The sequence below is a fragment of the Lissotriton vulgaris genome, chromosome 6, assembly GCF_964263255.1.
Source record: "Lissotriton vulgaris chromosome 6, aLisVul1.2, whole genome shotgun sequence".
In the NCBI taxonomy this organism is placed as follows: Eukaryota; Metazoa; Chordata; class Amphibia; order Caudata; family Salamandridae; genus Lissotriton; species Lissotriton vulgaris.
Window position 1 is genome coordinate 520,095,555 of NC_141694.1, and position 72,089 is coordinate 520,167,643.

The following is a 72,089-nucleotide window of genomic DNA, read 5'->3' on the forward strand; positions in this document are numbered from 1 at the left end:
GCATTTCATTAATACAAACATGAAATATTGTTTTGAATATGTAAATATTCTATTCAGGCATAATGTGAAATAGGGTGAGAATAAGAAGTTTAATCATTAAAAACAATATGTTGCTAAGTGAAATAATATATTTGAGTAAAACAGGAACATTCTGCAGTTATGATGAACATTTCTGAGCACGTCACATTAAGGTCAGACTTCTAAATCATATAGTGCACAGTTCAGCAATATTATGTTCACTTTCGGTTACAGGAAGCTTGCTGTTTAGTATTTCCATGGCCTATGCAGACGGTCATTTCTTAAAGCTTTGGGAGGAATCGCCATCACTCTCTCTTTGTCCTGAATTTTTTTTAAATACTAAATAAGGGGCCAGGTTAGGGGTAGCCTGACACACTTGCCCATGTGAGGGCCACTCCATTCCCTTGGGGAGTCCTGACAGAGTCCCAAGGAATTTTCTTTCGAATGACTTACATAAGTAAAGAAGTAATGTGGGTGTCAATGGGGTGTTGGAAGTCCACCGAGGGGATGGACGTAGGGCCTGTTTTGTATAGTTGAGTCAGAGAGTAAAGTGGCATGGAGTGTTGAATAATCATGTGGATTTATGTGTTGTAGAGTGGAGTTGCATATTGTAGAGTGAAGTGGCATGTCAAACAGTGGAGTGGCATGTCATAGAGTGCTGTGGAGGGGCATGCAGTGGAGTGTCATAGAGTAGAATTATCCATCTGAATGTGTCCATCTGTAAGGCAACTGGTGCTCATGTAAAGCACTCTGATACCTTTGGGTGGAGTTTTCATTATATAAAACTCCCCCCCCCCAGAAATAAATAGAGTTTAATGGCATATCATAGATTGGAGTGGAATGCTGTAGAGTGGAATGGTGTAGATTGGCATGGAGTGGAGTGTCATAGAATGGAGAGGAGTGGCATGTCATAGAGTGGAGTGTATTAACATGCAATACAGTGTTGTAGAGTGGAGTACAGTGGTGAAGAGTGTAGGGGCATAGAGTGGAAAAGAGTGGCATGGAATAGCATGTCATAGAGTAGAGTGGAGTGGAATGGCATGCTGTACAGTGTCTAAAAATGTAGGGGCTCATAGTGGTGCTCATAGTGGTGTTTCATAGAGTGGAGGGGCATGTCATAGATTGGATTGACATTTTATAGAGTGGAGTGGAGTAATGTGTTGTACAGTGCTGTAAAGTGGCATAGAGTGTAGGATGAAGTGATGTTATTAAGAGTGGAGTGGTATGTCATACAGTGGGACATTGTACAGTGTTGTACAGTGAAGTCAATTGGCATAGACTGGAGTAGCGTAGAGTGGAGTGGTGTGTTCTGGAGTAGAGTGAAGTGGTATGCTATACAGTGGCTTTTTGGACAGTGGGTTGGAGTGTAGTGGCATAGAGTGGAGTGGCATAGAATGGAGTGGTGGAGTAGAGTGAAGTTAAGTGGAATAGTTTGTGATACAGTAGAGTGGAGTAAAGTGTCATGGAGTGGCATCATGGGAGTTGCGTAGGTTGGAGTAGAGTGTTCTTGAATAGAGGGGTGTAGTGGGTAGTAGTGTGGAGTTGCATAGAGTGGAGTGTCATGGATTGTTGTGGTGTAGAGTGTCCCGACTTTGAGTGTAGAGGTGTACAGTGTTGTGGTATACAATGTCATAGTGGAGAGTGATGAATGCACACTGCAAGCAACAGTCATCGGGCTCCTTCATATGATGATGACTTTCTGCTTCTACTTCCAGAATAGTAGGGGTTGCTGGCAGTGGTTCCTGTTGCTGACTTTCCTGTGAAGATTTACTTTGTTCTGGGAAGATTTGATTTGTGATTTGATGCTCTCCATGTCTGGAGTCACTGTGGGACAGGAGAGATAGTCTTTGGCTTTGGTGGTGGTGCCATGGTCCATGGGTGACCCATCACCAGCCTCTTTCTCTCCAGAAAAGGATGTTGTGGGTATGCAGTGTTTTAATAAAAATAGGGAGAGCTTGATGACAGTGGTGGCACTGGCAACATGCTTCACCTCACTGGGTAATTCGTAACGGGAACTACATTCTTGGGTGTGATCGTCTTTACATTTTACACTTCAGAAACAGAGGACTCTGGTGATAGTATCAGCTAATTCGCATACATCTTTCAATCTCAGAATTGTCTGTGATGTGAAGTCTTCTACACATGCAAGCCATACAAATGAAGCAGGAAATCAATCTAGCTAATGCAATACAATTCATCTTCTTCATCATGACAAATGCTTTATAATAACATACCCATGCATAAACAATTTTTTGTTAGACATTCCACAGGAAAAGCTAACTTGGTTTCCCTCCAGGGCTGATGGATATTGTATGTGTGGTGGAGGGAGGCAAACATTGAATACATTAATAAATATTGGCTGATGTCCCTCAATGGCCCATGGGACTCTATAGGAGGTAGGTTTAATAAATTAATCTAATGACGGTGCCCCTCAAGGGTCCATGGGGATTCTATGGGAAGTGGGGGGGCAGCGCACAGCAAATAAAAGTGTTAAATAATTGCTGGTGTCCCTCTAGAGCCCATGGGTACCCCATGAGAAGCCTGGGGCTATGGAAACATGTTGTACATGAATTAAATAAGTGCTATGGAAGACAGGGGCAGGCAGAAATGGAAACTGAACTCTGACAAGACGGAAGTCCTCATCCTGGGATCCTCACCCTCCACCTGGGACGACTCATGGTGGCCCCCCGCCCTAGGCAGCGCACCCAAACCAACAGACCACGCAGGCAACCTAGGCTTCATTCTGGACTCCTCCCTCTCCATGACCAGACAAGTCAACTCCGTCTCCTCGTCGTGCTTCAACATCCTGCGCATGCTACGCAAGATCTTCCGGTGGATCCCCACCGAGACCAGGAAGATGGTCACCCAGGCCCTCGTCACCAGCCGTCTGGACTACGGCAACTCCCTCTACGCAGGAACCACCGCCAAACTCCAGAAGAGACTTCAGCGGATCCAGAACGCCTCAGCATGACTCATCCTGGACATCCCCCGCCGCAGCCACATCTCCGAACACCTGAGAGACCTGCACTGGCTCCCGGTCAACAAGAGAATCCCCTTCCGTCTCCTCACCCACGCTCACAAAGCCCTACACAACCAAGGACCAGGATACCTCAACAGCCGCCTCAACTTCTACGCTCCCAAATGCCAGCTTCGATCGACCGCCCACGCCCTCGCCGCCATCCCCCGAATCCGAAGAGCCACCACAGGAGGACGGTCCTTCTCCTACCTCGCCGCTAAGACTTGGAACTCCCTCCCGACCCTACTCCGCCTGACCCAGGACCACCTCGCCTTCAGGAAGCAGCTCAAGACCTGGCTGTTCGAGCAGTAGCGGACCCCCCTCCCCAGCGCCTTGAGACCCTCTGGGTGTGTAGTGCGTTATATAAATGCTTGATTGATTGATTGATTGATAAGTAAATGTAATAATTACTGCTGTCGGTCTGAGGCCCATGGAGATCCTATGGGAGGAAGGCAGGAAATGGAAAACATTGATTTGCTATTAGATTTTGTCCCTCTAGGACAAATAGGACAACTATGGGGAGGCAGCAAAAAGCAAATAAGTGTGTTAAATAATGGATAGTGTCCCTACAGTGCCCATGAGTACCCTTAGAGAGGCAGGAGGCTCAGGAGAAAAAATACATGAACCAAAAAGGTGCTGCTGGTGTCCCTTGAGGATCCATTGATAAACAATGGAAGACAGGGGCAGGCAAAAATGGAAAAAGTCAATGAAATAATTGCTGGTTGGGCGTGGTCTGGCCACAAGAAAAGATAGCCACTTGATCCCGGGTCTCCGTCCTGTGAGGAGCCCTGGACGGTGGCTTGACGGCGAGTACGGAGCACATAGATTTGTCGCGCCCTTGAAACTTTACTCCACTCCACTCCTCTTTTGCTGCACTCTGAAAGAAGCAGTGTCCTGCTTTGGCTTCTTACTCTGCTGCGAAGTGACTAACTAACTTATTTGTCGGGGCTACTGAGGTAAAACAAGATGGAGGCCAAAGACATATGCTCAGACGATTCAATAGGTAACTGAACATTTGCTGACTTCGTTATGCATTACATGCTTTATAATGCTTTATAATGTTCATATTTTTTCCTGTTTTTCTGTTCAATATGTGCCTAAGATAACATCTTATTGTCCTCTCAGCGTTTTCCAAAACAAGTGTGCTTTTACTTTTAGTATTGTATATTTAATATGAAATGATATCAGATGACTGGTTATATATTTTAATTTCTGCTTACTTGTTATACACTTCATGCTCTATAATGTTCATCCTCTTTTGATCCCTTCATACACCTTTCCCTTCCCCTTTGTTCTCTATTTATCAACTATTTATAATATTATTTAACTATGATAATATTTAACTGCACTAATATTTAACTATGGGAATATTTAACTGTGTCAAAATGTAACCATTACATTATTTAATTGTTATAATACTTAACTATGATTATTTGTAATATTTAATTGTTGTTACTATGTTATGCAAAGTCACTTTTGTTGTACTCTACGTATGATAATTTCATATAACGTAGACGTTCTTCTTTTTATCCCTCCTTCTACTTCTTCTCTGATCTCTTCCCCCTCCTCTTTTTTCTTAAAACTTCCTTAATACTACACTTGTATGATACTTCTTCCTTTCCCCTACCACCCTTCCATTTTTTTAAATCCAATCTTTTATACCATGGTTTGCATATTCGCACACCTGATATAATTGAATTTCTGCTTACTTGTTAGACATAACATGCTCTATTATGTTCTTCCTCTTTTGATCCCTTCTTTCACTTTTCCCTCCCCTTTTTCTCTGTTTAGCAAGTATTTATGATATTACTTAACTATGATACTATTCCACTGCGCTAAAATTGTAATAGTTGGCTATGGTAATATTTAACTGTGTCAATACGTAACTATCACATTATTTAAATGTCATAATACTTAAGTTTGATTATATTTAATTGCCATTACAATGTTATGCAAAGCTTGTTTGATTGTACTCTACATCTTACACTTTCAAATTTCTTATAACATAGACTTTCCTCTTTTTCATTTCCTTCTGCTTCGAACTCGTTCTCTTCTTTCAGACTATTCTTTTATGATACTTCTTTCTTAACCCTATCACCCACTTCTACTTTTAAATCTGATCTGTATGCCATGGTTCGTATACTTGAACAGTTGAACACTCATGCACTTTTGTAATTTCAACCTTATTATTGTTAACATTGGTATAAATTCATGTCCTTTTCTATTTACTTTGTCATCTGATGTGGCTCCTCCGGCACATGTAGCCCAAAAGTTTAGACCCGCAGATAGCAGTTCTATAACCCTAGTACTGTGCTATGCTTCCGTAGTACATCTACCCTTTCACTCTTTTTATTTCTTTTTCTCTTTTATTTCAGTTCAGTTTCTCTAGTGCCTCGCATCTTCTTCTTTTCACTTGTTCCCCTGTACACTAATAAGTGACTCATTCTTGCTCTCTCCCCTTGTTCGGAACTTGCTCTCTCCCTTTCCATCCACTCTTTTTCCTCTCATAACGTTTGGCCCTATTTCTTATTCCTATCCACTTTGTTTCCCTTATAACCCTCTCTTCTCTGCACAGCTTTTGCCTCTATACTCTATTTTCTTCTTTACTCTCCCCTCTCCCACAAAATCTATCACCTACATTCCCTCCATTGGTTTCTCCTTAAAGGCTAACCTCTTCCGTTTTTAATGCACACTGGCAATGAACGTTTCTTCTACTTCTCATCCATGAATTAAATAAGTGCTTCTGGTGTTGCTCCAGGACCCATGGGTAATCTATGGGAGACAGGGGCAGGCAAAAATGTAATAAGAAAATTAAATAATTGCTGGTGTCACACTTAGGCCAATGTAGATCCAATAGGAGTAAGGCATAACATGGATTACATTAAGTTACTATTAGATGTTGTCCCTCTAGGACACATGGGCCAACTATGGGGAAGCATGTAAAAGCAAATACATGTGTTAAATAATGAATGCTTTCTCTCCAGTGCCCATGGGTACCCTTAGAGATGCAGGAGGTTTAGGATTAAAAGTACATGAACCAAAAAGGTGCTTCTGGTGTCCCTTCATGGTCCATTGGTAACCTATGATAGACACGGGCAGGCAGAAATGAAATAAGTAAATGAAATATTTGCTGGTGGGGTGTGGTCTTGCAATAAGAAAAGATTCCGGGTCTCCCTGCTGTGAGCCGCCCCGGATGGCTGCCTGATGGCTTCCATATGGTTTATCTTGGCTTGAGCCTAAACATATTTGTTATGTTATGTTATCACACTTTCTATAGCGCACTCCTACCCTTAGGTGTCTAGGTGCTTGTGGACCGCATACTGCACAGAGAACATAGTTTTTAAATAGCCATGTTTTAAGATTTTTCCTGAACTTGCAAAGATACAAGGAACCTGTCGAACCTGCTAGTGACAGAATCCTCCACGTGCTGTTCCCTCAGGAGAGGCTGTGACAGATCCAGTAGGCTCAAGATTTGCTGCTGCCCTGAAACTAAGATCCGCTCCTCTTTTGCCACATTTTTAAAGAAGCAGTGTCCCGATTTGCCTTCTTTCACTGCTGCAGAGTGACTTCCTAACTTATTTGTCGGGGCTCCTGAGGTAAAACAAGATGGTGGCCAAAGACATACGCAGTAGGGGTGGGCGAAATTTGCGTAGTTTTGCTATGCAAAGCTCCGCAAAACGGTAAAAAATCTCTGCGAGCACGCAAACGTTCAGCGAACACAAGAAATTGCGTGTTCCCCCATTCACGATGCTTTTTTCTTGTTTGCAAACGCACATTTTGAAACTCCGAACAAGCAAAACATTCTGTGAAATTACCCAAATTCCGCAAATTCCACAAGCGGAACGGAATTGACTTCCCAGGCCTAATATCCACAGAGCAGCTGTGAAATTTGAAGAAATATTTATGTTGAGGTCCCAAATTTTTTTTTGCAACCATTATGCTCCTCCTACTACATCGTGAAGTGAGGTGTTTTGGACTGACTATTCTTGTGCCTCGATATCTTGCGTTTTTGCCAGGCTGTAGGGGACTTCCTATTTACCTCAACCCCTCACAGTTATTTTTAACAACTTCCTCTATTTGCCTACACTCACCTGTCCCTTGTCAAGCCCATGTGTGCAATGTATGACCTCCACTGAATCAAAATACATTAAAAATACGCATTTTCACTATTAACATGGCCTGTATACCAAAGATCTATGCTTTATCTCTGGCGAGATGGTCTATGCTTATACTACCACAAACATCACAAGCACGTACAACGTCACTGGCTCTGGTTGGTTTATTCAATCTGGGATTGCGTCCTAGGTTTTTGGCTCAACGACTACCTTTAACTATACAGAGTACATTGTTAACTATTGGCCGCATTAAAAGTGGGGTCTGGCGCTACAGCTTTTATCTCTCTTTCCCGCAGACATGATGTCTATTTGCCAATAGTAAATTAGTTAATAATGGTGTTGATTACCTACCCCTCTACAAGGGGGTATAACTGAAGTCCTCTTGTTGGGACTTGCCCTAGGCAGAAGAACACAGGAAGAGATGACTATCACAAGACAACCTCACATTTTTAGAGGTTAGTATATATCATTGCTGGTCCATACATTAACTACTCCTGAATGTTGCCTCCACAGATGGTATGAACCTCATTGGCAAATATATTTGGCAACAAAGATATCCATAAGGAAATGATAAAGAGTAAGATCATTGTCTGACGCATCTACTTATTGCAGCTGAGAAATACTCTGTCTCTTGTCTAATTAAGCGTATCAATGATCATTTATCTCCAAATACACCAGTTGCGCGATAGCACTTGCGCATCAGAAGATTTACACCGAAGATCCGGTGATGCCTTCTGGCAAGGCGTCCAGTAAACCTGCTACACAACTTCTCTTTTCAGAAGCTTTAAACCAGGGCTGTCCTACTACAGACACAAGAGAACCATCTCCTCGATTCAGAAAAAATATATTTCTACGATGGAAACCTCGCCGGACTCCAACATTGAACAGATACTCCAGGAAATCTCTGCTGTGGGTCAATGATTGGAGTGCATGGAAACCTCTATATCCACTCTCACATCGGGGACTAAATCTATTTGTATACACATTGCTGGATTCCAGAGTCGGATGGATGGTCTAACAACTCGGATAGCAGCAATTGAGAACCATCTTGATGTTATACCAGATCAAGACCAAGAGCTTCTCTTTCTAATGAGCAATATCGTGGAAGCTGTTGAGACAATGTCTGTTTTTTTGGCTTTCTGAAGGAAATAAGAAGGTTTGGATGCCACATCCTTTCTTATAGAAACTCTTTCAAAGCTCACAGGTCTTACTTTTGATCCGCCATTGGAGATGCAGAGCGCTCATAGTATTGTATCACTCAACACAGAAAAAAATGTATGGCCGCGCCCACTCATCGTCTGCTTCCTTCTCCATGAACAGGCCTATTAATTAATAATTTCAGCTCGAACACATGACCTGTATACATTTGAAGGTCATGGGATTAGAATGCACCAGATTTTTTAAAAGAAATTATTGATCGTCACAAAGCTTTTTTTCCTCAAAGACCCTGAATGCTCAGCTTGATATCAAATATGGCCTCTTTGAACCTGCACATCTGCGGATTACTAAAGATGGGATATCCAAGGATTTCTTTAATCCAGAGGACTTTTGTCATTTTTTGGTTAGTCTTTCTCCTCAAAATGTGGAATGTACTGCATTTTTACCAGAGTTTGGATCCAAAATCCAATCATTAAACACTACGACACCCTCAGGTGTGTCACGATGTAATGCGGTCCAAGAGTTGGGGCCGAAACCCAGAGATGGCTGACCTTACACAGGAAAAAGACAGAGAGAAGTCAGCCTCTCCTCTAGAACCATCTTTATCAGAGGAGGGTGTGTCCTGAACCGGACCGATTGATTGACCTCCCTACATTAATGGGAAGTTTGTTGTCTTCATATCCACTAAGGATGACAATTTTTTTTTTTAAAAAGGCACTTTAGGCAGTGGCCATCTCCATATAGGAAAGTCATTGAGACAAATCAAGCTCTCCTCCAAATACCCCTCCTCTATATCCGGGGAGGGTTTATCCAGTTCTCTGGATGAGCTTCTTACCTTCCCACATTGATGAGTTGATGGAAGTTTACTGCTTTTTTGCCTGCCTAAGACGATGATTCGATGAGTACTTGAACATTTTCTCACTTTGTTATGCATTACTTGCTTTATACCATTCCTAATTTATCCAGTTTTTCTTTTCAATGTGTACCTATGATAACATCTTATTGTCCTCACAGAATTTTCCAAAACAAGTCTGCTTGCACTTTTAGTATTGTATAGTTTATATGAAATAATTTAAAATTAAGCCCAGGAGTAAAACTCCGCTCTACTCACAGAGTTTGCAGATTTATGGCAACTTCCCATTCCGTGTAGTACACGGAGTTACTAAAAATTCAGCGCTCAGCACCAGAGCAGAGTTTGTTTGTGTTTGCGTGCTCAAAATGCATTTTTGCGCATGTGGGAGTGGCTTACCGGGGTACCTGCGATCGCTGATGACATTTCCTATCCGTTCGCGAGTGTCACAAGATTTAGTAGCCGGATGCACGGTCCCGCGAGAGTGTGCAATTGCGAACACGTAATTCAGGTGCACCATCAGACTTCGAGGGGAAGTTTGTGAATATCACGATCCCAAACACGCAGAATTTGCAATCTGGAGAAGAATCTCTCTCAAGCAGCATCAAAACCTTCTCGAAATGATGATTTGGATTTTAAAAAACTCCCCAGATTGACATTTGGCTGTCCTTTTTTATGCATTGAGTCCTTTTTCTTCTTTTACTAATTGTTTTTTTAAGAGGACAGATGTACCCCAGTGTCTCCAACTTCCTGTTCCTGTCCATCAGTCTCCTCCAAGTGCTTTGTCCATCTCCTGTTCACTTTCCATTTGGATTTGGAGCTAGAAGGATCCTTTTTTTTGTCTGCTGATCATATATCATTGGATTTGAGGACTTTGGGATTTGAGATTTCACAAGTAAGTTGGAAAATTGGTGTTGTTTGTTTGATTGGGGCATTGCATCTACATTTTTTACTTTTCATCATTTTCTTAAAAATGTATTGTGTTGGGTGGCCTGTAGTTTCAGTAGGGGCCTAGTTGTTTCGTTTTAAGTCATTTTTCTTCTGGTTTTCTTTTATAAAGGGAACATGTTGCAAAGTTCACTACATTGTTTCCAACTTTTGAAATCAATTTGCAATATTTATTTAATTGACTAGCCTAGTAGTCTGCCAATAGGCCTTTCAGCCAGTAGGCCCAGAGCTACTCATGGGTGCATGAAACAACTGTTTCTGTGGTGTCTGTTGAACTTAAACATCATTTAGGACATGGATGGCATTGGATTGAAATGCAAAATTTGTTTTTACTAAAGGTTATGCTTGTCCACTTCATAGGTCGAGTCAACTTCAGTTTGTAACTTGTACTAGGCTATCCCTGCCACCAATAAGTTTTATTTTACTTTAGCATTGCTTATCATTCATCATCATGGTTTCTTGTTTTGCAGTCTTCATCTTATGTACTGTACTTCTACTACTCATCCCTAGTCTCCCTCAGGTGACTGACTGGCCCATTTTCTTTGTTTACAAATGCAACTGTCTACTACTACTACCACCACCCACCATAGCACCTTGGGAAACCAAACCATCACCATGCAGTCATCACACACCTAAACATCAATCACAGGTAAGAGAAGAAGTGTGGGGGAGGCAATAATGTATGTTCTATGGATATTAAATAATTCACACATCTGCATCCTTCTGAATACATATACGAAGGGGTTTTAATTGCAGAATGCATAGACTAGGAGGAGAGACTGACAGAAGTGGGACAAGTGAAGGTGTTGCACTATTGGCAGATTTCGAAAACTGTCTTCAGCCCTGCTGCAAAAGGAGGAAACCAACAAGGCAAAGTGAAAGAGTAACCCCCCAGAAAAGATTTACATCATATGTATTGTAAAACTATAAATAATGTATTACCCTAACAAATATAAACTAGAAGAAGAAACCCACAACACCTGACCCACCCCTCTCCCTATCCCCAACCAGTGTCAAGTAAATTAAATACATGTCCATGATTGTCCACGTCAAGAAGTTTAAGAAAACCCCAAGTTTCCCCAACTCCCAACATCCCATAAAAAAAGATTAAAAAAGGGGCAAGGGTCAAAGTCTGAGATCTAGTGGTGAGGGTGACAGCCAGTGTGCTCCAGGAGCTCCTCCAGCCTATAGACCTGCCATCTGGAGGAGCATGCAGCGCCAAACGTTCAAGCAGGAACAACGGGGTTGGGCAGCTGTGGATGATTAATTAGATGATGATGGATGGCGGGCAGCTGCCAGAACATGGCGCCGTACTACCAGAGCCTCTTTGGGGGCATGGTTGAGGCCTGAACCACCAGAGGCACTTGGGGGGCATGGTTGGGGCCCAGAGCATTGGAGGAAGCTGCAGCTGCCGCCTTCTCCGCCAGGACATCAAACCGGCCGGTGATATTGATGCCGGATGGCCTCCAGCTTCCGTTGCTGGGACATGGCTGCTAACTCCTGCCTGTTGGGTTGGGGAGGAGTAGCTATATCAAGAAAGAAAAAAGACAATTTTAATAAATACTCTTATCCAAACGGTAACACATAATTAGTTAAAAATTATAGTGGCACAATAGCACTAGCAGTTGTGGTATCCTCCTCACTTCCTCTGCCCCTAAGATTTTAATGTGATGATTAGACTTTCAGGCACTAGGCGCTGTGGAGTAGACAGGTATTCTTCTTCTCTCTCTTGTTTAGTACAATTAAACTTGTAGGCATGCTGGCTCAGTCAGCTTCTGCCCTAGACAGACATACTTGTGTTACAGACTCACCTTACTTTACTACTGTCTGCAGGTGGGACAGCTGTACTACACAATTATCTATTTTTCCATTACACCCATACTCTGTTAAATCAATGGCAAATGCTCAATTTCACTTCCACCCTGACTACGGCACTAAGGTACACAACATGCTTATGAATCATGATGATATAAGGCACGGCATCACGTCACTCACGTGATGATAATGATGATGACATACTGATTTGTAAGTAGTTACTATGCAGCCGATAGGCCACCCTTTGCTGACACGGTCAAAATGAAATGGGTAGGGACTGACCAGAAGTGGGCTTCGGAGTCGGAGGGAGGTGATTGATGATGGGTGAGTAGGGTACATAATAGTCATGCACAATATATATGTTGGCTTGCAAACTACTGTGACCCAAGGGAGTATTCCATTCTGAAATACAACCTCAAATCTTTGAATCAGATTAAAAATCATTGGACAATAAAAGTCCTTGTTATTCAGCTGCTCTTTTCATTTCTCATTGCATTGCTCTTCTTGCATTATTTTATTCTTCACCCTTGGCGTTGGTACTCTGGCATTGTTTAATTTTCTTTTATATTCTCTTCTTCCAGTCTAACTCTTCTCACCTACTATGATACATTCCAGGCATCCATCCATCAAACTGTGGTAAATTTAAATTACCTATGCGGAATTTATGCGGTAAATTTCAATAAGAATAACTCAGTCAAAAATAAGAGACAGAATCCGTGGTATTTGAGGTTTTAAAAGGGGTTTTATTCCTTAAAAAGGAATTGGTTATTGGTTCGAACCAGGTATCATGTTCAAGGGAATGGATATGGACATGTACAATGATTTATTAACGGAACATCATATATATAGTCAATGCATTTACAATCGAGATTGATGCAGAAAGCGTAACAGCTGAGAGAAACGAGATAAGAACAAGTGTACGTAACAGAAGGCGTGCACAAGTGCGTACACGGAGGTGTGTGCTAGACAACGTCACTTGAAACATAACACAGGTGGGTGGATCCATAGAAGAATCCTGCAGTGTCAGCAGAAATACATGGCAGAGATGCGCGCGCAGCAGCATGACGTGTAATTGACGTGGAACTGGAGGGTGAAGGGGACTTGACATTTAGCCCTACATGAGGAGGCAGAAGTCTGGGGTGTCAGAACAACCTAAACCCAAATCATATCTATATCTTGTGTTTAAGGAACTGTATTATCTAGAAGGAAAGGTCTCTCGGGCAGAGGCTATTCTATACTGACTGCGAGTGCGTGCATATGTGACTACGTGTCTACGTGTAAAGCAAGGGGGCCATGGGCCTACCATGGTAACAGGAACTATGAATTACTTGCATGGAGACAGTGAGGCCGGGCCCTTTGCTCTGCAGCTGGGAAGGATGTTTACCTAAACTACTAGACAGGAATGTATTTTCGAGGAGCGGAACAGATAACTTGAAGGCTGAATACAGTCTTGGCAGGCAGTCAGGCCGAGCCAGGCACCGCTCGCCGCACAGGGAGTAAGGCAGAGGTCAGGAAGCAACTGACTGTAGCTTTCAGAAACAGAAGGCAGAAAGGGCTCGATGGCAGGAATCAGGGCCTAACTCACCAGAGCTAGAAAACATGAAAGTGCACCATATAAAGACGTTGGCAAGGCACACTTAGGAACGGAATATCTGACCCATTCATGGTGGATCTGAAAGAGGACATGTTAACGGTGGACGCAAATGTATTTGCGTCTTCATAGCTGGAAGTGGAGGGAACATACATGTACTTGGAGCACGTACATGGAGCCGTTGGGGTCTACGATAGGGGACACAATTGATCATAAAATTCATATTACCTCATTCCCTCCTTGTCCCCTACGGACCCTTCATGATATATCAATCCTCATTAATCTATCAATCTGTTCATGTAACATCATTTGCTCTTCTTTCTTCTTACGGTGTTTTGAATGAGGACTTGAATGAGGAATACATGATGTGGCGCACAAGCCGCAAATCGCTGGCCCACATTGCAAACATAGGCAACAACGGAATACTATGAGAAGGGCAATACCTAGGAAGGATAGGATCTTCCATCCCCAGGCTGATAACACGCTCCAGAACCAACCGGACCAAGTCCAGGTGCCTGGATCCTAGTGTATCTGACTTGCAATCTTATGAAGACGAGTTATGGCTCTATATACTGATGGCGCATTTTCTGGAATGAAAACACAGCAGCTCGATCCGATGACTCTACAGGCTCCGCCCCTATCGGCCAGGATGACGTCAAGGACGAGACGGTTTTGAAGAACAACAATCCGCATAGCAGACTGCTCCTCTGTTAAGTTACCTAGGGCGGAAGTAGTTTCATTCACTACTGCTTCAAGGGTTCTAGTTAATTTTCGTATCAGTTTACTATTAAAGACAGCACCTAAGTAGGGGAAGAAACCTTTATTGAAATCTGTATACTGCTCCCATGCCGTTTCAGTATAGTCGACAATCGGGAGATCTCTCTGTGGTCTATTGTGTACTAGATGGATGTCCCTATGATAATCAGGAGGGGCTAGGAAAACGGGTGGCAGAAGAAATGCAATGTAACAGGTGCCATCCCAATCTAGAGGTAAGCGTATATATGCGGTATGACCACAAACGAAGTAAGAATGACGTGAAGCTTTAAATGTAGACTTGCCCTTATCACTGAATTCGATCACAGTAGTACATTTACTATGACCCAGGTGTACTGAACCATTCTTTCTGACACATAATTCACCTTTGACTGGTAGCACTGACATAGCGGGCAAGGCTGGTTCGGCTTCGGATTCAACATTCAGAATCATGAGGTTAAGTGTAAAATTACCTAATCCATATACTTCGTTTTCTAGATCAGTTCCTGTTCTTTTGGGAAGACCCTCCTTGTCAGGGAAACATACTTTATGCAGAACTGTGTTCAGATTTCCCCATACCCAGTTGCCCTGGTAAACTGCGGATTCAGAATCTAAGGAATTAATTAAACTAAACCATGCACCACATGAACCATTATGTGTGAACGGGTACGGGAAGAGGGGCAGAACTCCCTTGTATTTCTGATAGGGAGGAAGTCGGCCACATATCCAACAATTGGTAGCATTGCTGGTCTGATGGGAATGGCGTAACATACTAATGAATGTGTTGTTGCGCAGCGCAAGTCGATAAGATAATTCATGCGGGGGTAGTTCACTGAAAGAGTGCTCGACAGTGTCATTTGAAGAAGAATGTGCACGTTTGAAAATAGGGTAATACACGTGTAACAATACACTTGCAGCAATAATCATAAGACTCAGAAAAAACATAATCAAAAGTGTCACAATGCAGTGGCTGCGAAGAGATTTACAATATTCACGTTTCTTGAGCTGTTTCTGTCTATCTCTCTCTCTGTTGGGGTCTAGGGGATACATGTCAGAAACTCGTCTAACCGATTCACCTAGGGGAGGACTTAAACAATTAAACTGTCTGACTTGCTAGACCTCAGTTTTAATTTATATTGCTGTGAAGAAGTTTTCTCGACCAAGGGGAGTTTTGAGTCAGTCTGTGGAGGAGGGCCGGGCTGGGAGGCTAGATCTGGCAACAGTCCATGGAACTTCTTTATATGACTCGAGTGGAGCCAACCCTTGCGGCCCTCGACCTTGATTGCTGTCCTTGTTGTAAGAAGTACGAGTTTCGGTGCTTGCCAGCGGGGCTCCAGCGGACTTCTCCTGTCGAAGTTCCTAATGTAGACGAGGTCTCCCGGAACCACTTCATGGGGCTTCACCTCGGTGTTGTCGGGAAAGGCTGCAGCAACCTGTGAACGACATGATTGGAGTGCAGACATCAAGGAGGCAAGGTAATCTGTCAGCATATTACAGTCAACATCGGTAATTTTGCGAGGCAGAGGCGTCCCCCACATATTCGGTGGCCTACCAAAGACCACCTCGTACGGGGATAGCCCTGTTCTGTCTGGATCCCTCCTAGTTCAATCCATTTCTTGATTTCGTCTGGTGCAGCATGTGTCTGTATATCAATTACATCTAGGGCGGGATCCTTAACTGTCATGCAATGTGTCGGTGTCTGGACTATTGTCTTTGTCAGATCAGTTGCGTGAGTCTGAGTCTGAGCTGTATGCTTTGCTGTTCGGTCTGCCAGGTCGTTACCCTGGGAAATTGAATCTGTCACTTTCGTATGTGCCTTGCACTTCATGATGGATATCGCTGTAGGCAGATGTATTGCATCTAACAGAGTTTGAATGAGGGGACCGTGCTGGATTTTGGCTCCGTGAGAGGTCAAAAAACCTCTCTCTCGCCAGAGTACACCGAAGTCGTGTACGACTCCGAATGCATAACGTGAATCTGTGTATATGTTAACTCTCTTGTTCTTTGCTTGAATACAGGCTTGGGTCAGAGCGATGAGCTCTGCTGCTTGGGCTGACAAGATGTCTATACAATTTGTTTCTATAACTTCAGTTTCTGTCGTGACTGCGTAGGCTGCCACTAATTCTCCTGTGCTTGTTCCCATGCATGAACCATCCACATAAAGTGTCAGGTCTGGATCTGGTAATGCGGTGTCTGTCAAGTCTTGTCTGGGTTTCGTCGTAATGGTAATGACTTCAATACAATCATGTGCCAATGGGTCTGTCTCACTTAATGGCAGAAGTGTAGCAGGGTTCAATGTGTTGCAGCGTCTGATTTCTATGTGTGGCTGAAATAATGTCAATTCATAACCTGTTAGTTTTGCTATAGTCAAGTGCTGGGTCTGTGTTCGGTTTAAAAGAACTTCCACGGAGTGTGGAACTTGTACTGTCAATTGATGTCCTAACACTATGGAATCACTTTGTCTGATTGCTAGAGCTGTTGCTGCTACTGATTTCAAGCACGCAGGCAGAGCCTGGGCTACTGAATCCAATGTACTAGAAAAATAAGCACACGGTTTGTATGAACCTGCTTGATCCTGAGTGAGTACTGACAATGCAGTACCTTCACGTTCTGTGACAAAAAGTGTAAAAGGCTTACTGTAACATGGTGTCGCTAAAACTGGTGCTTGATATAAGGCTTTCTTTAAGTCCTCAAAAGCTTGTGTATGTTCCTGAGTCCAAGGGAGGACAGTCGATGTCGCTGCCTCCTGGGTTGTCAACTGTATGAGTGGTTTCGCTAGAAATGCATACTGAGGGATCCATTGTCTACAGTAAGAAGTGAGGCCTATAAAGGCTCGTACCTCCTTTTGTGTCTTGGGTTGTGACATGTTTACAATTAACTGGATGCGGTCAGGTGTTAGCTGTCTCCCCCCTTTGGACAGCAAGTGCCCAAGGTAAACAACTTGCTGAACACAGAATTGCAGCTTGGAAGGGGACACCTTGTGTCCCTTGTCAGCCAGGAAATGCAAAACCGTCAGTGACGCTTGCTCACATTCAGGTTCGCTGCGGGCGGTGATCAGTAGATCATCGACATACTGTAACAGAGCAGTGTTGTCAGGCATGTGTATACTGTCTAGTTGTCTTTTCAGTGCTTGGCTATAGATGCTGGGGCTTTCTGTGAATCCTTGAGGTGCGCGTGCAAATGCATTTATTCAATTCGCGCAGATCGATAACTAATCGATAAACTGGGGGTGCATTTGGATCAGTACGTTTAAGAATTGGAATGATGGGGGAGTTACATAGATTCGAGTCGGTTTCTACAACCACTCCTTGTGCAATGAGCTCGTCAATGATTTTCAGTAAAGCCGCTACAGCATCTGGTGGTAACTTGTATTGTCGGATTCGTGGTAAGACTACTCCTGGTCTAAGTGTGGCTCGATATGGTGTAATGTGCATACAACCTACATCAGTGGGGCCTTGTGCCCATAAATGTGCAGGAACATTCCGTAATCTGGGATCAATATCTCTCAACACATAGTGACCCTTAAAGTCACGTAAAAACAATCTTACTCCTTCCGGAGAGCAACATATCACAGCTCCTAGAGCTTTCAGTGTCTTGATGCCTAACACGTTTTCCGGACATGATTTCGTTAACAATAAATCTGTTGTGCGAGATAACGGACCCACTAAAAGAGGTACTGGTTTCGATACTTCATTTACAATAGGTTTGCCTGAAAATCCAAGGGAAACATTCTGTGAGCCTGAGAGGGGTGCCCCTGGAACCTCGTCATGACTTATCGTTGTTCGGCTTGCCCCTGTATCAATCAAGAACTTCCTATCTTTCCCTAATACTTGGCTATGTACATAAGGACCCTCTTGATCTACAGGAACCTCAATAAGAGGCAAGCCAACTTCCCTCTCTAGGCTGTTTCATGTGTATCGCTGATAATCGGGATAATCTGTTTGCGCATACTGGTACATCTGTTGTGTTGCGGCAATGGGCTGTGGCTGTGGTACTGCTACGGTCTGTACTGTCTGTTGTGAAGCTTGCATAGGCTGGATATTCTGTGATACTTGTTGTTGGGCCTGGTCCTGTCTAGGAGGACGTGGCCTTTCTTTAGTTTTACCTGTAGCTATATTATGTTTCAAAACTGCACAATCGTTTATATAGTGACCTGGCTGTTTACAATAGTTGCATATCCCTTTAACAGGAGCTGCTGAATTATTAGACTGTGTCATACCCTTTTTCTGACCGTCAGCTGGAACTGACTGAGCAACTAACATTTTCATTTTCGTGTCTTTCATACGTCTTTGTTCGTGATCATGTTCTTCCCTAATTCTGTTCTGGTGATACTGTAACATTTGTAACATTTGTGAAGGCGTGTTAGCTTGCCATGTGCTCTCGACTTTCAGAACACGATTCTTAACTTGGGGCAGGGAATTTTCGACCAATTTGGATACAAAAAGATGTGGATATGACTCGCTACTTGCTTTCAAGCCACTATTAATAACAAAACACTTCTCAAATCGGGAATAAAAATCACTAGTATCTTCATCGGGTTTCTGTTTACAGGCTGAGATTGCATCCCAGTCCTCCTTTTTCGTTGCTAACAAACGTGGCAATACTTGTACTAACAATCCTGGTAACGCTTTTGTCTTGTCCCCAAGCCCTAGGCCTGGGGTACGAGAATTTTCTTCGTTCTCTAATGCAGCCCACTCAATCTTTTGCTCTCCCACCTCCCATTCTTTTTCTTTCAGTTTCTCGTAAATACCGGCAGGCAGTAATACTTTTAATATTTTCATGATGTCGGGATAGGTATAATCACCCATGAGTAACATGTCTTTTATTTCACGGTGGAAACCTGCTGGATCTTTGTCATGACTAGGCACTAATTTCTTCATTTCTAATAATTCCATTTTAGTTATGGGCGTGTACACAAACACACGTCTAAAGGTATTATCATCATTCCTAACTGGATGCACTTCTCGCAAGGGATTCTGTCTGTCTATGTAATACATTTTTCTTTCTGGAGATGGAGCTGGAACAAACTGTGTATTCAGAAAAACACTATACCTGTGTCGATGTTCTAGAATTACTTTAATTAAGTCGGTACCTAGACCTCTCCATCTATTCGAGAGTAGTTCAATTAAAATATCAGGTAGGGGACCTGGATCAGAATGTTGGCCTTTAAACAACGTAATGAGATGCTGAATCATGTATATTCCAGCTAATTTCTGTTCATCAGGGGAAAGATTTAAAAAGGTCTGTGCTAATGCGTCATCACTATATTTATCGGAACTGTCAGCCCATTGTACTGCTGATCTGGCTAATTCTTGTTCATCCATGGACTTGAGTACATGGTACCCCATTCGTTCTTGAAGTATTCTATCGGTAGCCTGAAATAGATGTTCAGGAGTCTTTGGATTTGACATGGCAGCTTGAAAAAGTCTCTTACTTTCTGGACGTACCGGACGTATTGAATTATTAAAAGGTCTTCCCTTACCTACATATGCTATCGTTTCTCTAGCTGGTAATTGCAATGTTCCTGTTGTCGTTTCTGGTTGTTCCTCCTCCCCCGAGGACTCAGTCTTGTCTGTATCTATTTCTCTTTCAGGCTGTCTTCTTTCATGTATTTGTTCTACTGCTTTTCGGATCCTTCGGTACATATTTTCTATACTACTCTGTTTATCATGTTTTCCGTCTGCTATATTCTGACCCCATTTGTTAAGTGCTTTCATTTCTTCCTGGTCTACACCAGGCCTATCTTGGTCTCTTATCAAGCAGTTTATAAAGAAAAGTAATATCATTTTTTGAGTGTCAACTTTCTGGTATGCCATGGCCTCGCCAATACTTTCAGGGCCTTCCCCCGTTTGGACAAAATGATATATTCTGTCTAGATGATCAATCATTCCAGGTAGTAACATTGTAGCAGGGTTTCCGTTCTCCCACAGAAGTGTGCATAGAGATCTAGAACCTCAGTGAGTTAGGATGATCCAAAACTCATCTCAGTGTCAGAAATCCCCTTACCTAGCTAGCTACAGTGTCTCATGGGTCATTATGGAATGATCCATGTCTTAGACAAACCAGAACATGAACTTTAGAATACCTCAGGAATCGTGGAACACATGAACACTCTTTCGTTATATAATCATTTCAAACCAAAACTGAGAGTCAAAGAACACAAGTGCAAGTTTGAAATATTTATTATTCAATGCAAAGTTCTCAAACGCAGTATCTTGTATAATACTAAAATGCAGATTATAAAAATCAGTGTTAGCAGCATAGTCACTAATCCATAATAAGCAAAAGGTGATAGCATGTTACAATGCAAAATCTATAGAAATCTATATCACCTATATTTCGCGCACCCTATTTAGTATATTATTTTATATCTAAGAAGGTCTCATTCGGGCTTTAGCATGGCGGACCCATACCTCTAAATGTCAGTAGGAGTAGATCACATCAACAGCTACCAGCTCTCTTCATGCGCAGCACCAAGTGTCTACGTTCATTCCGTGTAACTCTATCTTAAACCCGCGTAGAGCCCAAAATGTTGGCATCAACATTATTTGTGTTATGTCTAATGTGGTGCGAGGATCAGGCCTCCCAGCAACCTTGTGTTAGGTTATTCTTAGAGTGTGCAGCTCTCAGTGTGCAGACAGTTGTACCAAGTGTACCAGGCAAAGCTGATAGCATAGTAATAACATATTATTCTCAAATAAATCACATCACCGCTTCTAGGTTGAAAGCGACAACAACAAGTAGGTGTCGTGTGCAAAACTGAAGCCAAAGGAAAAATGTCTGTTTAAACATGTAATACACTCATGCTAACTTAACGCAATATATGTAACAAAGTATCCATATGACACCCCCCCATTGATCCGAGCACCGTCAAACATAAGGGAAAAGGCAATACTAAATCAGATACATAAAATGAAAGCAAAGTTCAATAATCTTGAGCTAAAATAAGCTAAAACAAATATGTATGAATGAATATGTATGAATGCCTACAATGGCCTCAAACCTAAAAAAAAAAAAAACTCTCGAACCAAAAGTTAATCGCCAGGTCTCAAAAATATGAAATGTAGGACCAGGTCGCATTAATTCAAATGTCTGTAAGAGAAAAAATAAGGCACTTATCAGATTTCCAAAGTCATGTGCCACATTGACGTTATCCTCAGCGACATCACGTGATTGAACTCTCCATCATCTGAACACAGTCCATCCCTCCAATTCAGCAAGGGGAAAGTCATATTTCATAATAAAGCATTCCTCCCAGGCATCTCACGATTGGAAAGTATATGCAAAGAAAGTTGCAACAGCCTCCAGTATGAAATCGCTGCCATCATCCGAAAATAGTTCAGCAATCCAATTCAGCAATGGGAAAGAACATACGTGCTCCTCCAGCATCGGATCCTCCTGTAACGTCAGAGGACAACTCGGTGGGTTCACCAGATCGCTGCGTGTCAGAAAGGCATCCGCCGCTGCAGAGCTCTCCCATTGGCCCAGTACTCCATTTATTGCTGCCAAGGCCATAACTCTTTCGCCAGAACAAATCAGCTCGTGAGCCACCACGGGACGCATTAGCTGATCAAAATCGACGTCAGGAGCAGTCCTCAAGCATAGGCACAAATCAATGGCCCAATCGAACTCGCAGCTCAGGCAGTGAAACACAGGTTGGACACACGTGAAGTCGGTGAACCGAAATGACAATCTATAAGCCGTGCTTAATGCTGCAAGCGGCAATGTTCCATAGTAATTGAGCATCCGATTACGGCACAGCGTCAGGAGGCGTTGAACGGCTTCTTGCGCAGGATGGGCATCCATGTTTTATGAAGAAAAACACCAACAAAATGCCAGCGGCTACAGCCAGTAAAACAGGTAGTCCACCAAACAGACTCGAAAAAATAGAGTGGAAAAACGTGGGAATGATACCAAAAACTTTTTCAAATGTAGTCACGAGGCCACTGCTAACCAATTTAAAAAAATGTGCAAGCCCAGTCGTGGAAGATGCATTAAAAATCTGGTGCACCAGCTCACAGAAATGAAACGGCAAATCAGTATTTAAAAGCGCCTGCACCTCTGTGCGTGTGTTAGCTATGTGAAGGACATAATTTTCCCGGGCCGAACTCAGGGTCACTTGTTTTTGAGACAAAAGGGCCCTTATTCTGCTTAAACCATTGAACTTCGCTTCCAAGGTTGGAATCCGTGGCCAGATGGAGACATCTGAAGATCCATGCGTGGGTGGGTATAGAACATTCTTGCAACACACCACACGCTCTGATACAGTTACCACATAAGCCACACCAATTAATAACCCACAACATAACTCGTTGTTTAAAAGCAAATAACTACCATTAGTCAATAATGTAAATGTAGGAACTACTGCTGGAACTGGCGTGCCTTTTAAAACACATGCTAAATTTGGCCGGTCTTGATTACAAGAACAGTGTAACTGAATGTGTCTGCATATTAATGAATGGTCAGGTGACTGTGTGCATTCCTCACCATTAAGATTCACTTCTTTTCCATCCTTCAGACATCTGTATGTGTATGGTAATGACCATGCCTCATGTAGGAATGCATTGCCCAGTGGTTCATATCGTCCTATAGCAATATACTGCATACAATTAGTAAATTTGTATAAGGGAAATGGTAATGTAATTAATCCATGAATAAGTCACGTGGCAGTAGTGGTTTCAGCAACAGAGAAAGGCAAGGATTCTAGCTTTTCAATATGTAACATAGAAAATGACGCATCACGCATAGAAAGCATGCGTTGCTTTTCAGTCAGATTAAAAGGGGCGAAAAGGGACGAAACGTTCAACGAGTTCCAGGGAACTCGACCAGCCTTAAGTGTCTGTAGGGTCCATGCAAACTGCATTACAGAACGCAACTGATTTTGACCATGGTATAACGTGGACACTTCATCATGTACAATATCAACAACAGAAGAAACAATATTATCCAACGTGTAAATCCTGGAAGAAAGCATGTTAATACTGTTATCGACCACTGCAAGCACTTTTTCCAAATTTGCTTGATCAATAGCTCTCAGGCGTTTAGCAGCCTCAATCTGTGAAAATTTCCAAATCTCATTGTACACAGCATAAAGCCAGCATTTAGATCTACCCCTAGCCGGGCCTTTTATAAAATCATTTAGCTCTATATTCTCATTCAACTGGGACAGATGCAGTTTAACTGCAGCCAAAGTGGAATGTTGTAACCAGTTCTGACACAATTTGCCTACTGAATAAGTAGTAACAGTGTGATCTGTTTCAAACCTGGGATCTGGCCTGATGTGTGTAAAACCTTCAGACAAACCCAAAAAACGACGTTGGCAAGAATCAGAGCTTCTTTGCCACAAAAGCCACCCCTCTGGATCAAAACTGGAAATATTAAAGGAGGAATTGTGCAAAAGTGCTTGTATCCCACTGATGGACAATGTAGTGAAATTACTCCAACCTGAGTATTCTTCCAAATCAGGGATGGTAGGTGTATTTAATTTTTTAGATGTAGCCAATCCAAAGCATGTTGTTTGGGAAATAGTAGAATTTAAAAACAACATGTGATTCGGGATGAGACATGCACGATGCAAAGCCTCAGTGCCTTGTACCTGCCAATCTTTGGTACCCCAAACCGATTTAAGGTCAATAGCCTCCTTCCATAACTCATAACCATCTATAGCTAATTTGTCTAGAAAGGACTTCGAATACAGCAATTTTGTATCGGTAAGTCTAACTTTGGACATGAATTTCTGTTTCACTTTAAAATAAAACGACTCAGGATTTGACTGATTAAAATCTGTAAAATAAGAGTATTTTCCCAGAAATGTACTTGAGCTCCCCTGTAAAGGAGCAGGACAATGTTCCCACTGTGTGTAATTCACAGGAACCCTCCTGGAACTTGTTTTGTGTAGGAAATGATTTCCATAATGTTGATAACAAAACAAATCACCATAATTGACAGAATCTAAGTACAAATCCTCAGCATCAAAGGCCGCATAATATTTCAAATCAGAGAACAATGCTTCTACGGCCTGTAGATCCCAATCATCAGAACGAATATCTTGCTTAATCACATCTCCCTTGTTTACTCTAAGCACATTAGGAACATTAATAACTTCTGTGGGGCCATGTATCTGAAACCTAACCGCATCCCACACAATCCCATCAAGGACAGGCCAAGCAGTAATCTCTACTGTATTCAAGTCTCTTTTTAGTCTGTGTGCTGAATGTGAGGAGGAAAGAGGGGCCAATGTTCCATTAAGGTACCGAATTCCTGTTCTTTCTTTCACATAATGGCCATCGATCAGGCGAAAAAAATAAAACACAAAACCAATTGACATAAAAAGATAAAATGAAAATAGTATCAGCCAAACGTATGTCCAAGGTGGAATTAGAAAATGTTTTTTAAACAACGTGGCATATTTTGCAATAGTCGATGGTTTCTTTGAAAGTTCCGAATCAGAGTCAAAAGAGAATCTGGACTGGTTAGCCAAACGAGCTTGTAAATCGGACATAGATAAATCAGCAGGATCTGCATAGGTCAATTCATCAATGTTAGTAACAGGAATAGTATTTAATAAAGGACTGGATATGGCAGGCATCTCGAGGGACACCTCCTGTTCTGCGCCAGATGTAATAGCCAGCATAGAGTGCCTCACCATGGAAGGACAGGATACAGCCGGTGTCATGCTATGAAGAATCGGCCACCCTGTGTGTCTTGACATTGTCAATAGAAATAAATCTGTTTTCTTTACGACCTGGAAGTGGTGGTAAAATGACTGTTCTGGTGCCCTTCACTCCAAGTACTCGAACCGGTGCACGATACGAGGGACCAAACTCTTTCTTGTTATCGATCTTCTCTCGAACCAGTTCTCCAACTTGGGGCAGCCAGCCAACTACCGGGATCTGCAACGCATCATCCGACGTGGAGGGCAAGTGTTCCTTAGCAAGACTGTCTCTGGTCTTTTGTAGATTCTGTAAAACATTGCAATGTTCATCTACGTCAAAGGCCGCGGCCTGGGCCTGGCAGTCTGCACCATCGAGGTCAGGGACGTACATCTTGATACCAAAGAGCATTTCGTATGGGGTCCGCCCACCCAGAGACCTTCTAGGGAGATTATTAAGCGCACGCTGCACGCCATAGAGGTGGGTCAGCCAGTTTCTACCAGTGCCTATAACTCGGGCTGTCAAAGATTGCTTTAAGTCGCGGTTCATTCGTTCTACTACACTATTGCCCTCAGGCCTGTAGGGACTTGAAAACTTGACTTGGACTCCCAACGAAACCATAGCATCCTTATACGCCTTAGAGGCGAAAGCCGGACCCTGGTCCGAATGGAAAGTACCACAGGCAAAGATTCCCACAAAGACACGCAAATCCTTAATGACAGTCCGCGAATCAGCGCTTCGATGCGGCCATAACCACACAAAGCGTGTGCATGAGTCAACTGCTACTAAGATGTGTTTATACGCAGTATCAGAGGAAAAAGGACCGCAGTGATCCAAATAAACGCAACCAAGCGGTTTATTAGAGATGTACAACTGAGTCTGAGGCGGACGCGCAGCAGTAGAAGGCTTAATCTGCTGACAAATGTCACACATAAGGACATAATCGCGCGTCTGTTTGTACAGTCCCCGCCACCAGAACCTTTGTTGTAGCTGAGTTACAGTGGCTGAGACGCCCGCATGCGCAGACGCCACACCTTCATGAGCCGCTGTAATCAGAGAAGCCCTGCGATCCGAGTTGGGAAATAGACGTTCACCAACTTCCGGAATTTTTACATAAGGAACCTTATCGGGACTTAAGTGGTATGTGTACTTCGAAGGGAACCCCGCAGGATATTTACCTCCCTTCTCCGTGGCAGCAACAGCCGCCAAGATGTCATCATCTATTTTGCTTTTGGACCTCGTGACTGCTGCAACTAAGTATTTTGATACCGCAGACTTCGCTGCCTCATCAGCAAGCGAATTACCAACAGCGTGGACCCCCACGCGCTGGTGGCCGAGAGTATGAATCACAAACACGAGCGGCAGTTTCTCTTTAAGTTCTGCCACTCGGACCCAGATCATTTTATGTTTTATTGTGCTACCTTTGGAATCACGGAAATCATTCTGAATCCAAAAAAACAAGTTCTCATTGTAAGACTGGACACAGTAGTAAGAATCACTTACGATTAAAGTCGTCACACTTGGATCAGCGTACTCCAATGCGAGCATTAGAGCACGAAGCTCTGCTAATTGTGCGGTGCAGTCCCCTAGCGTTTGCGTGTGCACGACACTGGACTTGAACTCATCGTTCACCATGGCACCGACCACAATGGCGCAAGCGGAAACGTAGGCATGTTTAGAGCCATGCGCAACCTGCGCCGAACCATCAGTGTAAATGATACAATGGAAATCCTCCAACGGCCGCATCGCTAAAGGAGCAGGATGAACAAACTCATACTGTAAATACTCCTGCGACCGTAAAGCGGCGTCAAAAATAAACGTGACATCCTGGGATGTCAAGGATGTAGCCCACTGAATCCACCGAGGGTGCAAAGCTTTAGAATTCGGTACACTGGCTTTCGTGACCGCCTCCAAGGCAGGACACGGGGTAACAACCAACATGCGCTTTCCCTGCGACAGGGCACGTTCCTTAAGAATTGCCATCTGCACAGCCGTTAAAACTTTCTCCACAGTGGAAAAACGCAGTTCAGCCGAAGTGTATAAGTGTGACTTGTAAGCAATAGGTACAGTATCCCCTTCATTAAAAGTCAGGTACGTGAAACCCACCGTCCCAGGGATAATTCTTATCACCAGGTTGGTCTGGTTATCACGAGTCTGTAAGTAGTCAGAAGCGAGCAAATCAGCCTGCAAAGACTGCAGAATGGCTGAATGCTCAGGCAGCCAGCATGATTTGGAAAAAGAAGGTTGTATCAAGGCATACAAAGGCTTGATACGCTGGGCATATTCCGGAATGTATGTCCTCCCGAAATTTAAAAAACCCAGCAAAGACTGTAATTTTTTCAGCGTTGTCGGAGAGCGCAACTGCGCGCACTTCTCCAGGAACTGAGGAGCCAACCCCTTTCCTTCGTGGTTAAGTTCATAACCCAGAAACAACACTGTGTACTCCGCAATGTGTGATTTTGCAAAGTTAAACTTGTAACCCATGTCTGCAAAGTTACAAATTATGCTGTTCACTCGACACAGATGCTCCCAAAGTTCGTCGTCTGTGAGATAAATGTCATCCACATAAGAACAAGCAACTGGATCGAAGCTCTCCAAAAGAGAGACTATGCGGGCGGAAAACACTCCAGGACTATTCTTATAGCCCATTGGGAGTCGTTTAAACATTTTTTGTACGCCGCCGCACGTAAAACTGGTCCACTGGGAACTTAGACCATCTAATCTGTGTGCATAAAAACCATTGGAAATGTCAAGCGTGGTTTTGAACCGTTTACGCTCAAGACTATTCACTAGGGCAGAGCCGTGAGTATTCTGTACTGCACAGTTACGGCAATGCGAGTTCAAATGCCGGTAATCCAAAACCAGACGATATGAGCCGTCCGGCTTGTTCACAGTAAAAAGGGGATTATTCATTGGTGACACACACGTTTCAATTACACCTTGATATTCCAATTGTTCAAGGATAGCCGCGACAGAAGCTTTAGCTTCACGCCGTATGGGATACTGAGGTTGTGGCTGCGGCTGTGACCTTAAAGGAATCTCATGGCTAGGGGACAATTTATCCCAGCCACACTGATTTCGGTACACAGCCGGCGCAAGCGCCAGAGCCCACTCTTCTGCAAAATGCAGCGCTTCCACTCTCGACACAGTGTGCGCGAAACTGGGGAGGATCACCTCCTCCCCTCGCAGAGCTGCGAGAACAAAAGGTGGGGGCCAGTCAGCCTCCGAAAGCAAAATGTCATACGTAGACGAAAGATTTTCCCAAAATACCCCTTTTACAGTTCGCTGCATGTCACCTTCAATTAACAGGACAATTTCAAAAAGTCGTTCAGGGGGAGCAACATGTGTATCAGCCGTTTCAATCACAACATAAGTGTCAGTCGCTGTCACCTTCAACAGTGGACGGAGGGCCTCTCTCACTATGGTAATCTCCGCCGCGCTGTCCAGCAAGGTCAGAGCCCACGTCAGATTCCGAAGCCGCGTTCTCACTATCTGGGGCATATCGATGCGCCGTTAAGGCTGCGACCTTCTTCTTGGCAAACTGCGGTCTCTTTGGCGTAGAGTCGTCCCGCTGATCCCCTTCACTTCGCGTGCGGGGCTGGCCACGTCCTTGCTGGCCACCCCTGCCCCTGCCGCCCCCTCCACCACCGGTTGACGGAGCCGATGAGTCCTGAAAGGAACAAGGAGAGCGTTGGTCAGAAGCCTGAAATCTTTCAGGCGATTTAATCGTCGCGCGATCGCGCAAATCATAAACTCGATCTGACTGCGCAGGTTGTGAAGGCGCCGGACTAGAAACCTGTGTCTGCTGTTGTTGTTGCTTACCCTGATTCTGCTTTTTAGGCCAATTTTGTTTTTTGGACTTGGGTTGTCCACCCGTTTCCGAAGACTGTCCCTGGGGCTGCTTCTTCTCTTTTTCCGAAAAAGCCTTTAAACCCTTAGAAGTGCGGCCAACCATTTTATAAGCCGCCACAATAATTCTTGCTAGCTGACGGGGTTTCTCGGCATCGGGAATTAACGCCAGAGCATTGGCCACCTGAAAGTTCACTGCATCCCCCTTGACATTCGCAAGGATAAGACCGCAAACTGTCTCAAACGAGCCGCTCAGGCGCATACCTAATTCAACCGCCGACTCCGGTCCGTGATCATCCTGAACACGTTTAAGGACCGCAGAAAGGTTCGACACAGACGGGGTGCCATAGCACCTCGAGTAAACCGCTGCAAAAGTCTTACCCCATGTTTCACAGTCAGCAAGTTCAGGGGCTAAATCTTTCGGTAAACTGAGCGTAAGAATCCGGTGTTTTTCACCCGGAGTCGTATTGGGAAACACAGCCTCCAGCTGGTCGAATTTCTCGGCAAGCCAGTAAGGAAAATCATCCTTATCCTGGGGCTTCTTGCCCATAACGGAATTCACCAAGACAGGACTGATTTTCAAACCAGCCTGTTCTGCTCGAAGCTGCGCACCTGCGGGGGCTGCGCCATGAACATTACGACCAATGTAATGAACAAGCGCCCTAATCACTCCAACCGCGACTTCATGAAGACGCCGCAGGTCAGCTACACTACAAGTAGCGCGATTAGGGTGAGGAGTAAATCCACCCAAAGCGGGCCAATTTGTGCCCGGAATGGACAAAGGACCTAACCTCGGAGCCGTTAAAGAATGGGGTAGGGCGCCACTAAACCAAACTCCGTGCTGCCAAGCATCAATAGGTACTTCCAGTGCCCTGTACGGAGCATAAGCCACCGGTACAGCCGAGGCAGTGTATGAATGGAAGACACCCGAATTAGCGTCCACTTCCGGAAATGTCACCCAGGAATAAAACAATTCGTACGGGTACGCATGTTCCGCACTCACCACTAGAACCACAGCTAAGCCCTCCACAGGGACATTATATGCCCGCAAGTGGTCGCGAACCGCGACGCGGCTATGCTGCGGTATGTCCACGGCCATGGTAGCACAGGAAGAGAAAAAAGACAAAGAACACTTTGTAGCACAACTGGGTAGTAATTCAAAGAAACCGTTTTTAGAAGAATTCAAGCTTGAAAAGACCTATTTAAAAATAGGTAGGTTTTTCCGACACCACCGTTTACCGGAAACGGGAATGAAGGTGTCAAGGTTTGAATGATATACTACTCGAGTGTCATGATATAAGGCCAACAACGTTGGGCGCCATGTAGCAGGGTTTCCGTTCTCCCACAGAACTGTGCATAGAGATCTAGAACCTCAGTGAGTTAGGATGATCCAAAACTCATCTCAGTGTCAGAAATCCCCTTACCTAGCTAGCTACAGTGTCTCATGGGTCATTATGGAATGATCCATGTCTTAGACAAACCAGAACATGAACTTTAGAATACCTCAGGAATCGTGGAACACATGAACACTCTTTCGTTATATAATCATTTCAAACCAAAACTGAGAGTCAAAGAACACAAGTGCAAGTTTGAAATATTTATTATTCAATGCAAAGTTCTCAAACGCAGTATCTTGTATAATACTAAAATGCAGATTATAAAAATCAGTGTTAGCAGCATAGTCACTAATCCATAGTAAGCAAAAGGTGATAGCATGTTACAATGCAAAATCTATAGAAATCTATATCACCTATATTTCGCGCACCCTATTTAGTATATTATTTTATATCTAAGAAGGTCTCATTCGGGCTTTAGCATGGCGGACCCATACCTCTAAATGTCAGTAGGAGTAGATCACATCAACAGCTACCAGCTCTCTTCATGCGCAGCACCAAGTGTCTACGTTCATTCCGTGTAACTCTATCTTAAACCCGCGTAGAGCCCAAAATGTTGGCATCAACATTATTTGTGTTATGTCTAATGTGGTGCGAGGATCAGGCCTCCCAGCAACCTTGTGTTAGGTTATTCTTAGAGTGTGCAGCTCTCAGTGTGCAGACAGTTGTACCAAGTGTACCAGGCAAAGCTGATAGCATAGTAATAACATATTATTCTCAAATAAATCACATCACCGCTTCTAGGTTGAAAGCGACAACAACAAGTAGGTGTCGTGTGCAAAACTGAAGCCAAAGGAAAAATGTCTGTTTAAACATGTAATACACTCATGCTAACTTAACGCAATATATGTAACGAAGTATCCATATGACAACATTAAATAGTTTGCAACTCGTCGTAGACGTACTGATCATAGCATCATTCTGTCGTCTTTACCGGGTACTGGATCATATCTACAATCTGTAAGGGGCTCATTAAGTATGTCGTAACTCGCTGTTTGAGGTGTGCGTTGTTGTGCTAAATCCCTATAAGTCAATCAATGTGTTTGTGGCGGTGTTTGAAAACCTCCCGCTGCACCTCCCGAAGTGCCAGGTCCAAAAGGATTTAGTGGGTTAATGATAGGGAGAATAGGTGCCGGAAGGGCTGGGAGAATAGGCGCAGGATGTGGAACGGGAGGAGGAGTTTGTTGTTGCGGAAGTGGTTGTAGATTATCTCGGGGTGGAGTGCCATCAGCAGGTGGTGTGCGTGGTGGCGGAACATTAACATATTCGGGGGCTACATCGTCTAAATAGGAAGAAAGGAATATGTCTTTTGTGGTCTTGTGACGTACTTTAGTCGGGAGCAATGGAGGGGGCAGATTCTTCGGTATTTCCGGAGTGGCCTTAGGTAAACCCTCCGCCAGAAGAGGATACATACCATTCATAAGAGCGTTTCGTTGTCGGTCTACTTGTTCTGTTTTTACTCGTATCCCCTCTTCAACTAATACATTTTCTCGGGCTTTGTCTGAATCCTCTCTACTTTTCTCTGCTTTTCTGAGTGCTTTTTCTGTCCGTCTGTGTGATTCTTTACGCCATAATTCAATGGCATCTTTCTGCGACTGTCTGGCTTTCTTTTTCCATAATGCTTCTTCTACTCTCATGATGCACTCGGCATCCCATGTCCCAGTAGCGGGCCATCTCTGATTCTCTGCTAGATCTTTGGTGTAATCCACCCACAAATCGAGATATAATACAGCATCTAGGCCGTGTTTGTGGTACATAAAGTACCCTGGAGTGTCCCTGGGTGGAATGGGAACAGCTTCCTCTAGTATCCCTTTTCTAGTTCCTATCTGTCTCAGTTTAGAGAACAGCGGCATGTTTCAGCCGTACTACTTGGTACTTGATACTTACTTGGATTTGGACAATCAATACAATAAACACAGTAATATAGATCGAACAATCACTCATACCACGACATTAAAACACATTTAAACATTTTGAAAACGAACAACAATAATTAAAATGAAACTATCTACCTACATACTCGATATACTGCTAAACAGTACAGATACACTGCTAAACAGTGCAGACCGTGGCTGTGTACCCAACCCCGTCTTGACCGGGCACAAATTAATGCACTCGTCTAGGTGCGTCCCCAGCAACGGTACTCACCGGGAAGCACAGAACAGAAGGCCTCGGAAACTCGATACTGGACTGGACCCTGGACTCGACTGGACTGGCCTCGACTCGATTCGTGACGCAGGTACTTCGGAACTTCGGAACTGGTGGGCCTCTGAATACCTCGGACTTTGCTCTCTCAGCTAGGCTCTGGTCGGGATCCTCCGCACTCCTCACCGCCTCGTCTGGGTGTCGATCGCAGCCTCAGTCACCTCCGTTGGCCTGAGGGAGATACAGGAAATCCTGCGGGTACGCGTAGTTGTCCTTCACGGCTGTGGCAGGGGACCGGGCCTGCAACGCACCGCCGGCGCGTGGGGTGGGGGAGGGGTCCCTATTCGGGCACCAATTTTGTGGTAAATTTAAATTACCTATGCGGAATTTATGCGGTAAATTTCAATAAGAATAACTCAGTCAAAAATAAGAGACAGAATCCGTGGTATTTGAGGTTTTAAAAGGGGTTTTATTCCTTAAAAAGGAATTGGTTATTGGTTCGAACCAGGTATCATGTTCAAAGGAATGGATATGGACATGTACAATGATTTATTAACGGAACATCATATATATAGTCAATGCATTTACAATCGAGATTGATGCAGAAGGCGTAACAGCTGAGAGAAACGAGATAAGAACAAGTGTACGTAACAGAAGGCGTGCACAAGGGCGTACACGGAGGTGTGTGCTAGACAACGTCACTTGAAACATAACACAGGTGGGTGGATCCATAGAAGAATCCTGCAGTGTCAGCAGAAATACATGGCAGAGATGCGCGCGCAGCAGCATGACGTGTAATTGACGTGGAACTGGAGGGTGAAGGGGACTTGATATTTAGCCCTACATGAGGAGACAGAAGTCTGGGGTGTCAGAACAACCTAAACCCAAATCATATCTATATCTTGTGTTTAAGGAACTGTATTATCTAGAAGGAAAGGTCTCTCGGGCAGAGGCTATTCTATACTGACTGCTAGTGCGTGCATATGTGACTACGTGTCTACGTGTAAAGCAAGGGGGCCATGGGCCTACCATGGTAACAGGAGCTATGAATTACTTGCATGGAGACAGTGAGGCCGGGCCCTTTGCTCTGCAGCTGGGAAGGATGTTTACCTAAACTACTAGACAGGAATGTATTTTCGAGGAGCGGAACAGATAACTTGAAGGCTGAATACAGTCTTGGCAGGCAGTCAGGCCGAGCCAGGCACCGCTCGCCGCACAGGGAGTAAGGCAGAGGTCAGGAAGCAACTGACTGTAGCTTTCAGAAACAGAAGGCAGAAAGGGCTCGATGGCAGGAATCAGGGCCTAACTCACCAGAGCTAGAAAACATGAAAGTGCACCATATAAAGACGTTGGCAAGGCACACTTAGGAACGGAATATCTGACCCATTCATGGTGGATCTGAAAGAGGACATGTTAACGGTGGACGCAAATGTATTTGCGTCTTCATAGCTGGAAGTGGAGGGAACATACATGTACTTGGAGCACGTACATGGAGCCGTTGGGGTCTACGATAGGGGACACAATTGATCATAAAATTCATATTACCTCAAAACCATGGCTAGAATAAACCTTTCACCAACAACATACATTTGTCATAGATATAATTAACCACCACCCATGTGTTCTTGCTTCCCTTTGAGTTTGACCCCTCAAAACCCCTGCAGGATTCCTTTCATCCCTACAGTTTCACTCACCCAGGCAGGCATCCTTTCTGCTTTCTTTCACATTTCTCCCATCCTTTCAACTACCCATGCATCTTATCATCAGCCTCCTATATGCATCCCGGGCCCCTTCCTTTACCCACTCCTTCTCTGCCAGTCATATATTACTTGTCATCAGACTCTGTGTCATAAAACTTCTCTGCTGAGTTAAAAATTGAATAGAATAATAGGCCATTAGTTACTCAACCTCCGCCGCTAATGCTAGTATTACGTAAAGGGTGTCTACTTGAACCGTTCAGTGTTCACAACAACTTCGTCTCAGCAGAGGTACAGTGTACTGAGTGTACACCTTTGCAGCGAGTCTATTCATCGTTCTCAATAAGTAAGGAATATGACTTGCCAATGCACGCCACTGCTGCTGGCCCACCCCCTGCAGCTTCAACATCCGCTCCCTACGGAGTGGCATGGCCCTCACCACTGGCCCAACCACTGGTGGTTGCTACGCCTGGAAAAAACATTTCAATAGCTGTCAATCGTTATCACCTCCGGGCTGGTTGTAATCACGTCCCAGCCTATTACGGGTAGGGCAGATTGCTGAACACAACGTCAGTCGTTTGTTCTTCTTACTGTATTAACTTTGTGTCCAATCTCCAGTGCTCAATGTCACAACGTTTCCGTATAGATTCTTAATCCCTCAATAGGAATGCGCGTTATTATCTCTGCACACCTCCTTTTCACTTATTAAATCATCAGTAGCACTGTATTCGGCTACCGCCAAGTGGCCACCCTCATCCGGCGTTCCCGCATGGAATAATTTGATTTATTCCATGCGTGAAAGCCGGATGAGGGTGGCAAACGACTGACGTTGTGTTCAGCAATCTGCCCTACCCATAATAGGCTGGGACGGAATTACAACCTGCCCGGAGGTGATAACGATTGACAGCTATTGTATTCAGCCCTGAGGAAGTCGTGGGTGATCTGCCCGAGCGACGAAACACGTGACGGCTGGTGCTAGAACATCTTTTTTGACAATTGAAAATACATCCTGTCAACGTTAAAAGTCGAATCTATTTTATTGATATATGTATGGTGGTGTGCTAGGTTTTTGCTTTAAGGTACAGGATTGGTTGATCTGTTGGTAGGAGGTATTGGATGAGTGCCTCAATCCTAAGCACCACTAAGGAGATATACTTGGCGAACTACTAGATAGACCTTAATAGGCCAAGCGCCAGTAGAACCCAGGGTTAAATTTGTCTAAGTCCGCGTTGTATGATCCTGAATCCAATCAACTAGTAGTAGACTAGTATCGCTGTCACGCACCATCATATATTTATTATTCCACAGCACAATCACAATTCCTGAATCCTAAACATACCTAGCCCGCCTATTGCAGACTTTGGAATGAATTGCAGAACAATTATATTTGCTTCTATGTTCCGATCTCATTCCTAATCATCTCTCAGTCTCTACTCCAACCCCCTTTGACAGGCCAATTACTAAGTCTGCATTTATTCTTCTTAATTCATAGACGGACGTGTGCATATTGCATTTGCATTCACCAAATTGGTTGGTTACTATTCACTCTCAATTTGAACTACAAAAGGTTCTACTAGGACTGTAATCATATGAGAAGACACGTCACGTAGGGTGCTGAATCACTTAATACTAACTAACAAACTACTACGACTATCTTAGTGACAGGACAGGACAGCCTGACAGGACAAAGGAAAGGACTGGAGTCTTTCCTATCTGCATTATCTAACTTAAATTCTCTAACCAGCCTAAGAGAGCGCAAAGTTGCAAACAAGTATGATTAGATAGTAGCGCAAACACCTGTCTGGAAGTAACAATCACATAATATAGGATATTTAAACATGTTACCTGCATGCAGCAGCAGCATGTTAGCTATTTGCAAAAAAAATAATATTCGCAATACCACAGAACAGAAGAACACAATAGTAATATAATTAGCTTCTCACCAAGCCCCAGGACCTCAACACCTAGTAGGCCCAGCAGGTCCTGCTTCTGGTCCAGGATGTCAGACCACAGGTGCGCCAATTGGTTATGGGTGGGCCAGACACCTCAGCAGTGAAACACTGCCAAGCGCATCCTCTCCCAACACTGGAGATGCTCCCGAAGCCCGTACCCAGGCCAGACGCCTGCTGCCAGGGTTACAGGGAGGTGGCGCTGGACAAAAAAACCAGGGCGGCCACCTCCAACTTCGAGAATAAGGCCAGTGACTGCACTCTTTCTTGGTGTCGCAATTCGCTGGAAGGCGGTCACAGCTGTCGCTCCTTGACCTCTTCCCCTGGCCCTTGGTCTTTTTAAGATCAATCACCATGGTTCTGGGTAGGCGGGGGACGGAAAAAAAAAATGTAGGAAGTTAGAAAGTAGGGAAAAAAAGATTAAAAACGCACTAAAAACATGCAAACAGTAGAAAAACATGCTAAATATACAATCAGGAATAGAGAGGAATAGATCATAAATAAAAAAGATCAGAAAAAAATTCTAGAAACAAAGTATTCAAAAGATGTAGGGAGGATAGAAAAACCGACCCAGAACCCTAGCAAAAAGTGGAAAACATGATGGCAGCGGCCATTGGCGACCGCGTGGTGATGTTAACACGATATTTCCCCCTAAGCACGCAAAAAGCGTCCCCAATTACGCAATACAGGTTCCCGAAAGACAAAAACGCATTGCAAACGGCGGAACAAGCAGCTCTGTGCGCTCACAGAATTCCATGCAGCTTGCAAAGTTTTTCTGCAACTTCGCGGAATTCCTCATAGCGCGGCTATGCAACTCCACCCAGGGTTATTTAAGATGACTGGTTATATATTAGAATATTGGCTTACTTGTTATACACTATATGCTCTACAATGTTCTTCCTCTTTTGATCAGTTCATGCACCTTTCCCTCCCCTTTTTTCTCAGTTTAGCAAGTATTTATGATATTATTTATCCCTTATAATATTTAACTGCACTAATATTTAATTATGGTCATATTTAACTGTCTCAATATTTAGCTATTACATTATTTCATTGTTATAATACTTAACTATGATTATATTTATTATTTAATATCGTTACTATGTTATGCAAAGTCACTTAGGTTGTACTCTACGTAGGATCATTTCATATGACAAAGGCTTTCTTCTATTTAATCCTCCATCTACTTCTATGATCACTTCCTCCTCCTCCTCATCCTTAATACTTCCTTAATAATACACGTTTATACTTCTTTCTTTCCCCTATTCCCCCTTCCATTTTTTTAAATCTTATCTTTTATACCATGGTTCGCATTTCCACACATCTGATATATAAGAATTTCTGCTTCTTTGTTTTACATTACATGCTCTATTGTGTTGTTCCTCCTTTGATCACTTCTTTCAATTTTCCCTCCCCTTTTTTCTCTGTTTTGCAAGTATTTATAATATTACCTAACTATGATACTATTCCACTGCTCTAATATTTAACTAATGAACCATGGTAATATCTAACTGTGTCAATATTGAACTATTACATTATGCAACTGATATTATACTTAACTATGATTATATTTAACATTTAATTGCAATTACTATGTTATGCAATGCTTGTTTGATTGTACTCTACAGCTGACACTTTCAAATTTCATATGACATAGACTTTCTTCTTTTTCTTCTCCTTCTCCTCTGAACTCCTCTTCTTTCACACTATACTTTTATGATACCGCTTCTTTCCCCTATCCACCCTTCTACTTTTAAATCCGATCCTTCGTATACTTGAGTACATGTATAGTTACGCACGTTTATAATTTCAACCTTATTATTGTTAATGTTGGTATATAGTCATGTCCTTTTCAATTTACTTTGTTGCTGGATGGGGCTCCTCTGGCGCATATAGCCCAAATGTTTAGACCCGGAGACAGCAGTTCTATAACCCTAGTACTGTGCTATCCTTGAGTAGTACATCTACCCTTTCACTCTTTATTTTTGTATCTCATTTATTGTTCTTTCAGTTTCTCTAGTGCCTCGCATCTTCTTCTTTTCAATTCTTCCCCTGTGTACTAATAAGTGATTCATTCTTCCTCTCTATCCTTGTCCGGAACTTGCTCTGTCCCCTTCTATCCACTCTTTCCCCTACATAAGCATTTCCCTTATTTCTCATTCCTATCCACCTTTTTTCCCTTGTGCCCCTCCCTTGGCTGCATAGCTTTTACCTCTATACTCTACTTTTTTCTTTACTCTCCGAACTCCCTCAAAATCTAACACCTTCATCCCCTCCATTGGCTTCTCCTTAAAAGCTGGCCTCTTCTGTTTTTTAACGCACACCTGGCACTGGACGTTTCTTCTACTTCCCACCCATTACCGATTATCTCGTTTAATATTCACGGTCATTCCCATTTTATTAAACATTAAAAAGTACTCTCAAATCTACAAATGAAAAGAACGGATATTGCCCTTCTGTAAGAGCCTCATTTGGAGGCTTTAGAATCTTCTAACTTGCAGCGAGATTGGATGGGAAAAGTCATTGATTGTGGATTGACAACACAATCTCTTTCTAAGGAGGGTCAACCACGGAAATGCAGAGTGACTATACTCCTACACAAATCCTTACCCATCACAATTGTCAAGACTTGGGTTGATCCAGATGGCAGATATGATTTTGCAAAGTTAAACATAGGAGATAGGATCCTTTATGTTGGCTCAGTATGTGCTCCAACGGGAGCTACACTGTCTTTTCTTCTCAGTTTTAATCGCTTGTTAGTAGAAATTGGGGTATCTAGTTATGTCATTGGTGCTGACTGGAATCTTGCCTGCCACGCAGCAATTGATAGAAAAGGTCCCTTGGATAGATGTAATGAAGGAGACAGAGCTTTACTGGGAGACATAACATCGGACCTGGGACTGGTGGATGATTGCCGCCTCTGTCAACCCTCAGGTCAGGAGTACACATTTGTCTTTTCTGCACCCAATCTAGGATAGATTATTTTCGTATACCTCATTTGATAGTTGAAATTACTACTGAATCCCATATTTTGGATGCTGCTCTCTCTGGACATTCTCCGGTTCTTCTTGCTCTAGAAATAGGTTTAACCTCCCAAGGCCGTAAACCAAGGGGTATGAATATTTAAAGATGCTGTTCACCCCAGGGTAAAAACCGGCTACGTTCTCATCTCTTTGATTACTTAACCATTAATAAATCTTCATTTACCTCCTGCAGAACCGTTTGGACAGCGGCAAATGCAACTATTTGATGAGAGATGCAGCTGAGGTCAATAACTTGGTATCCCTTTGTTGTATTGAACTAAAGGCTCAAATTATTTCTCTCACACGTCTATATTCATCTCGTCCCATAGTACCCAACTGCGGTAATCTAGAGCTAGCCAAAATGTCACTTAATGACCTATATACTTCCAAATATGAGTATGATCTTCAGCGTCTGAAAGGTAGACATCATGAACAAGGGAAGAAAGCAGGCCGATTACTTTCAAAGCAGCTGAAACAGTGTGAGAGAGCCATGGCTATCCCTGCAATAGGAACAGAAACAGCTGGGATTCTTACTAAGCCACAAGAAATAGTAAATACTTTTGTATCTTTTTATAAAAAGCTTTACACTCCTGAAACTTCAGTAACTGAGGATTAATTGACTGCCTATCTTGCAGATATTGATCTCACTGGCATCACAGATGAGGGTAGGGACTTACTTGGGAGTGACATCAGCAAACAAGAAATCGCAGCAGCCATCACCAAAGTACCTTTTCATAAATCTCCAGGAGAAGATGGTTTTCCTGTGGAGTGTTATAAATGGTCTTCGGAAGAAACAATTAATACGCTATATTCTGAATTCATGAGGCTGTTCAGACAGACTCACTTGTTCCTGTTTTAATAGGGCTTTGATTGCGGTTATCCCCAAACCAGGCAAAGATCCGCTTGTTTTTGGTAGCTATCATCCCATCTTACTTATAAATGGAGATGTTAAAATTCTGGCAAGTATTCTAGTGACACACTTCACTGTCACCCATCTCTCATACATCATTCACAGGTTGGTTTGGTCCCAGGCCGTTCCTCTTGGAACCACCTGAGATCATTGGCTCATACTTTGTTGACCGCAAAAGATATGGCGGATGATACCGTGTGTCTACCTATAGTGGGAGATGAATCTAAACTATATTTATATGCTCATGCAATTCTCCTTACTTTCAAAGATTTCCTTCACTCTTTACCAGCTATACTTGAGATTATTGATGGCTTTGCCACCCATTCCGGTTATAAAGTAAACTGGGATAAAAGTGAGGCTCTTCCACTCTCTTCAGGCCGTAAGGATGGTCCCTTTACCTACCCTTAACTTATGTACTTGGAATGCTTCAGATTGTAGTTCCTTTATCTGTATGTATTGAGTAGATGCCCGTATTAAGTCTTTTGTATGGGGATCTATGCATCCTCGTTTAGTTGCTGCCAAATTAATGGTTCACCACTCCCATGGTGATCTCGGTTTACCATCTTTGGAACATTATTCTTTAGCCTTGCAACTTTATCAGTTTATCTACTTCTAGCTAACACTGACCCTCCACACTGGGTTGCAATAGAACATTCTCTACTTAATTGAAATTATGGCCTTGAATTTCTTTATGGTACCTGTAACCCATGATCCTCCCCTCCGCATCTGTTGATACAAGTCACACACCAAGCATGACATCAAGCACGTTGTCCTTTACGGGTTGCTCATCGTTTGCACTATAAAGCTCCACTTTGGGGTAATGCGAATATTCTAATAAATGGTCATGCACTTCCCTGATTCAGTTGGAAATAAAGAGGAATTCAGACACTTGATCAGGTCATACTAAATGGAGAGTTAAAATCCTTTGATTTGCTTTGTGAGGAGTTTGGTATCCCATTACGCCAGACTTCACAACACTTGCAACTACAGCATTGCCTGAGGCGGTGTCTGGGTCCTCTTCCCTGGACATTAGATTCCTCACAAATATTAGAATATCTCCTTATTTGGTAGCAACATAAAGGACTGATGTCAGGTCTGTATGGTGTTCTAACTCATCACTCATATTCACAACCACTTCTTAAAGCTCTTCGTGAGAAATGGCAGGAGTGGTTACCATTGAACATGTCTGGTTGGACATATTATAAGCCCTTGACAAGGGTACTCGGGAAGCGTCTTTTAAACTTTGCCTTTTCAAAACCTTGCATGATTGGTATTGGACACCTTTGAAACTGCAAGAAGCAGAATTACTGCCACATTCTAAGTGTTGGTGGTGTTCTGAAGTCAACCGTGACCTCCCCCATATACTCTGCGAATGTCCTTCTATACAGTGTTTTTGGGCTTATGTAGGGGATACTCTGATATAAACAATTCCCCTCTGACTCCCCCTTACCCCTTCCATCATCTTATTGCATGATATTGGGAACTTCCCTGACATTACACATCTTCAACGTCACCTTTTACAAACTGCACTCTTTACAGCCAAAATGTGTATCTTAAGACAGTGGCAATCATCCAATCTCCCCTCGCAGGAAGACTGGATGGTAGCTATGATTCCGATGGCATCCCACTACCATGTAATACACCGATTACAAGACCAAGAGGAAGTTTTCCAACAAGTATGGACTCCTTTTCTACTACATCCCTAAATGTTTAATTCTTTGTTCACCTTTTCTTCTTCTCCTCCTCCTCCTCTTACCTTCTGCTTCTCTCTCTTCCCCTTCTTCTTTCCTTCTTTTAACTTTTCCCCATCCCACCCTTCCTTTTATCTTTTCCCTTGCCTCGTTTACCTGTATCTTCCCCTCCTTTTCCCTTCCTTCCTCCTTTCCTGTTGTCTCTTCCCTTGTTCCTCTTTCTTTAATTCTTTCCTTATCCAGGTAAGGAGTCTACATTCATTACTCCTCATGCATTTATTTATTTATATATGTTTTACTTATCTATTTATTTATTTATGATTCCTTTATATGATTACTCATCATCTTCAATGTTCATCCCTTCTTACATATTTAATGCTCCACATTTTCAACTCTGCTGACCCTATTCATATTCATATCCATATTCATGTTCCATTCTGTCAATTGTTTTCTATGACTATATATAACATGGGTTATGAACTTCCAAACATACCATGCACTATATCTTTTTCTTCCACTATCTGTTTCTTGTCTCTTATACAATTCCTTCTTTATCCCTCCTCTTATTTAATGTATGTAATCCTCTCTCCTTTGTAGTATAATGATATCTTTATTGTCAATAGACTCTTGTGAGCCCATAATGTTATGTAGCACGTTTAAGCATTTATGTATTTATGTATCTTACATTTTTTCAACAAAGAATTACGAAACTGAAATATTTGCTGGGGTTGCTCTGAGGCCCATGGAGATCCTATGGGAGGAAGGTAGAAAATGGAATGCATTAAGTTACTAATGGATGTTGTCCCTCTAGGACACATCGACAAACTATGGGAGGGCAGCAAAAAGCATATGAATGTGTTAAATAATTGATGGTGTCCCTCCAGTGCCATAGGTACCCTTAGAGAGGCCGGAGGGTAAGGAGAAAAAATACATGAACCAAAAGGTGCTGCTGGTGTCCCTTCAGGGTCAATGATAACCTGTGGGAGACAGGTGCAGGCAAAAATAGAATACTTTAATTAAATCGTTGCTGATGTCCCTCTGGCCCAAAGAGACCCTATCGGAGGAAGGCAGAAAATGCAATACATTGAATATTGAGTAAATAGTAAATTGTGTTCCTCTAGGACACATGAGACAACTATGGGAGGGCAGCAAAAATCAAAAAATTATGTTAAATAATAGCCGATGCCCCTCCAGAGCCCATGGGTACCCTCAGAGAGGCAGAGGGCTTAAGAAAAAAAGAAATACATGAACCAAAAAGCTGCTGCTGTTGTCCCTCCAGGGCCCATCGGTAACCTGTGGGAGACAGGGGCAGACAAAAATGAAATAAATTAGTTAAATATTTGCTGGGTACACAATTGGAGGCAGGTAAAAATCTAATAAATTAATTACATTATTTTTAGTGTCCCTCAGGGGCCCATGGTAAACCTATGGGAGGCTAGGACAGGCAAAACTTAAATGAATTAAATAAATAGTTATTGGTGTGCCTCCAGAGCCCCTGTGTATCCTATGTGAGAAAGCAAGACAGGCAAACATTGAATAAGTGAATTAAGCAATTGCTGGAGTCACTCCAGTGTCCAGGGGTCCAGTCTACAAGGTGAGGGGCAGGCAAACAAGTAATACACTACTAAAATATTTGCTGGTGGCTCTCTAGGGCCCATTTGGGACCTATGAAATGCATTACTGAGTTGTTGGTGTCTCTCCAGTTACCATGAGTCCAAGGCCCAAGGGTACAATACAAAGGTGGGGTAGTGAAAATCAAATAAATGAATGTCTTTATCACTGCGGTCTCTCCTGTAACTTGGAGTGACCCCCAAGAGGATAGACAGGCAGAAACTGAATATGTGAGTTACATATTTGCTGGTATCCATCCAGGGGCTAAGGGCACTCTCTGAAAGATGGAGTCAGGAAAACTACAATAAATGCATGATATATATCTATATATCAGCTTGTGTTCCTCCACATCCCATGGGCACACTATTGGAGGCAGGGAAAGGGACTACTCCCCAAGGGGTCCCATGGGATGCATGGGCAGAACAAATTAAATACATTAATTAAATAATTGATGGTGTCTCGCCAGAGCTTATGTGTACCAAATGATAGGTAGGGATGAAGGCAAAATATAAATTAATTAATTTGCTGTCCATTGTGCATGGTTACCCAATGGGAGGCAGGTAAAAATCTAATACATTAATTAAATCAAAGCTGGTTTCCCTCTGGGGCCAATTGGACCACTATTGGAGGTGGAAGGGTCAATCAAAAATCAAATATCAATTAATGAATTCCTGGTGTCCCTCTGGGGCTTCATGGGATGTTGGGGGCAGGCCAAAACCAAATAAGTTAATAAAATAGTTGCTGATGTCTCTCCAGGGCTCATGGAGATGCAATGGACAGTCAAACTTCGAACAGATGTATGAAATAATCGATGGCATGGCCCATGGGGACCTTATGGCAGATGCTGAAGGCAGGCAAAATTGAATAAAAATGGTGATCCTGTGGGAGGCAGGAAAAGGGAGAACTCAACATAATTGAATAATTGCTGGTGTTCCTCTAATACCCATGGGCACACTATGGGAGACAGGCAAAAGTTAAATAATTTAAGTAAATATTAGCTGTTGTCTCTCTGGAGCACATGGTAGCCATGTGGGAGGCAGACAAAATTGAATGTATCAATTAAGTAATTTCTGGGGTCCCTCCTGGGTCCTTGGGTAATGTATGGGAGATGGGGAGCAAGCAAAATAATTGAATAAATACATCAATGTATTGCTTGTGTCCTTCCAGTGCCAATAGGCCACAAGTGGGAAAAGGGGGGCAAGGTAAAATGAAATAAATAAATAAAATAGTTACTGGTGTCCCTCCAGGGTGCATGAGTAGTATATGGGAGACACGGTGCAGGTGAAATCAAATCAATTAATAATATAATTTGTGGGACCCCTTCAAAGACCATGTTAATTGTATATGAGGTAGGGGGTCTGGCAAAAATGAAAAAATTACTTGAGTCCCTCGTGGGGTCCTTTGGCAGACAGACAGGCAATAATTAAAAATGAGCCAAATAATTGCTGGTGTCCTTTTAGGGCCAATGGTCACCCTAAGGGAGATGGGGGAAGGGAGAATTATTATAAATTAATGAAATAATTGCTCTTGTCCCCCAGGCCCCAAAGGACCGTATGGGAGACAGGCAAAAGTCATATAGATTAATTAAAGGATTACAGGTGAGCTAAACAACTAAATTTAATAAATGTTGGTGACCGTCCAGGGCCCATGGGTTCTCAATGGGAGATAGGTAAACAGGCAAAAATTAAATAAATTAATTAAATGATTGTTAGTGTCAATTAAGGGCCCCTGGGTTTCCTATTAGAGACCGAGGCAGGCAAAACACAAACACATTAACTGAATAATTGAATAAATGAATTAATTCATTTCTGGTGTCCCTCTGGGGCCATATAAGAGGTTGAGGGCAGGCAAAAATCAAATAAATGAATTAAATCATTGCTGGTGTCCCTCCAGGGCTCATGGGAATCAAATTGGACAGGTGAACATCCACTCATTTTTTTAAAATAATTGCTGGTATTCTTCCAGGCTCCATGGGGACCTTATGGGAGATGAGAAGGCATAGGCTATAATCGCGTAAATGGATTAAATATTTTATTGTGTCCTTCCAGGGTCTATGGTCACCCCATGGAAGGTGGAAAAAGGGAAAGCTAATAAATACATTGAAAATTTGCTGTTCCAATGGAACCTATAAGATGCAGGGAATGTTTTAAAAAATTGTTAAATAACAGCTGTTGTCTCTCCAATGCCCTTGGGACCGCTATAGGAGGCAAAACCAAGCAGAATTCTAGCAATCTAATTAGGGCCCCAAGGTGTAGCATATAGACAGATGGTGAGAGGAACTCAAAAGGGGTTATGGTCACCTTATTGGTGGCAGGAAAAGGGAGAACTCAAACATGAATTAAATATTTGCTGGTGTCCCTCCAGGGCCTGTCAGAGATCACCCTACGAGAGGCCAGTAAAAATGGAAAAGCATTAAGTAAATAATAGCTGATGTCTCTCTAGTAAAAATAAGACCCCTATTGGAGGCAGGACAGGCAAAGTTTGAATATTTGAATTAAATAATTGCTGCTGTCCCTTCAGGACCCAAGGCTAGCATATGGGAGGTAAGGGGCAGAAACACATTGAATAATTGAGTTAAATGATTACTGCTGTCTCTCCAGGGCCCATGGCTACCCTATGGGAGACATGGCGGGCAAAAGTTTAAGTAATTATTCCAATAATTGCCAGTGTCCCTGTAGGACTCATGGGATTCAGGTGGTATGTGGACTGACAGTCAAATATTGACTAAATGAATTACATAATTGCTGATGTCCATCCAGGTCCAACAGGGACCTTACATCAGAGGGTGGGAGGCAGGCAAACATATATTAAATTAATGAAATGTTTGATGGTGTCCCCCTAGGAACAATTGTGACCCTGGTGGGTGAAGAAAATCAGACCTTAAATAAATAAATTAAATATTTTTGTGTCCCTCGAGGGCCCATGGAAACCCTATGCAAGACAGGTAAAATATCAAATAGGTAAATTAAGTAATTGCTTTTGTTCCTTTAGAGCCCATGTGTATGCTATGGAAGGCAGGCGAAAATCAAATGAATGAATGAATAAATGAATGAAGTCTTCTAACGCGCAACTTTGCCCAAGGGCGTCAAGGCGCATTAACAGGTCAGGTAGAGAATAGTAGACTAGGGGAGATCTTACAGATACGCTTCAGAGAAAAACCAGGTGAAACAAATCTCTGGGCCCTCCATGGCCCATTTGTGCCATATGGGAGTTGGGACGGAAGGCAAAAATTGGATAAATACATTAACTTATTGTTGGTGTCTTTCCAGGGCCCAAAGGTCCATATGGGAAAAGGAAGGGCAGAGAAAAATTGCTGGTGTCCCTCTTGGTCCCATGGGGACCGTATGAGAGTTAGGGAAAAATCAAAAGAATTAGGTAAATAATTGCTGGTTCCTTTCTAGTGTCCATGGGGCCTCTATATGATGCGGGATTGGAAAAATATGAATAATTGAATTACATACTTGTTGGTGTCCCTTCAGGGCTCATGGGTATCATAAATGAGAAGGGGGGAGGATCAGCCAAAATGAAATACAATAATTGATGTATTCCTGATGTCCCTCTAGGGCCTGTAGGTGCCCAATGGGGGGAAGGGAGCAGGTACACATTGAATAATGAATTAAATAAATACTGGTGTCCGCCAGGATCCACGGGTACCCTATGGGAGCCAGGTGCAGGCAAAAATAAAAACATGAACTAAATAATTGCTATTGTCCTTCTAGAACTCATGGGGATCCTATGGGATAATGGAGGATGGAGAGGCAAACATCCAATAAATGAGTTAGATATGTGCTAGTATTCTTTAAAGGACCTAGGGGCCATATAGGAGATGGACAGGGGTAGGCTAAAATTGAATAAATTGTAAAAATATTTGAAGATGTCCTTCCAGGGTCCTTCCAACATTTATGATCACCCTATGGGAGGCATCAAAAGGGAATATTCAAATAAATTAACGGAATGATTGCTTGTGTTACCCTCTGAGGCCCATGGGGACCCTTTGAGTGGTAGGTAAAAATGTAATTAGGCAATCCAAAGTAGGCGGGCAGTCCAGATTTTAATAATTAAATTAAATCATTGCTGATGTCCCTCCGGGGCCAATGGTTACCATATGGGTACAGTGAGAAGTCACATACATATTTAATTAAATGCTGGTGTCCCTCCATAGGTGTTTTATGGGATACGCAGTACACTTCTGAGGAACCATTGTTGTCTAACATGTTTAAATTAATTGACTCTGGGTTATGACATGAAATTCTGAACATACTGAAAAATGAATTGAAACAGTTTGGGGACAACCACATTATAGGCCTTGGATTGAGTACCCTGATTCATACAGGGTGCAGACTTTGAACTAATGAGTTCAATTGAAATTACACTGGAAGTAATTGGCCAACTCGATATGTCCATATCACTACAGAAAGATCTGTGTGTTTTTCCCCTGTGTAGGAACCAGCAGTGGCATAACACAGGCCCCTGCAGCCCCTGTGGTGCGGGGGGGTATGATGCAGGGGGCCCCCTCAGCACTGTACTCTGCCCAGAGAGCTCCTTAATGGGTCCAGATGTGCAGATGGAGCCCCTCCATGCACCCTGCAGGGAGGCCCACTCATGTTTTGTTATGTCAGTGGGAGCATGCTGGCCCTCATTCAATTGATCTCACCAATTAGTATACAGTGTTGTCTAGAAGGTCTAATCTGCCTTTCAACTCCCTGGAGTTGAAACGTCGACAGCACCAATTCTAATGAACTGTACTTAAATTCATCTTCCACACAAGCAGAACATGGAATTGTGACATGGTATCATTGTGGATCTCTAATATGTAAAGCTTTTGCGATTCAGTGAGGTTCCATTTAAGGTGTTTATATATATTTTTGCCATTTTCTTACTATAACTGATTCACACAAGCACTTTTCTAAGCACCCAATATCCACCTACCTTGGAACAACTAGTTTTTTCCAAATAATATTTTTATACTGTTATAAATCAATACAGATTTCAAATTCATTTCAACTGAACTTGTGTTATTGCAGGTTGTTAGAAATGGATGTCTCTAGTTGGCTGAGATGGGTACCTTTGTCCAAATAGGGACCCTTGCTTCTAGTCAGGGTAAGGAGGATATACTAATCAGGGTAAGGGGGATATACTTCTAAAATAACCCATGTTTACCCCCTTGGTAGCTTGGCAAAGCTGACAGGCTTGTCTCAGAGGCAGTGTGTAAAGCATTTGTGAACACATACAGTAATGCAGTGAAAACATTACAAAGGGACACCACATCAGATTAGAAAAATAAGTAATCTTTATCTAAACCCAACAAGACCAAATCAACAAAAATCCACAATAAAGTTATCAAGATATCCTTAAAATAGGTTATTTACTCAAATAAAGTTTGTAGTAGCAAATACGTCCACCTGGAGTTATTAGGACGTCGTGACAGTTGAAAAACCCAGAAGTGCGGCACTGACTGCCGAGTGCGTGGCATCAGGCGTGGAATCAAACAGACCCCCAAAGAACAGTACCTTGGAAACAATGAACACAAAAGACGGTGCACAGCGTCGGGGAGGCGATGCTTCGTTGGAGCCGGATGGTGTTGGTTCATTACGACCCCTGGGGAGGTGAGCCCTTGGATCTTTACTGCAATGCAGGTGAGGTGAGTCATTGGTTCTGCACTCTGTCGGGGAGGTGACATCACGGGGCAGTGAGGCATTGGTTTCTTATGAGGGTGTGGTGTCAATAGATTCAGGAGTTCCCCACATCTTTGTTGATGAAGCACCAGCGTTGGTGAAGTTGGGGCTGTGGTGCGAGGCAGGACAGTGCGTTGTGGACGTCATGAGCAGTGTCCTCGGCTCAAGTGCAGGCAGCGGCCTTGTGACTGCTTTGATGCCAGTGCTGCATGGCATGAGCAGGCGTCGGGCCCATATTGCAAGTCGGGCAGTGCATTGCCCTCTTCACAAGCGGTGACCACTGCTTCGGTGCAGATCACGGTGTCGCTCGCCGGCATCGGTGTTGCATTTTCCTTCTGTAGCAGCTGAGCAATTCCAGATGCAGAAAGACAGAAGAAATCAATTATTTGTTTCCCTGATACTTCAGAATAGGAGGCAAGCTCAGTGTCATGCCCTTGGAGATCTTCCTCAAGCAGGGGACACAGCAAACAGCACAGTCCTTACTCCTTTCCTTGGCAGCAAGTAGCCACTTGAGGCCAACCCCAGACAGCAAACAGCACAGGGGCAGTATTCCTCCTTAGCTTCTCTGGCTCTTCTCCTTGGCAAAGGATCCTCTTGATTCCCAGAAGTGATCTAAAGTTCTATGGTTTGGGCATCAATATTTATACTACAACATCCTCTGTTCTCTGATGGCAGAGAAGCCCTATACTCAGTCAAAACTAGCTCTGTCCTCTCTGGTGCAGCTCCCTGGCAGGAGGTGGAGACAGCATTGTGGAAGGCAGATCAGGCCCATTCAGGTGAAAGGAAATCTCCTCTCCCTACTCCAACCGCAGCACAGGTCTATTCAGCCCAGCACTGACTCATCAGACTCTCTGGAGCCACTGCACCTCACCAGCCCCTGACACTCCAAACCCAGACTGTCAATCTACATCCCAGCAGAGGCACACTGGATGGCTAAGGAAGAAAATACCTACTTTCTAAAAGTGGTATTTTCAAACACAGAATATAAAAATCACCCTCACTAAAAGATGCAATTTAGCATTCTGAGTTCAGGCACACTAAACTATATTTTCCCACCTTGTTCCCAGAGGTAGTTAGGCATATATGATGTTGTAAGCAAACTCCCCATTCAGTCCTATGGGATCAGGTAGCCTGGCAATAGTGAAAAACAAAATTGGCAGTATTTCACTATCATGACATGCCACACACACACACCAGGGCATGTCCCACCTTTCACATGCACTGAACCCTGCCCACATGGGTTTCTTGGGCCTACCTTAGGGGTGACTAACATGTACTAAAAGGGAAGCTTAGGGCCTGGCAAGTGGGTGCCCTTGCCAAGTCTACATGGCAGTACTAGACTGCACACAGACTCTGCAGTAGCTGGCCTGAGTAACATTTACAGGCTGCTGATGTGGGCGGCACAATCAGTGCTGCAGGCCTACTAGCAGCATTTGCTTTACAAGCCCTGGGCACACACAGTGCGCTGTATGAGGGACTAACTTGTAAATCAAATATGCCAATCAGACCCCTCTCACTGTTGCCACTCCTAAGTAAAATCTTGGAGAGCCACATCACATCTTCACTCTCCAATCACATTGAGGCTCATCACCTCCTGGCGAACCATCAGGCTGGCTTTCGGCTGACCCACTCTACGTAATCCGTCGTCCTCTCTGTAGTTGATGAACTCAGGCGCAGTGCCGATACCAACTCCCCCCAGGCCCTAGTCCTTCTCGATCTTTCTGCCGCCTTCGACACGGCTGACCACTCCATCCTCCTCGACTGTGTCAGGGGCGCCGGCCTGCAGGGGTCGGCCCTAGCCTGGCTTGCCTCCTTTTTAGCAGGTCGCACACAGGCTGTCCGCCTGGAGAGCTTTCTTGCTCCCACTAACTCTGTCACCTGCGGGGTACCCCAGGGCTCTTCACTATCCCCTCTCCTGTTTAACCTCTACATACACCCCCTTATTGCTGCTCTACAGGACATGGAGGTCACAGCGTTTAATTATGCTGATGACCTCCAGCTCGTTTTTAATCTCTCTTCCTCCTCTGACTCTATTTCCAAGGTCCACTCCACCCTCACATTCATATTCAACTGGATGAACCTAAACCAACTCAAACTGAACCCGGATAAGACCGAGTTGGTTCTCTTTGGTGGTCCCTCCAACTCCTGGTCCTCCGCTTTTTGGCCCCCATTTTTGGTTCCCCTTCGGCCCCCTCAGCCTCTGTGAAAACCCTGAGTATTAAAGTCAGTCAAGATCTTTCATGCGTTCCCAGATCAGCTCTGTAGTCTCCTCGTGCTTCCTGTCCCTTAGAACCATCCGTAAAGTCCTGCGTTACTTCTCGGCTGAAGCCCTCAAACTCATCATCTTAGCGTCCCACCTGGATTAATGGCAAGGCCCTTTATGTCAGCATTCCTGCTTATGAATGCCGCCGTCTACAGCTCATCCAGAATCAAGCGGCCGCCTCATTTACAGGCTGCCCAAATCGAGTCACATCACCCCTTTGCTAAAGACTCTGCATTGGCTCCCCATCAGGGAAGGCTCGCTCTTCAAGATGGGCTGCTTGATTTTCATGTCCCTGGCTGGCACTGCCCCGCATTCATCAGATCTAAAATAAAGCCATATGTCCCCAGCAGGAACCTTCGCTCTTCCACCCAGTTTCTACTCAAAGTCCCCCGCTTTCGTAAGAAGAAATCTGGTGGCTCAAGATTCTCTACCCTTGCTCCTCTTTTCTGGAATTCACTCCCTCTCGTAATTAGATCCACCTCCTCCTATTCAGACTTCCGGGCGAATCTTAAAACCCACTTGTTCTCTCTAGCCTACCCCTCCTAATCTCTCCTCTCTTTCTCTCTCAGTCTCAGCTTCTGTCTACAGCACCAAGAAACCGTTTGGTGATAGAGCGCTCAATAAATCCCTTTCAACTTCAACTTCAACCTCAGCTTCAGGGAATCACTAATCCATAGCATAAATATTAGGGAGACATATGCACTTTAGCACTGATCAGCAGTGGTAAAGTGCCCAGAGTCATAAAACCACCAACAACAGGTCAGAAAAAATATAGGAGGAAGGCAAAAAGTTCTGATATGACCCTGCAAAAAGTGCCAAGTCCAACACAGGCATGTTGGGTTATCTTGGGTACTCCCTGTTGCTTAAATTTGTTATGTTCGGACCAATTGAGCTTTGTATAAAATTGTACCCAGGTCCTATAGTCTACTGTGTTCCCTATTGTTGTGTAAGGTTTATGGGATGAGGGGGCCAGCAGAAATGTAATATTGTAATTAAATATTTACTAGTGCCCCTCCATGGTCCATGGGTACCCTATTGTAGAAAGGGGCAGTTAAAAATCAAATAATTTAACTAAATATTTTTACTGGGGTCCTTCCAGGTCCCTTGGGTACTATATAGGAGATGGAGGGAGACAAAAATGGAATACATAAATGAAGGTATTGATGTGTCTATTCAGGGTCAATGCGGAGCCTATCGGAGACAGAGGGCATTATTACATCATAACAATATTTAGATAATTGCTGGTGTCCCTCCAGGGCCAATGGATACCTCATATGGGGAGAGCGTCAGGCAAACATTATGGAAATAAATTCAATATTTGCATGTGTCCCTCTGGGCCCATTGATACCCGGTGGGAAGCTGGGGGCAGGCAAAGTTTAATTACTGAAATATGTTTTTACTGATGTCACTCAAGAGCCCATAGGCACCCCATGAAAGGTAGGCAAAGAATAAATAAATGAACTAAATATTTGCTGGTGTCCCCTAAGTCCCATGGGTACTACATGGGTGATGGGAGCAGGCAAAAATATGAATAAATAAATAGTGTATTGCAGGTGTCCTTCCAGGCCCCATAGGTACCATATGGGAAAATTAATTAAGGAATTTCTGGTGTCTTTACAGGGTCCACGGGTAGCCTATGGGAGAGCGGGCGCAGGTAAAAACAAATACATGGATTACATAATTGCAGGCATCCCTGCAGGGCCCTGGGAGATCCTGTATACAGAAAGGGCGCAAATTGAGAAAATAAGTTACATTTTTGCTTGTGTCCCTCAAGGGCTCATGGATACCTATGGGAACCTGGGAGCAGGACAAATCAAATATATTAATTATTTCAATAATTGCTGGTGTCCCTCAAGGGTTCATAGGTACCCCATGGGAGACAGGTGAACAGGCAAACATTCAATAAGTAATTACATTATAGTGTCCCTTAAGGGCTCCTGGGTACCCTATGGGACACAGAGACAGGAGGAAATAACAAAAAACTAAATCATTGCTGGTGTCATCCAAGGATTAGGTGTATCCGCTGAGGAATGGAGGAACAGGCAAGTATCCAACAAATGATGTAAATAATTCCTGAAGTTCTTTCATGGCCCATGGGGACCTCATGGGAGATAGGAGGCGTGTAGGCCAAAGTTGAATAAATTAATTATATTGTTGATATTGTCACTCCATGGTTCATAGTCACCCTAAGAGAGGCAGAAAAAAATAGTAGCGAATTTCTCTCTACTCTCCATAATACCCCTGTAGGAGGTGGGACCAGAATGCGGATAATTTAAATAAATAATTTCTGGGTTCCCACCGGGGCGCACAGATACCATGTGGAAGATATGGGCACAACTTGAATACATGAATACATGTATTACTGGTGTCCCTCCAAGGCTCATAGGTGCACTATGGGAGAAGGAGGCTGGCAGATATTAAATAATTGATTTACATGAACACTGCAGTCCCTGCAGAGTCAATGGGTACCCTATGGGAGACAGGGGCCGGCAGAAACACAGGCGCACACACACACACACACATGCATATACACACACACACATACATACACCAATCACTGATTACATAAAATGGCTGAATAGCTAGCAAAGATGGAAGCATAGAGAATACAGACAAAATATCCACCACATACACACAAAGGCTACACAAAATGTACACCACTGCATTATCAGTACAGAAAAAAACATGAAGAACAATGAAATAATTAAGGCCTACTGCAAACATACACCCTGGCTACATAAAGTGGTAAAGGAAGCATGGCCAGCTAAAGATACATGGAAATGAAAGAATTGGCTTCCCTATCCTGTGTGGTGCACCCCCCTCACAAAAGAATCTTGTAGTATTGCAGAGAAAGGACTTTTATGTAAATTAATTACACAAAGCATGTCTGGGCCTTCACATGGGATCGCCTTTCACATACCCCCAGTAATTCAGTAATGTCAGAGAAGTAAATTAAATAAACTTTAAAAAAATCCTAACCACAAATATTTAAAGTCAACCTCAATTGCCAATCCCAAAACCATTTAAAAGCTGCAGAAAAAAAGAAAACACAAAATCAACCATGTCAGAAATATACAGCATCACAAAAAATGGTGGCAAAATACATAGGGAAGGAGGTAGCAGAGCTCAAGGGAGCACATGTGGCTACACAGACCTCTGCTCCAGGAGCTGGCCTCGCCCTAGCCACCAACAGACACATATAAACAAGAAATAACCTACATTTTGCATTCAATACAAGACAGTCCGCATCGTCTATGGTCGTTCTTGGTGAGAAGTCTGCTGGCAGTCTCCAGGAGACCAACACTTCTAGATTTTCACCTAGAGTTCTGTTTTGAGGTAAGAATCTTACACTATCAAGGACCCAGAGGGCACCTCTTGGGAATGAAAACATATTCCAGCAGAGAACAACAACAGGGCTCAAGCAGGTCTAGTTGGTGCTGGACAGCTGAACAGTTACAGAGAAGGCCAATGGAAGCATGTGGTGCAGGAGGCATGATGGCGACCGCGTGACCTGAGCGTGAGTCGCTCCCTGACCACTGTGCTTATAGGAAAAGATTATGGAGATTAACGGCCAGATTCATCAAGCTTAATAGAGAATCTGGTCCTTTGTGAGTGCAATTTTTGCATTTGGGATTCATCATCCCAAATGCAAAATTCGCTAACAAAGAATTCGCACATTTGCGAGGAATTGCATTTAAGGAATCTCTATTTGAGATTCCTTAAATGCAATTCATTAACCATTTTAAAATTGCGAAATTGCAATTTTGGGACGCTATTTACTGCGAGGTCAAACCTCGTGGTAAATAGCGAAAACTTAAAAAAATGCATTTAAATGCATTTTTCTAAGTTGCATGTTACACACACACACATGTCCTTTGGACATGTGTGTGCGCAACACCAATGTAGATTACATTTCAGGGGTGCTACAGGGTGTCCTTTGGACACCCCTGGCACCCTTGAAATCGCATCCTTATTTTTGATAAGGAATGTGTAGGAATCGCAATTTATTTAGCGATTGCTACATGAATCCCGTTTTGTAAGTCCTTAATAGCGATTCCTTAATAATCGCTACTAAGGACTCGCAAAACGGGACTATGATGAATCTGGCTGTAAGAGCCTGCTGAGCAGAGTTTGAGGGAGACGGAGGAAAGCACGAAAATCGCCGGAAATATTTTTTAGTTTATAACCGAAGCAGCGTTTGAGAGCAAGGTGTTTTTGAATTAACCCGAGAAGCCGGGATTCGTCCTCGTCAGATGCGGAGTAACGATCGTGGAAGTCACTGGGAATCGAAGCAGAGCCGGATGATTTGGCTGTTGTTACAACCTGGATTGTGGCTGCGAGTAGCGAAGCTGGGCGTATCGGCCCCAAGGAGCTGGGCTTACTTGCAGACTCTGCAGACTGGGCGGGCGGGATGTGCCTGCAGGATTCAGCTGTGTGAGAGTGGTAGGAGAAACATGCCGCCTCGCAGAACCGCAACTACAAAGAAGACCGGGCTCTGCTCCAAAACAGTACTAACGAGCATGAAGACAATGCCGGGGGAGAAAGACACTGCAGCAACCCACATCCCCCCACTGGAAAACGGAGAGAAAGCGGGAAATAAAGACACTGCCGGAGAAAGCTTCTGTGATTGAAAACAGCCTTCCTGTAAATGTCATCAAAGTTACAAATCAAACTAACTATAACAATGGCAATACTGGCAACAAAGTTGCAGTGCTAATGAAGATTGTCTCTCATGATCTCGCTAGCTGTACAGAGACTTCGGAGTCAATTAATCCCATAAAGGCATTTAGAGATATAGCAGGGGTCATTGAAGGCACTGTTAACAAAGTTCAAAAGGATGGGACAGAAGTGGCTGGTACTCCCCTTCTTTGTGATTCTACAGGGGAGCCCAAAAAACAGGGGGGAATATCAGTGCCAGGCACCCCTGATGGGGAGACACTTTTTCCGCTGGCAGAGGAGTCAGATGTCGACAAATCTAATGATTCGGAAAACACAGACGAGGCGTCCGGAGAAGACACCGACAGCCCCCCCAACAACAGCAGACACTCTATTGAGGGCTACTCTTCGATCTAGTAGATCCAGGAAGAAAAGTGTATGTGACTCACGATGAAAAAGTCTTCTTTCAGAGGCAAGTGATCACCTACAATGGGACTATGCATTTACCAATCAGACCGCTCTGGGGGATCAAGGACCAGGATTTCAAGAGGAAGATCAAAGAGCTTCCGCCAGTAACCCAGAACCAGTACCCTCAATCAGCCTGATTTATGCTACACTGAAAGCCATGCAAGTTGAGGCTCACCAAGAGCATAAAAGAGCACAATTGGCTACTAAATAAATACTGGGAGTTATTCGGAAAACGACTAAAGCATGCTCGGAGGTGGTAGCCAGAACCACAGCATTAGAGGAGCGTGTGGTTGGCCTGGAGGCCGGTCTTGAAAGCACTGAATCTAAAACATCAGCAATCAGCTGAGGGACAGTCTTTTTTTGTGCGGCCTGATTTTTGCCATGCGACCGTGGAGAGAAGATGGCGTTTATGTCAGCTGATTTCTCCTTTTCAGAAAAGTGGTTGCGAAGTGTATCTGATGAATCCCGCCCGGCTCAAGGTTATTTATCAAGGGAGGGTCCGGGTATTCACTTCTGGGATTCAGGCTGAAAAAGTTATTTAAAGGAGCTGACCACTTGCTGATGGACTTTTGTTGCTGTATTATTTCTGTATGTGTTGTATAAGTAAGGGGCGGGCTTTACAGGTTTTTTTTTCTATGTTCTTATTAGAATTCTCAGACGAGGAGGGTGGTAAGCTATTGATATAAAATCGAGTATGGTTTGGAAAACTAGTGATCTCCTCTTTTGAGTCACGGGTAAATAGGGTAGGGTTTTCTTATCGTTTTCTTTTTAGTCTTTTTTTTCTTTTTGTTCAGGTTGGGGAGCGACTAAGGGCTCACTCAGGAATGAAGGAGGCATCGCAAGGGTCTGGGGACCTTTTTTGTCGTAGTGAGGGGTTGGGGGAGGGGGGATAAGGGTGGTGGATCCTTTTTGGGGAAAGGGGGGCCATATGTTAAAAAGATTGTATATTTTGTTGTTTGAGAGTTGGCCTGATATATTTTGTTTGATTATAGATCTCATGTCTCTGGTATATGTTGGTCCTAAATAATGGGGGGTATTAGAGTAGCGTCTATTAATATCTGTAGCTTGAACGATCCAATAAAAAGGCGCAGGGTTAGGGAAGATGTGCCAATCCTAAGGGCAGATATTATCTGCCTTCAGGAAACCCACATTGATGCTAGCCGTAATAAAGTTTTGGAGCTTGAGGGGTTCCAACTAATTTCTTGGACAAAGCAAGAAGTTAAAACAAAAGGTGTTGCCATATTTATACGTCGGGGTTTGACCAATATTGTCCGTTTTTCGGTTGATAACTATGGTAGGTGGGTGATTATACAATGCTCTATTCAAAATAATATATTTACACTTTGTTCTATTTACGGACCAGTTCTGGATGACCCTGGGCTCTATGATTGGTTAAGCAAGAGATTTATTGTAGCAATTCAGAGCATGTATAAGAATCCAATTGCCAATGTCACAGTAATTGGAGCACAGTCAGGGGTAATCAATATCATACGAGGTACGAGACAGGGTTGTCGGTGCTCCCCTTTATTATTTGCCATCTACATTGACCGTCTAATCAGGAAGATCCAGGCCAATGAAATAATTCCACCTATTCAAGCTAGAGGGGCGATGTTAACATTTTGGGATATGCAGATGACTTTGCTATTCTGACTAGGTACTCCTCAGTTGGCTTTAGCTCCAATTAACAGTTTAACTTCGCACTATGGTAAGATCTCTGGATATCATTTAAATGAGGGGAAACCCCAAATAGTCTGTAATGCTAATGCTAGGCTCGTTGACCATAAGATAGTTGCAAGTGCTAGATACCTAGGCATAGAAATCAGCTCTATAGTTGAGGAAATTATGGAGATCAATCTAAAACCACTTTTACACAAAGTCATCCTAGACGCCCATAGAATCAATAATTTACACTTAACATTGATAGGCAGATGCAATGTAATTAAAATGATATTTCTCCCTGAAATCTGATACTGCTTTCGAGCAATTCCGGTGTGGATAAACGAACTATGGTTTAAAAAATTGGATCAAATAGTCACATGGTTTTTATGGGCTGGACAAAGACCAAGAAAGGCCCTTAGATTTATGACTCTTCCTAGAGACAGTGGAGGGTGGTCTGTCCCTAATTTTCAACTTTATTATTGGGGGATTACGTAGACACAGAAAAGAGATCTATTAAATGGGGGAACTCTGGACAATTCTGATCTATAAGATATATATATTTATCAGCTAATTTATGGTGTAGAGGATAGAGGACTTCTTTTGCGTCATATTGATTTTGCTTATTTTGAAAGGGTCAAATTTAAGGTTTCATTAAGTGCTTAAAGGGTTTGGACCACAGTTAAAAAAATGTTTGGAATAGGGTGGCTACATGTTTACTCCCCTTTCGCAAAAAAAACCCTCTTCCCGGAAATATTTCGAGATCTAACGTTTAAAAAAAGGATGGATAAAGGGGTTCACTGTATCGGGGAACTTATATCCGATCCAGTAATAATGTCCTTTGAGGCCATAAAAGAGAGATATGAGGTAGAGAATAAATATTTAGTAAGTAAAAGATCTGTGATTTGGCTGCATATCCTGTTATTGGATATGATCAACGCGGGTCGGTTTACAATTTCCTCTTCATATAAGTTGGTGATTGAGAAAAGGCGAGATGATTTAGCTAAACATTTGGACAGGTGGCAAATGATTCTGCAAGCAGGGCAGGGAGAGTGTGAGGACTCTATCTTGTATAGTCAAACAACGTTTATTTCTGCAAATCTGCAGGTACAATGCTTTAAGACCTGGTGTGATTTATAAATAACTCCAGCTCGTATTTATAGATGGGGGGACCTCCGGGAGGAATTGTTCTCGCTGCGTATTGCTTGCTGCAGATAGTACGCATATGTTTGCCACCTGCCCCAGTTTGTTTCAACGGAAAGTGAAAACTGAGCAGCGCTTAGGACATATTCTGGGATACCCAGTTGTATTGACCTCCCAGATTATTATGTTGGAGATTTCTAACCAAGCTATGGAGGTAGCTGATTGCAAATTGGTCTTTGTCGCAAAGGCTGTATTGCGGCTTTGTTTAGCCACGGATTGGCATGAACCGATTCCCCCGTCAATACATATCTAGTTTAGTAAATTATTATTTGTGTATCATTGGGAGATTTCTGTGTTTAAGAGAAGAGGCAGTAAGGCCAGAGGGAAAGGAGAAAAGATCTGGGGATCTTTAACTAAATGGTTGAGCAGGATGCAGTGTCAATATGATGAACTTTATGTATTTTTCATATGTTTTTCTTTTCTTTTTTTTTTTTTTTTACTCTCTTTCTCAGGGGGATCCACCGGAGTGGGGTGAGGGTGGTGCCACAATGAAACAATGTGGGTATCGGATATAGTTTCTGTTTGTTTCTCTGTCATACAGAGGAGGCCGTTATATTGTTATTCATGTCTGATGCCCTAATAAAATTTTAAAAAATAAATAAATAAAAGGAAGCATGTGGTGCCTCTTTTGCTGAAATGGGAGGTCAGCCAAATGACTGTATGTCAAGGCAAGCAGTTCAAGACTTTCTTCTTCAGACAGCAGGGCAGTCCATCTTCTCAATCTCCCAAAGGTCTAGAAGTATTCTGGTGAGTGGTTCTAAGAGTGGCAATTTTTATACCCAGTGCGAGCCTGTGGTGGGAAATTTCTAACCTTCTCCCTTTAATTGATTTGGCTCCAAACTGTCTAGGGTAACAAAGGGCAGGCAGGCCTAGCATTGAGCTGCACTTTTCAGTGCCACGGCAGTCAGCGCTAGAAGGCAGGAAGGGGTGAGATTAGCTTTCAGGCTAAAGAAATAATTTATGGACAGAATGCTAGACAATGCAAACATTCACCCCAGTTACAGAAATCTGTTTTTATACATCATTATTTTGCTCACCACACCACCCCACGTTGGACCCAGCCATATGCAAATCAGTCTTGACCCTGTACTTTATGGGAACAGTCCAGCCCGAACTGTCAAGCCAGGTCCTCCCTGGACCGGAAACAAGCATCCTGGGCCCGTTTCAGGGCATTACTCTTCATCAACCAGGCTAGCTTGAATCTAGTGGTGTAGTGAGCATGGGACTCACGTCTGGGCATATCCTTCCCACTTAGGGCAACATATGCAAAAGACTACCATTTTGAAACCCAGGAAAGGCTGAGTAAGAACCCCAGACATGCTGCTCAGGAGAGGCCAATTTCTTATGATATGTGCAGGTCCGACAACACCAATATCAATGAATGCAATGTGAACATATACGACAGTTGTACCCGCACAATACCCATCAGTGCAATGTTAATGTATACCGTTAATTGTGCCACACAACAGCAAAAATAACAGCAATATGATATCAATTTATTCTTTAATCCATGCTCATACAATAATAATATTGTTTTGAATAAGAACAATGTCAATGTACGGTCAGACCAGATCAATCAGAACCTCAATATTAACAGTACAAACTATAACAATCTACAAAATGACATCAGTTTGCATAATGATGATAATGTCAATGGAATTGATATCAGTGGCTGCCATATTATGTTTACGATTTCCAATGTACTCACATTATTGCTGACGGTTTCACCCAAGGTGACCTCTCCATCAACCCTAAATCAGAGATACGTGATCAGGTAGGTCCTGTGACCCATGCCCACGCCTATATGGCAACAAGTCACAGGTGGTGTTCCCCAAAAACCAAAGACAAACTTGCACCTAGGGAATACCCTAATCAATTCCATAGATACATTGTGGTACCAGAAACTATTCTGCAATAAATGACCTCAATAAAACCAGTTTGTCAAAAGCTTTGTGTTCCGCAGAAATACCACAAAGGTAGATGATACATGTAGATAGGCGCATTCAAACAATCGGGACACGAGTAGCACACCACACATACTGATCATATGCTCCACATGCCGGATACCTGGACACATACTCTGTGTCCTTATCTCAAAACTCAACTTTATTCGATTGTTAATAAATAAGATCACAAAAGTACATAGCAGGAATACATTTTAGAAAGACATTCTCTTGGATAGCATACAACAATCAATTTGATTTATCAAATATAAAAGGTTATATAAAAAAAGGTACAGAATTTGTTTTAAGTTTCAGTGGATGCATACATAAATCTACTAGATCGAATATAAAAGATAAAATCTATTAAATGAATAAAAAGAAGAAAAGTTCAAAAAAGTTAAGTTACAAGAGACGCTCTTTTTTTATACAGGCCCAAAGGAATAAAGGTAGCAAAGAGCACACTACATGGTCAGATAATAATTTTAAGAATAATAGTGTAGCCCTACATTGTTCAAATTTATATCTCTTTAAAATGGGTATGAGGTATTTTTTCCTTTCTTTATGGTAGTAACCACAAAAAAACAATAACTGAAGGTCCGATTGGGGAGAGTTTGTATCGCAAAGGCAAAGAATCAAATCTGAGTGGTTAAATGTTTTCGATGGGAATCCTAACATCAGTGGTATCAAGTTTAACCGAAACTGCAATAATATGAATTTATGTTGCTGTATTAAGACCTCTACTAAGGAAGGATATCAACCTTCTAAGGTGGATAACAGCGGTTGGTAGGCCATGATTGACTACTTCTTGTAGTTGTTTTCCCTACGAATATATTGGACCTTCTGCATAAAGGTGTCCACGACTGTGGTCATATTAATTTCACTTTTTACATAGACAGCAGAGTTAGTTTATTTGTCTTTTCAACAGTGTTACATAGCAAAATTGTACCTTGAAGTATTAGTGCATTTTAATAATAAACATAAACAATCGTATGAAAACAACAAACTGACAATAATTCAAAGGGCTTTTGTGGTGTAGCTGTCTATGGAGAGGAAGATTTGGAAGAGAGTAACCCCATAATGAACATTGGGGCATATTACCAAGAACTGCGTTAAAATTATTGCCACTTTAGCGGCAGGAAACTGACACTAAAGCGGCGATAATGGGCTTGATAATATGCACTTGTGAATTCCCATAGAAGCCCATGTTCACACCAGAATATGGGCTTCTATAGGAATTCACAAAGGCATATTATCAAGCTCATTATCGCCGCTTTAGCTGCAGTTTCCTGCCGCTAAAGCGGCAATAAATTTAACGCCGTTCTTGATAATATGCCCCTATATGACTAAACCATCATAAAACCATGTTGTCCCTTACGAGAGCTATGAATAAAAGGAAACATATCAAATACATTATAAGAAAGCTTCATATAAAAGAACAGAGAAATATAGTTAAGGAATGTTAGAAAGGTTGGGTAGCTAAGAGACTAGTTGCATCTGCGAGCTCAGATACAAGTTGAGCTTATTCGACTTGAATTTTATTGACTATAATACCATTGTTCGCCAACTTTAGCATTACTTGATTGTTCTAAGTGGACGCCCAGTGGTTTGTCTGCAAAGTAGAAAAATAGCAACATTAAAAATGAACAAGGGGAAGCAGCACTCCGACTACCTCTGTAGGATTTCATAAATAATGTATAAATATTCGATCAAACCTTTCAACGACGGTGTAAATGCTTCAACGGATGTGCATAGCTTTATAAATACATTTTCGAAGCTGAATTGTCTAAGGAATTTGGCGTCCCTATTTTCACACACTGTCTTTCATCACAGTGTCATATACATTAGCTGGCATGTGAAATCACAATATGTACTAGCTAAATTCAGTTACTCTCTTCCATCGCTATTTTTCCTTCCTCTCATCTTACTGTACCAGTAAATCAAAGTTGCTTTCTACTTACAACATAATTCATTGAGTGTAACTACTGCTTTATAGTTTTTTTGTTCTTGCTGTTGCCATTTGTTTCTCTTCTTGTTCAAGGCCGAAGCCTCAACATTCATAGTTTGTCCTTGTTAACTTTCGAGTTAACCAGTAGAAAACGGTTCATAGCGAAATCAATAAATAATCAATTAAAGAAATAAAGTGAGCAATCATGACCAATTGGACATAAAATTATCAAGGCGTGGAAGAGTGGAAAATTATTGAGAAAAACATTGAAGAACTCATTAAAAATTATTTGCTCAACCAGAAGCAAACATACTATATGCGCTCAACAACTAGTATCAACAAGCAATGGAAATAAAAAAAAGTCTTACATTGGGAAACTCGTAGGATAGTTATTTTTTTAAACATTTTTATTGCAAACCTATTGCAACAAAACAAAAGAAGAATAAATGCAATTATTTAAAAATGCACTGACTATATTCTTGCGATAAACGTTTGCACAACTAACCAATGCATATGATTATAGTAGATCAATACTAGTGCATTCTGGCAAGCACTTGTAAAAGGCATATGTACAGAAAGAGTTTATTGTTTTAATATTCCTCGCCGAAAATGTAGATCCTTACAAGCACGATGAAAGGTTAAGATTGGTGCTGAATTACTGTAAACTAAAGCCATATTTAAACACACAAGATTAACTAAAATAACATGAAAAAGGTTACAGAAAGAAAAGTACATACATTTGCAGGCAGGTATTGGCAAAGATGGCCAGCCACTGACGGCAGCATCTTGTTAAGCAGATGTGCACATGTGCTCAGAAGGGTGAGCACATGTGCTCAGGCAGAAAACCACCATTCACATTTCTAGATGGCTAAACAATTCTTTGGGCAGACCCATTGTCCCATATTGTATGCTTTGGTGGGTCGAAGCAAAATGTGAACGTCAGTTGGGCAGATCCTTCGAGGAAAATGGCTACCCATAGTCCCTGTATGCTTGTTTATATGTATGTATTAGATCATTGGAGTGTTGAGAGCTCCGTGGAAGACAATGGAGTAGCTCTGGGCATATCATGAAGCCCGAAGAACCAACATTCAAATATTTGTTGGCTTGCTTCCCGCTTTTTAATGTTGAACATTATACCTTTAGTGCTTGGAATGTTCTTAAAGTCTCATTGCCCTTCTGCCTCGAGCTATACCAATTGTTAAAGGAACTCTCCCTCGTTGTAAGCCCTCCTCTGTGGGTCAGGCTTATAACTCAGACTCTGGGCCTTTTTTGAGCGATATAGCCATCTTCAGTGGGCTATAGGGCTATATTGTATAGCGTCTGGATAATATACAGTGGGAGTTGTGCACTATTCAAATGCAGGTGATATGAATATGGAAAGCATTTATTTATGACAATACCAGAAACAATTTTGCAGGCAAGCCTCACATAAACAAGTATATCATCATCATTCATAAATCATTGGTAGCCTTCACTCAGTTAAACATTAATAGGTCAATAAGAGATGCTAAGATCAGGTGGGTGTAAATGTACTTTGTGAAAACCAAACCAAGAAATGAAAAGGTATGATGGGGGTATTGTAGCATGTAGCTTCTTCTCAGAAGATGAAACATAGCCAACAGGCTTGCACAGGTAGACCACACAAATTCCAGTTTGGTGGTAAGTGCCAAAAATGGAAAATTTGGCACAGCAGCTTGGAAAATAGACACAGAATTCATGCTATGATATAAAAACAACTCTACCATGAGAAAACATCTAAAGTCTAAAATGACAGTGCATTTTACACTTGTCCCAGCTCAACAAGGCATTACTTGCAGAATTAAAATACCACAACACTAACTCAGAAATTAACTCCCACTGCTTGGTCTGACCTCTGGAGCTGAAAATTGATAAATTACCAACAATTACACAAATATGGATGCTCTCTCTTATATACTGGTCTGTGCAGATTCAAACAACCTGTCCAGATGAAGTTCTTTTTGTTTGATAGAAAAATGAATGCTTAACAGTTGTTCTGTATTTCAGATTACACCTACCTCAGTCAAGTGTTGTCGTAGTTCTCTCCTGTCTGCTGCCACCACTATGTGTATGTGAGTCTGTGAGAGAGAGGGCTCCGAACCTCTGAAGCCACCCAGGTTTAATGTTTGACCACCTAGTTTTTAGACTGCTATAAATGAGTCTCACTTATTAGGTCACACTCACAGTAAGCTTCTGTAAAATAGTTTCGAGGGTTAACTGCAAGCGGTTGGCTTTTAACATAAATTCCACTGTTGGGCAGCTAGAATGAGAGGCACTATGCTGGTTACACATGAACCTATGTGCATACATGTGGAGGGCTGAGTGAGTAGTACTACCACCTAACGCAGCCCGATATCTGAGCACCGGTAGCCTTTTGCTGTGCCCCTGTAGACCTTATAATTCAATAGGACATCCTAAAAGAAATGCTACCATTTGTTTTTTACTATAGTGTGAGTTTGTTGTATCCAATTTGAGTCTGCAGTGCTTCACTGTAAGTCTGTAGTGATTGACTGCATTCATCCTGTGGGTGAAAGTTGATCCAAATGTTTACTTTGTATTGGCACAACCAAGATTGGGGAGAGGATGTGGCTTAACGGCTCAAGCAGTAGATCTTAAAGCTTTGTAACTAGGTTCTAGTCTCAGCAGGGATGCTCAACATCCTATGATTCTGGGCACACTTAACCTCCCTGTGCTGACAGTTAGTTGACTTGAGTTTAGTTCTTCCCCACCCTATGTATCTCCCAGAAGAAGGACACTCACTTCCAAATGGCGGTATTGTCAGGGGTAAGCTTTAACCTACCTGTTGGCCAACAGAGGTATTAACTAGGTTCAGCAGAGTAGTTCAAAGCCTGAATCTCATTAGGGAATTACTCAATAAAGTACTGCAATAGTATATGAAGGAGTCCAAACATGGCTTAATTATTAATACAGTTGATTGACACCTTTATAAAGATCTCCCTGGGCCTACTAAAAATGAATATGTCTGTCTGTAACATAATTGGTGCTCATGTAAAGTACTCTGATACCTTGAAGTCAAGTTTGTGTATATAAAACAAAAAAAACTAAAATATTAAAGATACTTCTATATTTTACTCTGACTTAGCACCTGGTAACAGTATGCAGAGACTATTCCAATGTCATTTCACTCGCTGAATTCACACATTGGTAGAACTGTACAGGCTTCTTATCTGTTTTTTCCCAGTACTTTGCTGTTGCATTCTGTCACTGTTTAGAATTCGTTTTAGGAAATGATCTAATGCTGCATTGGTTTGAATGTTAGACACAGTATTATTATGATCACAATATTTCAATTGTGATGTTTTAGTATTGCATAAATTGAAGAAATTTTTCATGATTTGTTATTATATGCATGAATTCTGGTATTCTGACAAACACACGTGAAAGGGTAGCCCTATTTAACATTTGGTATTTTTATTTCTAGTTTAGCATTTACACTGAACACCCAAAGGTATTGGTGTGGTAAGAATTTTATGATACATTCTGGCTTGGGACCACTGTTCTCTTTAATTTAACCCAACATTATATTCTGGTGCCCAACAGAAGTTGTGCATTCCAGTTAGTGGAGTGTGTATCAAGTGAGGCGACAATTAAAAAACCTCCCAATATTATGTCTGTCCAGTTTTTTACTAATCTTGCAATTTCCTTAGTTTCAATATTAGGCAATAAAAGTTACACTATAACATATTTACTGTATTCTTCTACCCCTCTACTCATCACAATAGGCACTGTTAAATCCTCCAATTGTGTATACCAGAAGTCATAGTAAAAGTACTTTGACCAGGACCCTACATAGTAGATCAGGTCAATACCTCACTTTAGTTTATTTTACATACATCCGAAGCATCAAAGCTTGTCTCTAACTTCACTAAAAAGACCAACTTTAAGACCTCAGATGTCAATGACCCTTGAGTGGAGACAAATATTGCAAGGATTCTACCTCTAATGCACACATCCATGATTGGAAATCAGCATGAGTGTTCTCCACCGCCAGTATACATTTTGTGTATCTAGCCCTATTTTGTTATCCCCCTTTAAAACTAAAATTCCAACTGGTTTGACATCTGCTAACACACCAGGTAAGTGATAGCCTTGGCCTTCACTTTCTCTGAGGAGGACTGACTACCATATATAAAGGCCTGCAAGGTAGCGTTGTGGAGTTCTCTGTGTTAACAGTGCAGAAAATCAGTGGCAGGCCTTGCTCCAATAAGGTTTCAGTAGCTGGTGGGCTGCTGGTCCAAGGGTTTTTGATGGCACAACGTCAGCAAAGTCTTTATTGATGAAAGCACTGTACATATTGCACCACTAAGGCTTTTATTACTGGTTGCACAACACTGGTCGGTAGAAACATCACACATGAAATAATGTTACATTGTGGTAACAAATCAAATTTCAAAGCTTTATTCGACAGCATGTCATAAAAGCAGTACACCACATTACACCCTACAATAAATAAATACTACACTTTGTTTAAAAATTATCATATTAAGATCATATTAAATTAAGCTGTCTTATGCAATTTAAAACAATTCATAGTCATTAATTAAATCAATTCAATATAACTTTTAGATAAAATTTGATCATACAAAATTCAATGACAATAGTTCACTAGGTGTCAATGGAGCGCTGAATGTCACGGGCACGTAAAGTCCATGCCCACCCCAAACATTTTGCAACTGCTATAGCTATGCAGGGAGTGCAGTCTGATTCAAGTATTCTTAGCGCCTCCATACCACTACGTGTGCCCAAATTTAAACACGTAGGTTTTAGCAACCTTCGGCGAGGATTTGCGTACAAGGGGCATACAAACATCAGATGAGAAATATTCTCAAGCGTGGTTTTACAATGATGGCATTTGTCACTTTTAGTTGGAAACCATTTGTTAGTAAATATATTTAAAGGAAGGGTACCAATTCTAAATTGGAAATACAGTTTCCTGTCAAACGGCCGTTCAATAATGTCCCAAAACGGCTCATGAAATGGTAAGGACTTAATATCAAGAAAACGCTCCGACAACCCAGTAACGGGACCATTGCTACAGCCAGGCGACCAGATCATTTCCCAGTATGTTTTTTTTAAGGATACCTTTGATGGGAACCCTGTATCATTCATGCTATTCCATATATGACCCAAATCCGGTTTGGCTAACAAACCCCTTAATTCCTTCAGCCACGGGATATGATGAAAATGATCTGCCCCAATAACATCCCGTAGGGGGGTAGCATAATGGGACAATTCGGGGGTCGTCATTAACCTCCTCCAATATAACAGTGGGTGCAGCTGTGCCAAATCCTCTATTTTCTTTCTCCCCAGATCGTAGATTATTGGAACGGTTGGAGTACTTTGGGGAACCCCAATTAGGCTGCGCAGAAACCTATTCTCTGCCAGTGTTAGCTGCTTTAAATTGGAGAATCCCCAAAGTTCCGACCCGTACAAGGAGGCACTCACTGCTTTCATATTATAGATTTCCAGGGCAGGACTAATTAGTTTTGTCATTGACGCTTTATGTTTGTTTAATATTGCGCCCGCATTTTGATGGAATTTCAACCCTGCCATATCAGTATGGTTTTTCCATCCCATATTGCTCTGAAGTAAGATTCCAAGGTATGTGAAAGACTCTACCTCTTCTAGGGGTGTTCCATTAAACATAATTTTTCCCTTGAAGGTTTTTCGCTGGTTGAGGCACATAAACTTAGTTTTTGATGTATTTAATTCAAGGCCGCGCATCTGGCAGAACTCGCCAAATGCGTTGACTGCCTTCTGTAGCCCACTTGGCGTTCTAGAAACTATCAACGTGTCATCCGCAAACATGAGAACTGGAACGCGTGCGCCTGCCAAAACAGGAGCATTGGTTGGGGACTGGCTCAGATGGTCTACTATGCCATTGATTTAAATAGAAAACAGTGTGGGTGCCAAGACACACCACTGTCGAACACCACGCTCGACAGGGAATGGGTCGGCCACCTCACCCTGAGCCCCCCACCTAATTCTGGCGTAGTTGTTCTCATGCAAACGGACGATCAGCGTTAACAGTTCAGGGCTCATCCCAGCATCAGCAAGCACCCTCCAAAGTTTGTTACGAGGAACTAAGTCGAATGCTGATTTTAAATCAACAAAAACAGCGTAAAGAGTCCCCTTAGATAAGGTCACATTCCTCCAATAAAGAGCAAAAAAATAGAAAACTTGATCAATTGAGCTCGTGCAAGGGCGAAAGCCAGCTTGATAAGATGACAAGATTTCGTTTTCTTCTACCCAGGTTTGGAATTTATTTTGCACTAACCGTCCTATCACTTTTTGTACAGAATAAATAAGACTGATAGGTCTGTAGTTGCCTGGTAGAGCTTTGTCCCCCTTTTTAAACACCGGGATTATTTCAGCGCCCAACCAAGAGTCAGGAATGGGTGCCCCCATGGCCACTGAATTTGCTAGCCATTCAAGGTACTAACTCCAAGTTGCTTGATCGCTCAAAAATATGTCGGCTGGTATCCCATCCATGCCAGGAGCCCTGTCACCAGTCACGCAATCCAATGCTATATTAACCTCCTTTGTCGTGAATGGCTGATGAAGGTAGAATACTGTCGGGGTGCTGTGTTATCGCCTACGGTTTGATTGCGAGCATATTGAGGTCTGAAGAAATCAACCCATTGGTCTTTTGCTACATTGTTTTTTGGGGTTTCAGCTCTCCCTCCTCTATCCCACTTGACAAGAGCCCAGAAGCGCTTTTGATCTTTTGCCATACAAGCGGACTTTAAATCCCGCCAATAATCCTCATCCCATTGCCTTTTGGCTGCTTTCAAAGCCTTCCTATACTTGTCTCTTGCCTCTTTTACTGCCTGGTTGTTCCTTGATCTAAGTTGAATACCAAGATTTCTACGAGCTGATCTACAGGCCTGGTTGTACCACCCCATTACGGGAGGGTTTTTATTGGCATTTGCAGGTTTTATAGACTTCATGAAGTACCCTTGAAGCTTAATGAAAAATTTTGTATGGGCCTCTAACATAAGTACCGGGAAGTGGGGATTTTTACTAAATAGGTGAATATTCGCTACTTCTTCAGAAGCCGCCTTTTTGAGGGCCTCCAAGCTCTCCGGGTTCTCAATAACTCTCTCCCATTTTATGTGCCTCAGATTGTTCGAGGTTACGATATCCAGGGGAACCATTCTACCCCCTTGCCTTGTTTCTCTTATGCCCTCACAGGCTAAAAATTCTATGCAAAGCGGATTATGGTCGCTTTCCAACCTGTTGCTTACCCTCATATCGATCAGCCTGTGCCATTCCCTAATATCCACAAGGAAACAGTCAATTCTGCTCGAGGACCTCCCGTTATCAAAAGTATTGGCTCCCTGTCGATCGGAAGGGGTGCGACCATTCACTGCTCTCAATCCTCTCACCAAACATAAGCTCTTAAGTTGAATGGCTGCTGCTGACCATCTTCGTACCCCAGGTAGCTCCAATTGAGGCACATCCCACTTGCTGTCCTCTTCTATAGCCAAAAATTGGTCCTCCTGTCCCAGCGGTTCGAATGTGGTATTAACATCACCCCCTACCATTATTGATGCCGGGGTAGTAAGTAGCTCAAGTTCACGATCTAGGGTTGCAATTACTTCCGAGGTTTGGCCTCCTACAACCCCCCTAGCATAGATGTTAAAAATGACCATTTCCTGCCCATTAGGCCATCTTATATTTACGGACAGGATATCAGTTGATGGTGAATTCCTAAGCCTGATTTTGCAATGTAATGACTGGCGAACCCAAATTATTAGCCCACCAGACGGGCACCCTTTGGGATTTTTCGTGGCCAGCACATAAAAGCTAAGGAACCCAACAGGATGCACTGGGGTCAGTGCCCAAGTTTCTTGAAATAAAATGACATCGTATTGGTCAATAAATTTGCACCATTCTGGAGACACCAACTTATTAGAAATTCCAGCTAGGTTCCATGAGAGGATGAGCAGCCTAGCCCCCACTACAGAGGGGCATGGCAGGTCTTGAGATATTAAAGGATCTAGGATTGAACCCACCTCTCCAGATTCGAAACCTAAGTTTGCATCCGTGGGGCCTTCTGTGGCCAAAAAGGTGAAATCTGGGCTTGGTCTGGTGCAAATCGCAGGATGCCTACCAAGTTTCAGCCGCACAAGGCTGCTGGACTCCGATAAGGACCCTGAGATATTTGAAACCCCCAACTTTTTTTCTATGTTTGGATAGGTGCCATTGAAAAGTTCAGGTCCCCAGATTGAAGGTTCAAGGCTCCTGACAAGTTCCCTAGATTCTGTGGTCATGGTGCTAAAACCTCCTTCAAGTCAATCGCATTCGTTGAGATTGGACAATGCAGCAATCTGTTTTCTAAGCTAACCCCCCATTCGCTCACTTGGACGCCCCTGCTCCCATTATTCGATACCAAATTCCACTTAGTTATTAATACACTAGAATTCACTCTTGTGCCCCCCTTGCTATAGAAGAAGTCAAGTGTAAGCGGAATTATGTCAGTACTCCTGCGTTGAGGGGGGAATATATTTAACAATATTTCTGGGAGTACTTCTGGGCTTGAAAAAGTCAAAACAACACAGTCACCTCCAATTTTTTTCTGGCCCGTCCCTACCCAGCCCACCCTTCTTGCCATTGTTATTTCCCCAGCAAGTTGTTGTTTACCCATTGCGGTTATCAGCATGTTATTAGACAGCCAATGTAGAGCTTTACTCATCAGCGAGGGTGTGGTTTCTATCTGACCAGATTTCAAAAGCCGTACGTTAGCCAGGACAAGGACAAGGGGAGAGGCTTCAACAACCATTTCAACTGGGCCTTTCTCTAAGCATAGTACTATGGGTGTAGGTAGAAGGTGTTCTGCAGCAGGCGTTTGGGCATCGATTCTTATTTGGTGGGGAGTGGGTGGAGGGATTGTTGACGTTCCACCACCCACCACGCTTCCCTGGGGGGCTACCACTGAGGGAGCTCTGTTTACAATTAATTTAGAGATGTTGCCCACCTCCTCCACTGTTTTATTTTGGAACCCTCCCAATCTGTTAACCTTGGCAGTAAGCCTATCTATTTTGGCTATCAGC